At 45.2% G+C, this 71362-nt stretch overlaps 4 protein-coding genes and 1 long non-coding RNA gene across 11 annotated transcripts in view; 1 reads left to right on the forward strand and 4 right to left on the reverse strand.

Moving 5' to 3' along the window:
- Positions 1–15374: 15374 nt before the first annotated feature.
- LOC9271402 (LEAF RUST 10 DISEASE-RESISTANCE LOCUS RECEPTOR-LIKE PROTEIN KINASE-like 2.4) lies at positions 15375–22940 on the reverse strand. Its single transcript, XM_066309498.1, has 5 exons — positions 22253–22940; positions 21925–22073; positions 18373–18414; positions 16547–17609; positions 15375–15823 (listed from the first exon to the last, which is right to left on the reverse strand). The coding sequence occupies exons 1-5, from the start codon at positions 22930–22932 to the stop codon at positions 15763–15765; spliced, it is 1995 nt and encodes a 664-aa protein (XP_066165595.1). The 5' UTR covers positions 22933–22940; the 3' UTR covers positions 15375–15762.
- A 6550-nt stretch (positions 22941–29490) lies between these two features.
- LOC4335086 (DNA repair protein RAD5B) lies at positions 29491–35727 on the reverse strand. Its single transcript, XM_015779127.3, has 18 exons — positions 34687–35727; positions 34442–34575; positions 34185–34323; positions 34039–34092; positions 33625–33783; positions 33379–33530; positions 33197–33281; positions 32584–32775; positions 32202–32345; positions 31948–32097; positions 31755–31822; positions 31546–31668; positions 31329–31428; positions 31062–31174; positions 30405–30978; positions 30233–30304; positions 30024–30122; positions 29491–29933 (listed from the first exon to the last, which is right to left on the reverse strand). The coding sequence occupies exons 1-18, from the start codon at positions 35602–35604 to the stop codon at positions 29811–29813; spliced, it is 3399 nt and encodes a 1132-aa protein (XP_015634613.1). The 5' UTR covers positions 35605–35727; the 3' UTR covers positions 29491–29810.
- A 2187-nt stretch (positions 35728–37914) lies between these two features.
- Positions 37915–41795, reverse strand: LOC9272088 (riboflavin biosynthesis protein PYRD, chloroplastic). The gene is given in 5 exon segments (XM_066309224.1): positions 37915–38309; positions 39850–40346; positions 40674–40975; positions 41396–41606; positions 41608–41795. Coding segments are annotated over 5 exon segments (1185 nt in total). The 5' UTR covers positions 41682–41795; the 3' UTR covers positions 37915–38208.
- A 7258-nt stretch (positions 41796–49053) lies between these two features.
- LOC136356091 (uncharacterized) lies at positions 49054–51360 on the forward strand. Its single transcript, XR_010740775.1, has 3 exons — positions 49054–49654; positions 49972–50051; positions 51181–51360. It is a non-coding gene; the product is annotated as an uncharacterized lncRNA (long non-coding RNA).
- A 14575-nt stretch (positions 51361–65935) lies between these two features.
- The window catches only part of LOC4335089 (actin-related protein 9-like), a 15644-nt gene continuing 10217 nt past the window's right edge, over positions 65936–71362 (reverse strand). For 2 of the 7 annotated variants that reach the window (XM_066309149.1, XM_015781172.3), the window contains exons 18-21: positions 71251–71296; positions 70944–70994; positions 69937–70099; positions 66246–66526 (exon numbers count right to left, since the gene is read on the reverse strand). In XM_066309149.1, coding sequence (XP_066165246.1) covers positions 69956–70099; positions 70944–70994; positions 71251–71296 — 241 coding nt within the window. In that variant the 3' untranslated portion in view covers positions 66246–66526; positions 69937–69955. Of the gene's footprint in view, positions 66527–67007; positions 67498–68812; positions 69120–69778; positions 70100–70943; positions 70995–71250; positions 71297–71362 lie in introns of those variants that run through there. The other 5 variants (NM_001419074.1, XM_015781176.3, XM_015781175.3 and 2 more) reach the window with 5 other exon arrangements.

Genomic DNA, 71362 nt, shown 5'->3' on the forward strand with positions numbered 1-71362 from the left:
CATGATCATGGAAAAAGCTCATCAATGGTACAAGAATCAATCAAATCAGAAGAAGCCTTTCACCTTAGATTATATGTGGAGAGAGCTCAAGGATCAACCAAAATGGCGTAGTATTATCAAAAAGGAAGAAAACAAGAACAAGAGGACTCAGATTTCTGAGTTAGGAGCTTACACATCCTCATCAAACCAAGAGACTGAAGAAGAATCATCAAACAAAGAGAGACGACCTGAGGGACAGAAGAAAGCAAAAGAGAGATCACCTTGCTCGCGCGAATTGGGGATATGAGACAGAGGAGAGACGGGGAAGTTGAGAACAAGAGATATTTTATTTACACGTGGAACCCACCTTATCTTCACTATGGCTACAATCATTGTGGGATTTGCTATAACTGATGCCTCCTGCTGTGGGACCCACTCATATGGGCTGCTTCATACATATACATTGCTCATGCCCTTATAGTGCTAAACCTTCCCATAAGAGCATCTTCAACAGACTATCCAAATCGAACTCTCCAAACACCCAACTCACCATCCGATTTGGCTAGTCAGACTAGTTACTTACTCCAACAGACTCTCCATCTACACTCTCCATTATGAGTCTATGACAGTGGGACCCGTATGTCAGCGTCAAATACCCCCTTCTTCCTCCTCTTTTCTTCCCCTTTTTCCTCCCCTTTCCCTCCGAGCCATTCAACAGCTACAGCCGAGCCCTCCCTCGCCAGCCCCTCTACCACCTCGTTTCCCATCTCACTGGCGCCGCCGCTCCTTTCACGCCGCCGCCGCTCATCCCTTCCTCTCTCTCTCCGGCGCTTGAGAGTAGGTGGCGAGCGGGAGGCCTTTGCGACGGTGGAAATCAGCGCTGGATGCCGGCGGCGGCGAGTGGGAGGCCACGGCGACACTCGCCGTCGTGCTGCCCTGCCGGCGCGGCCGCAGACGGATCTCATGGCAATGTGGCTGGGTGGCGACCGTGCTGTTGCGTCGGATGGGGAGGTGACGGCGGCAACTTCTTGAGGCGATGGGATTTTCGCCAGCGCTTCTACTCGCGGGCCAGCGTGATGGCGACGGCGCGACGATGGGGAGAGGCGAATGGGAGGAGGTGGTGGCAGCGAGGTAGTTGCTCTGGACTCGGGAGGCGTCGTCGCTAGCCTTGCTCGGGGCAGCTTGATGCTGTGCCAGCCAAATCGGCTGGCTAGATTTGGCTAGCCCACCTGGTCATTTGGCCAACGAGATGGTGCCATCCAAATAGAGTCTGTTGCACCTCATTTTCTTGCTATGTTTGCTATTTTTTAGCTTGGAGAGTGGGATGGCCAACCTGTTGGAGATGCTCTAAAGAGAAAAAAGAAAAATAATAATGAAACATGTATTTATCCTGAAACAAACAAATGATATCCGCGCTTTAATATAAAACATATTGATAGGTATATGTTAAATATTACAAAAGTTAGTGATAGATTTGTTCAAATATTGTGCAACTGATGTGAGGTGTGATGATTGGATATGCTTACATGGTGATTTAGAATTAAATAAATTGTAGATGATGTTGTATGCTTGCATGGGTTAAATATGCAATTTATTGCTAGTGAGTGATAATGTGGCATAGTTGCATGTTAAGCTTTATACTTAGTGGGCTATAAATTTATAGAAAGTATAGATAAGTCCTCATGGTGTTTCAATTTAGATAGTTGTTCAAAATTCACACTAAACAACGTCTAAATTGAAAACAAACATAAAATCTCTCCTTCCCCACATGGCCGCACAGACCCCATTTCCCTCCTGCAACACCGTTGATCCAACGTTGCCGCCTCCCATCGGACAACCCACTACCGGACAGCCCGCCACCGCCAGCTTCCTTTTTGGTCCCTACCTCTGTTTCCCCTCGCCACCATTGGTCACATCCATGTCCACGTCGGCAAAACCATCTCCCATTGCTCGACAGTCGAGAAGGGTGTTGACGGTCGTTAGCGATCAGTTTCAACCGTCAATATTTCCAAAATAGAGGAGAACTAGTTATGCTTGCAATGCACATTCATGTTAGAAACTTTCAATTTTCCACTAGTATTTGGTTCACTAACCTTTTGCAGAGAATAACTATAAAGTGGAGGAGAATCGACATCAAGTCAGACGATAAATCAATCAAACGATGTCGAGAATCAGACTTATGTATGAATGGGCCAAGAACTCAGAAATGACACGACCAATTGGGCCAAAATTCACAAGTCTGCAGAGAGGAGAGATCCAGGAGGCCACCAGCCAACTTGTGGGCTGGTTGGGCCAGCCCAGGGTTCGGCCGAATCAATGCCAGCGCCGATGGATGCAGGGTTTTGAGGGAACGGTGGAGATCACTCCCTATGGCGGTTGGAGGGTATTACCAACCATTCCAACCGCCATAACCGTCATTACCTGCCTATTTAAAGAGCTCCTCTTCTCACTTCACTCACACACCTCAAGCAAAGCTCTCTCATATTCTCTTAAGTTTAGTTTAGTGTTCTTAAGCTAATGGAGTAGGAATAGAGTAGAAATCGGAGTCCGGAAGCCTTCGGAAGAGTTCGGGTATGGCTCTAGCAGCATTAGTTTCCTCTTTTGTAAGCTTTGTACTTTTATTCGAATACTCTTCTTTATACATTTATGGTATTGAAATACTTTCCGAGTATATGAATGCCAATTTTATATTATGTTCATGTTATACTGATTATACTGCTAGATTACTTGGGAGATGCATAGATACGGGTATAGTATTTGCTTATGCAATTGCTCTATGTCATGACGAGGATATTAGAGTAGTATCTGGTAGTTTAGGCGTGGTATCTAGATTACGAGATATCATTATTTGGGGTTATATGCTGCGGATGAGAGGTGGGCCGCTGATGGTGACATCTCAGTACGGGTATTCCTCCGTGCGTGTATATAATCCTAAGTTAATTTCCTGGGGAGGGTACTCCTCCGTATTTAGCTCCGGTTGTATGGTCATGACGAGTTGTCGTAAGGAACTTGGCAGCCTGGGGTGGCTTCTCGAAGTACCGGGAGGGCATAGGATAGATGGTATTAGCTAGTTAATCAGATAACTAGAATGTATGTATACTATGTATACTAGAAGTATAGGAATAGGTTCTCTTTCTATTTTCTTTCCACTTAGCTTAGATATTTTAGTATGAGAATGAGTAGCACCCTGCTTGTGTGTCACTCTACCCTTTGATTTATCTTATCCCCTGCTTAAACTATGGTTATTACAAGTAACATATAAATTATTAGTCTGGTTCTCTCTACTATTATCTTCCCACGGGATTAAATAAATACGATACTCTTAGAATATTTTGGGTGAAATGCTACAATAGTATATCAGTGCGCTTGCGGATGAACTCTGTAACCATAATATACCAGGAGTATTTCTGCGTCATTGCTGGGAATTATATTTCTAATAATATCGTTAAGAAATACCAACAAAGGGCTCACCTCTCTGCAATCGTCGAGCTCCCCGACGAAGCTGGGCGATGGGCTGCCGCTGCCGCCATCACGTATCCATCGCTCGAAGACGACGGTTTTTGGTAACAACGACTCCGAGGATATAGTGGAGAAGCTGAGGCCCTCCCAACGATCTAGTGGCGACGATCACAGGGGCCTCGGCAGTGCCAAGCAAGCTGAGGCTCCCCATTGTTGTCGGCTTTCCCTCCCCCTTCCCACTGCCGCCGGCTTCCTCTCCCCCTTTGGCAATGACCTCGACAACAACTGGTCATGTAGCTTCAACAATGACCAGATCGGGGTGTCGTGGCCATCCTATCCTACTTCTCATGAGCGTCCTCCGCTGGTGGCAGCATACCATGGATCTGGCCGACGGTCGTCGATTTCTCAAGCGAGCCGATTTGCTCGAACTAGTAGCCTTGGCAGCGGCAGGGACGTGGGGGGAGGGGAGGTGGGACCGCTTGGGGGCTCGCCATCTTCACCCTGACGAGCTCTGGTGAGTACTTTGCCTTGAGGGCTTGACAGGCTCTGACGAAGAGTGGGTTTTCTCAGGAAGTGCTAATAAGTTACTTTTGGTGAGTCGTGACCAACGCTGATGTAGAGGGGAATCTCTGATGTGGCACATTGAAATTAAACACCACCTCACCACACTGTAAATAGACTAAACCGGAAATTTTTCCCGTATCTTCGGGGATACCTTTAGCAGACGTGCATATCATTCGAAACAATTATTGGATGGGTCTATCTGATCTATCAGCATTATTGATTATTGATTAATTTTGTTTTTATAAAGGATGTGATGAATTTTGGTTTCTGCATCAACTAAGGCCCTATTTCATTTATAGGATTAGCGAAGAATTTTCACAACATTTAAATCCTTATAAAATTTTTTTTACGTGTCTCTTTTGTCTCGTAAGAAAAAGGAAGCAAAAGATTATATTCTTGGGACACTCTTTGTAAATATGTCTTTGTTTTTGGGTACTATATCAAACAACTCGTATATGCTTTCATGTCTTTTTTTACTTTGGATTAGAGAAACATATCACTAGTTATGTATTTTTCATATTCTTGGGTTTTCCTATCTGGTCGTATGCACAAACATTTTAGATGCACTTTATAGGATCGAATCACAATAACTAAGCCACCCAGAGGGGGTGAATGGTTGATATACCCAAAAACCGAAAACTTTTAACAGAAATAAAAGTTACCTTCGAATTCGACGGAAGTCGGTTTGACCGACATTGATCTTCCGGTCTGACCGCTCGGATACTGCCGGTCTAACCGGTGTAGATCAACCGGTCTGACCGCCGAAGTCGTCTGCCGCGCCTGATGCCGCCGCCAGTCTAACCGCCTCGCTCCCGCCGGTCTGACCGCCGCCTTGCCGCCGGTCTGACCGCCGGTGAGTTGCTGGTTAGACTGCCGAAACCAAGTGAAACACAAATCGAAAAACTCTTAAAGTAGATGACGACTTTATTGCCTCTCTCTGTGTTTACAAAGAGTACCAACAGCACTCCTTACAAAAATCATAACTAAACTCGAAACCCTAACTCAAAACTCAACTCAATTGCTCTTAAAAGCGATACCGAGAAGCCTCACGCTCCCCCTCTATTTATACCCATGGTAGGCAGCCTAAAGCCACGAACCAAACTCATACTAGGAGTTCTAAACACCTTAGGAAACCCTCTAGTACAAGAAACAAACTTTACATAACCAATCATATCAAATTCGGACTCCTTCTAAATTCGACTCCGCATCCTATACGCACACAATACCTCCATCATATGCCATATGGAATCTCCATCAACCACGTGCATCAACTCTAGCCTAAGTATCCCGCATGATCTCTGACCACCACGGACGTCGTCTTATCCCCAAGCCGACTCCCGGTCTATCACCGCAAATACTCTCCCGAGGCATCGAGTCACCTACACATGAAATAAACAAAGAAACCATATTCCGAGACCAAGCTATCTCCAACTTGACTCATTATTAGCAAACAACAGTATTACATACGTATAGTATCCATCTAGAAGCCATAATCATGAAATAATCACGGATATCCAAACAAACAACCCGAAACCGAAACCGACATAGCGTCGGCCGGTCAGACCGCGGGCTGGCCGGTCTGACCGCGGGCATATAGCCGGTCTGACCGGCAACACCTACCCGGTCTGACCGGTCACATGAAATAACAGCAGTATCCTGTAGATTCACCTGTGAAATCCAATCATCTCCAAAACCACTTCGTGAATAAATTCCAAATAACAAAACCAATAATCTCCGATGCCAATTGTTCATCACAGAATAATAATCAAAAACACCTTTGATTTTACAATCTCCTCCTTGATGAACACATTGGCAAACCCATCAAAAAAAATATTTTGGTATTTGGAAAAATAAAAACAAAAGTGGTAAAAAGCACACTTCGTACAAACGTACACATCGTGCTCAAAAATCCAAAAGAAAACTTCTCCCCCATTTTAAAAGAAAGAAATTCCCAATTAAACCAAAAAACATGCTCTTCTCAACAACTCTCCAAAATTCACCTTTCTTCTCCTAAAAATCCAAAAATGTTCACATTACTTCTCCCCCTTTTGACAATGATTTCATCAAGCATAGGAATTATGTTCATTAATGTTCAAGAGCTTAGCATACATATAGCATATCATGTCATGTGTTGCAATAAAAAGAAGATAAACCCAACTATAATAGAACAAGCATGCATTAAAGTATAACCATGAACCAAAGATTTTTACAATTAAGCTTGAATCAACAATCAAAATTCATGATTTCATACAATTTATAATGCAACATCTTAACAAGCACATAGGTTGAAGAATAAACACTAAACACATATACCTATTGCATTTATTACTTTTTCTCAAATAAACTTTAGCACAAAATAACCAAGAGAATTTTTTATAACTTTTTCTTTTCTGGAGACTTTTTGCTCATATTTTTCTCTTTTATTCCAGGTACGTCCCTATCGTCAAGACTGTTTCCAGAGATTCGGCACCCATTATTTTGCTCACATCGAATACGTCCTTGTCGTCAAGACTGTTTCCGAGGATTCGGTATTCATTTTTTTCATATTTTTTTATTCTCTTTTTCACAATGAGCAATTAAAGCTATTTGAGGAATAACAAGTCAATAAAGCATATATATAAAGCATTTATAAATCAAACCATATACTAGCATCAACATTGCATATTTTCTTAATTCAAGTATAGAATTTAAGTGTCATGCATCATCTCCCTTAAAAGCAAAATCTAAATCTCATGAAAAGACTAGAATACATACAAGCTATGCTAGAGACAAATAAACCTTCAAAGTATTGCTAGCATGCACAAGAAAATACCATATGTATAAACAAAGCTCTCTTATATCAATTTTTTTTCTCATTGTCATATTATTGCTTGATAAAACCATGAGGTACAAACTCCCCCTCAAAACATGCCAAAAGGATGAATTATGCCCAATTCACCACGAAGAAAAGCAAAGCGATTAGAATCCAAAGGTTTAGTGAAAATATCAGCAATTTGCAACTTTGTGTCCAAAAACTGCAATTCAACATCTCCCTTCTCAACATGATCCCTCAAAAAATGAAAGCGAATATCAATGTGCTTTGTGCGTGAGTGTTGAACAGGATTCTTAGCAATATTGATAGCACTAGTATTATCACAAAAGAGAGGTACTTTCTCAAAAGTAAGATCATAATCTTTCAAAGTAGATAAAAGCCAAAGAATCTGTGAACAACAACTAGCAGCAGCAACATATTCAGATTCAGCAGTTGATTGAGCAACACTAGATTGTTTCCTAGAAGACCATGCAATCAATGATGTACCAAGAAAATGACATGTTCCACTGGTACTTTTCCTATCAATTCTACAACCACCAAAATCAGCATCAAAATATCCACTCAAGCATATAGAAGATGAAGTAGAATACCAAATTCCAAACTCAAGTGTATGATTCAAATACCTCATTATTCGCTTGACCGTTTGACGATGTGAACCACGAGGAGAAGCTTGAAAGCGTGCACACAAACACACAGCAAATTGTATGTCTGGCCTAGAAGCAGTTAGATACAACAAAGATCCAATCATACTTCTATATTCCTTTTGATCAATAGCTTCACCATCTTCATCAGGATCCAACACAGCTGTAGAACCAATTGGTGTTGAAATTGGCTTGCAATTTTCCATCTTGAATCGTCTCAAAAGATCCTTCGTATACTTCGTTTGATGCACAAAAGTACCTTGAGGTGTTTACTTAATTTGCAATCCCAAAAAGTATGATAACTCACCCATCATGCTCATCTCAAATTCCCTGCGCATAGTCTCAGCAAAATCTACAACCAAAGCGTCAGTCGAACAACCAAAGATGATATTATCCACATAAATCTGAACAAAAAGTTGATTATCACCATGCTTAAGAACAAAAAGCGTTTTGTCAACCTTTCCCATTGTAAAACCTTTCGAAAGCAAAAAGTTCTTAAGCCTATCATACCATGCCCTAGGAGCTTGTTTCAAGCCATACAAAGATTTAGATAATTTAAAAACATGGTTGGGAAAATCAGGATTTTCAAAACCTGGTGGTTGTTTGACATAAACTTCCTCCTGTATAAAACCATTTAGAAAAACATTTTTCACATCCATTTGATACAATTTAAAACCTTTTGAAGCAGCAAAAGCCAACAAAAGTCTAATTGCCTCAATTCTAGCAACAGGAGCAAAAGTTTCATCAAAATCCAAACCCTCAACTTGAGTAAAACCTTGAGCAACAAGTCTAGCTTTATTTCTCACAATCAAACCATCCTCATTTTGTTTATTTTTGAAAACCCACTTGGTTCCAATAATATTATGTCCAGAAGGTGGTTCAACTAAAGTCCAAACTTTGTTTCTCTCAAAATTTTCAAGTTCTTCATGCATGGCGTTAATCCACGATTCATCAGTTAATATATGTGATACATCTTTGGGTTCAAAAGAAGCAACAAATGCAGAATTTGCACAAACATCGTGAGTCGTTACCTTAGACCTTGAAGTCCGCTCACCTATATTACCAATAATTTGTTCCGGCGGATGTTGTCGTTGAATGTGCAAAGGAGCAGCGACTTTTGAAGTTGATCCACGTTCTGTAGCAGTACTGGTCGAAGTAGTAATTTCTGGAGAACCATCTCGAACAGCATCAACAGAACCCTCAGCCGACGACCCTGGCCGGTCTGACCGCACGTCCTGTGCCGGTCTGACCGGAGGTGTGCCGGCGGTCTGACCGGCCTGGCGCCCGGTCTGACCGGCCGAGCCGACCTCGTCGTCGTCGTTGTCGTCGCTCTCATCTTCAAAAATATGACCATTCTCCCCCTTAACCTGTGAAGTGTACCTGCAATATCGGGTCTAGTACCTAGACTAGCCTCATCAAAAGAAACTTCGCAAGTCTCAACGATTTTATTAGTCTCCAAAATAAATACACGATAGCCACGAGTGTGTGCGGGGTAACCAAGAAACAATCCATCGGTAGAACGTGCTTCAAACTTATCCAAATTTCCAGATTTCAAGACAAAGCACTTGCAACCAAAAACACGCAAATGTGAAACTTTGGGTTGATGTCCAAATCGAAGTTCATAAGAAGTTTTTCCAAGTTTAGATCTCAAGAAAACCCGATTGGAAATATAACAAGCAGTGTTAATTGCCTCAGCCCAAAATTTTCTAGGAGTTTTATATTCATCCAACATCGTTCTAGCCATCTCAACCAAAACACGATTTTTCCTTTCAACAACACCGTTTTGTTGAGGAACACGAGGACAAGAAAATTCATGTTCAAGACCTCTTTCGTTGCAAAATTGTTCGAATGAAGCATTTTTAAATTCACGACCATTATCACTTCGAATTCTTTTCAAAGAACCAGGAAATTCAACCTCCAATCGAAGAAACAAACCACAAAAGTGTTGAAAAGCTTCATCCTTAGTTGCCATAAAGAAAACCCAAGAATATCGAGAAAAATCGACAACAATAACCAACACATACCACTTTCCTCCAACAGATTGCACTCTAGCTGGACCAACAATGTCCATATGTAATAGCTGTCCCGGTGCATCCGTCATCACAGAAACAATAGGAGTATATGAAGAAGCAACCATCTTAGCATAACGACACGGTGTACAAACCAAATCAAGATATTTCTTAAGTTTAGGCAGACCACGAACAAGATCCAAACCACTTAACCTAGTGAGATGATCAAAACCAACATGTCCAAGTCTACGATGCCAAAACATCACATCTTTATCAAACTTAGCAACCAAACATGTTATCACAGGTGAAACAGGATTTTCAAAATCAGCTTTAAACACTCTTCCATAACGAAAAATATTCAACAAAGAATCACCACAAGAATCAAAAACTTTACTTCCAGTTTTTTCTTAAAGTGAACCTCAAAATTTTCATCAACAATTTGTGAAACTGAAAGCAAATTGTACTTTAAGTCCTCAACCAAAGCTACATTCTTCAATTCAAAATTTTCATTTACCTTAACCAAACCTGTAGCGAGAACGGCACTTGTAGAAGCATCACCAAAGATAATCGATTCAGTCTTGGATGCCTTTTTGAGAGAGGAGAACCAATTTTTATCACCGGTCATGTGCCGCGAACAACCGGAATCCACGATCCACATGTTCTCCTTCCTTGCCACCAAAGCCTACACATAAGCAGAAGTCGAAGCCTCAGTACTAGGGTTAGATGATAATAAAAATTTAGGAATCCAGTACTGAGACACACGACCAGAAGATCCAATAGGCATATATCCACGTGCAAAATCAATTTTAGAATTTTCAGAAAAATTCCTCCGAGGCCGGTCTGACCGAGGTACAGTGGCCGGTCTGACTAGTGCCCGGTCTGACTGACGCTCAGTAGCCAGTCTGACCGCGGGACCCACTGCGATCTAACCGGTTTCCTCGAGGGAAAACCCGATTTTTGCAACTTTGAGCTAATCTGAAACAAAACCAACAATATGTCCATCTTTGCCACAAAAAGAACAAGTATATTTTTCACGATGATTAGACACATTAGTAGCATTAGAAGACTTAGCAACACAAGCATCAACAGGAGATTTTGCATGCACAACATTGGATTTTGAAGAAGATGCACTCACAATAGACATGATACCACCAACAGATTTAAACACAGTTTTGTTAGTATCAGGTTTAACCAAAATCTCACCACTTCTAGCACCAACAGGAGGATATCTAGAATTATGAGCATAAGGATTAAAACCTAAACCACGATTGTTTGTGCTAACCTTTGATTGATCCAAAATCATGTTGAGGTTCTTTTTACCATCAGAAAATCTTAGTAAAGAATTTTTCAAATAAGAAATCTCTTTTTCCAAGTTAGCACAATTTTCACAATCTACCATAACACCTTTGCTTTTAGACATTTGGGGCAAGAAAGCACTTTATTGTTTTTCACAACATCTTCCATGTACTCAACACGACCTAAAGCATCTTTTAGTTTCATCTTATTCAAATTACATGTTGAGCAATCCAAAACACCATGAGATTGTTTTAACTTTTTAGCAGAAATCATGTTAAACATCAAATTAGCATGAAAAGCAATTTAATATTTTTGCAACAACTTTTTAGTTAAAAACAACTCATCCAAAGTGTGTGTGTGCAAAGCAAAACTAAGAGCAAGAGAAGATTTATTTTTCAAATCATGTGCAGCATTAACATCTCTAATTTTTGAAATCTCATTCATTAAAACCTCACAACTTGAGCAATCATCATCTTTAGGAATAAGAGATTTTAATCTAGCAATTTCAGAATTAAGAGATTCAATGATAAATTCATGTTTTCTATACATTTTCTCACACTTCATATTTTTTTGCACTCAAAATATTAATAGCTTCTTCAAAAGCACTTACCTCATGATCTTCATACTCTATATCCGATTCACCACGCGCCATGAAGCAAATACCGGAGATGTTCTTTCCCTTATCTTCATCTCCACTCTCACCATCTACATTGCTTGATGGCTCAAATGCAGCGTAGACTTGATCAAAAGCCTTCCTAAGATTCTCCTTGAACTTCCTCCCTTAGGATGTACCCTTCGACTTGTTGTTGTTGGTCTTCTCACCATCTTTGTCTTCTCTTTTGCCTCTCCCAAGCTTAGGACAATGCGAACGAAGATGATCAATTGAACCACATTCAAAGCAACGATTTGGACCACCTCTTTTCCTGTTCCTAGCATTATTCATAGCTCGAGCAATTTTAATAGCAACCAAAGCCAAATCCTCCTCCTCGATCTGTTCGAGTTGATCATCGGATGTGGCATTAAAAACAGCAAGAAGAGAAGGCTTAGATGAAGAAGCATCAACATCCAAAGAAGAAGAAGAAGAAACCAAAGCACTCGACTTAGAATCAACTTTACGAGAAAGAACGTTCATCTCATGTGTATTCAATTTTGTGTAAAGCGAATCCAAAGTCAAAGTAGACATGTTAACCGACTCCTGAATAGATGTAACTTTCATCTCCCAAATAGACATGTCAAGACCATTCAAAAAGTGACAAGAAATCTCAGATTGTGGATAATTAGCATCATAAGAAGAATAACCAGATCTAAGATCACTCAAAATTGTATTAAACCTAGAAAGATAGTCATCCAAAGCTTCTCCAGGTTTCATCTCAAATTTAATGTACTCCTTTTTGAAAATATCACGACGAAGTTCTTTAATGTTATTTGTTCCTCGATGAAAGTTACTCAAAGCATTCCAAATCTCATGAGCAGTTTGAAAATGCGCAACACGATCATAATCTGAACGAGAAATCCCACTCAAAAGAATATTGTGAGCTCTGCAATTTTGTTCAAATTCAGTTTTTACAGCAGTAGTATTAATAACTTCAGGAATCACATAAGGGTGAGAAACTTTTCTTCAAATATCATAATCTTCAGCCATAATGTAAGATTGCGTCCTACTACACCAGTGAGAAAAATCCGTTCCATCGAAAACATGAGGCTTAGTTGAAAACCTAACAGGAGTAGCCATGGCAAAAACTCTAGATCGATAAAAATCCAAAGAAGAAAACAAGGCTCTGATACCACTTGTAGGATCGAATCACAATAACTAAGCCAACCAGAGCTGGGGTGAATGGTTGATATACCCAAAAACCGAAAACTTTTAGTGGAAATAAAAGTTACCCTCGAATTCGACGGAAGTCGGTTTGACCGCGATTGATCTTCCGATCTGACCGCTCGGATACTGCCGGTCTAACCGGTGTAGATCAACCGGTCTGACCGCCGAAGTCGCCTGCCGCGCCTGATGCCACCGCCTGTCTGACCACCTCGCTCCCGCCGGTCTGACCGCTGCCTTGCCGCCGGTCTGACCGCCGGTGAGTCGCTGGTTAGACGACCGAAACCTGGTGAAACACAAATCGAAGAACTCTTAAAGTAGATGACGACTTTATTGCTTCTCTATGTGTTTACAAAGTGCACCAACAGCACTCCTTACAAAAATCTCGACTACACTCGAAACCCTAACTCAAAACTCAACTCAATTGCTCTTAAAAGCGATACCGGAAAGTCTCACGCTCCCCCTCTATTTATACCCGAGGTAGGCAGTATCGGCCGATCAAACCGCGGGCTGGCCGATCTGACCACGCGCATACAGCCGGTCTGACCGGCAACACCTGCCCGGTCTGACCGGTCACGGTCTGACCGGTCACATGAAATAACAGCAGTATCCTGTAGATTCACCTGTGAAATCCAATCATCTCCAAAACCACTTCGTGAATAAATTCCAAATAACAAAACCAATAATCTCCAATGCCAATTGTTCATCACAGAATAATAATCAAAAACACCTTTGATTTTACACACTTAATTATTACAAAGGAGACGATATCGCTTATTATTTTAGATCAACATCTCCAACATTTATATCGTCAATTTTGTAGACGGTCCCACAACCATATGTGAAAATCGATTTTCATGGCTGTTCCTCTAAGAGATCCATATGCAAATATGATTATCATTTTCTATTCCCAAGACCTTTTACTAGATGTATAACTTATTACTTACCATTGTATAAATTGGAGATGTTATTTATTTTATTTCACATCTTTGAAACTTGTAATGTTTGTTTTATACTTTAAATGCTTTCAAATATAAATGCTATAAACTACAAAGTGGTAGATCCCATTGAGCTCTACAACTTTGATATAGAACACATCTCCATCAGATGTCGTTTGAATTGTACATCTGAGATTTTGTAAAAATTAATATGGTATATTATAATGAATATTTAGACCCTTAAATGACCCCAAATAATAAAATAGTCAATAAGAAAGTTGTAGATCTCATCGAGCCTACAATGTTGATATAAAGTTTGTCTTCATCTGATTCCGTATGAAAAAGTTATGTATATATACGTGTTTTTTTAAAATTTGCTCAATGTCTGCGGATATAAAAAAAAATTCCGGATAGTTTCCGACCGCTTTCCGATTCCGACGGATACTACCCTTACTGTATTCGTTTTCGTTTCCGAGAAAAAAAATCCAAATTCGTTTCCGAATCCGAGAATTTCAGGATAGTTCCGACCAAAACTATCCGAAACCAAAAACTGATCCGGACGGACGGAAACTATCCGAACCAGTTTCAACCCTAAGCACAGGTTGTGGTCTTGTGGAGTGGAGGCAGATATTAGTCCTAAATTTCCTAAGGGCAAAAAGGTCAATCAATATTTTGGAAAATATTTATTTCTTTTTTCTCTATTTTTTTATTGCAAAAAACTCTTCTCCACTCCCTTCCGTAAAAAAAATAAGGCTAAACGCCTCATTCAGTTAAAAAAGCGAGGGCAAAAACGAAAACCTAAAAAAATAAAGGTACAATTAAAATTAGGTATGAAAGTAGGGGCATAAACAAAATTGTCCCTAAAAGAAATGAAGAAACATGACAACCAAGTACTTCCAATCTGTTCTTAAAAAAAAAAAAGTACTTCCAATCTTTGTTTTAGTTCTCTACGCATTTATTTCTCTTTTTTTTTCAGAAATTTGACTGATTTATTTTTTGGCTTTTGATATTTTTATTACTTCTTTGTTTCTTAATTTGTAAGTACTACTTTTATTTCCTAGGCTTTGACACAGTTACTCGTATTTATGGCTAATTATTTTTTCATTGGTAGGCGAAATATCTATCGACAGCGAGCCGTCTGTGTGGATTCCGTCAATCTTAAGATATATCGGCATATGTTTGTAGGGATAGAGCGTGTGTACGTTTAGGAGGATTAGTATTCGTGCATTATGAGTGCAAGCATTTGTACGGTGTTTTAAAAAATATTATTTCTTCTGTTTTATCAATTTGGTAGTATGAAAAGTATCTGATTTCTTTCAAAGAGAACACATCAAATGAAACAACACAGTTGTTTCTGCGGTACACATGCACAGTAGATACGCTCGTCCATTTCACATGGCCGTGTTATTTTCGTATTATTCATCCCATTATTACCGTAGAATATCTCAAATAGCTTTATTGGATTGCATTATTCGGACCACTTGTTGTGAGCTATTCCCTCCATATTCGGCCAAACTATTAAAGCTTTCATCACCGATAGCTCTCAATATATTTATATTTTTTTTACATTTTCTATGTAAGGTAGTCCTTTTTTATACTAATAATATCATGTATTTTTAATGCTTACAAGTTAATTTATAGAATAGAAGTTTTGGAACTAAAACAATATAAAGTTGAAATTGTCAAGTATTATAAAGTGGAGGACGGAAGAACAGGCTGCAGCTGTAGCCAAGGCCCAAATCCAAAAGCCGTTCTGGCCTTAGTTTGGACACCATGTAAATATTGACGACAATAAAGTGCAGACTAATCAGTGAAAACAATACTCCATCTGTTCAATTTTTTTACAAAGAATTCACAAAATAATTCAATAACCAAACTTGATAAGTGTTGATTAATGGTGAGTCACATTATTGTACATATGTAGAGATCTTTTGTGATCCTTAGAGCAAGTTTAATAGTATAGCTAACTATTAGCTCCAAATCATCTATAGCCAATGTAATAGCCAATTCATACAATAGTTACTTACTATAATATTAGTACCTGGTCCTACCTGTCATACACACATTACGGTTTGGAGTCCGTGCTACATCTGTAGCCCGCTACTTTTCTCTCTCTTCCTTTATATGTTTATAGCTGACTTATAGTATGCTATTCTACCTGCTCTTACAGAGTTGCCAACAGTAATAACTTTAAATTAAGTTGCCCAAAATTACTCACGGATCCTGTGCTGGATAGACATGTATAAACTCAAACTGGAGGGGAAATGGTAACAATTTGTAGGTAGCTCTCTTGTTCAAAAGAATCCTCCCTGCAGGTTGTTCCAATAAAAAGTTCATAAAATGAAATTATTATTACATAATAAAAATAAAGAGAAAATGTTCAGCGATTTATTTATGTTTCTTCCCTCCAAATAATGCCACTTTTATGATACCATGAAAAAACATAGCTGGTTTCTAATATCCTCGAATCAGTAAATGGTAACACCGGTGGTGTGCTCAGTAATAATAAATTCATGTTTTGAACTTAATCAGGAAGATATTTTACTATTAAAGATGAGTATACATGTTTCTCAACTGGGAGAAGGGTAAACCAAATTTAAACGTGTTTTACTCGGAAGTGGATTTTTGTTCCTCAAGGGGACATCCCTCGTTTTGTGCATGTCGTTCAAAAAGTTATCAAATCTTTTTTAAAACAATTGTCAAGATAGATCAATATATGATATATCTTTTCACAAACATGTAAGTTAAAATTTGACTTATACAATTCGAAACAAAAATAACAAATTTGACCGTGAATTACACGTTCACTTCATAGTCAAATTTCTTATTTTTGTTTCTACTTGTGTTGAATTTGAATTTGCATGTTTGTGAAGTGACATATCACATATTGATCAATCCTACTATTTTTTAAAAAAAAATTTGATGACTTTTTAAGTGACATGTAAAAATGAGGGGATATCCCCTTAAGGGATCATTTGAGTTTTCCGTTTTACTCTACTTGCTTCAGATGCACAATGGTGTAAAATACTTACTGTATGGCTGAGTAAAAACAATGTTTTGGTGGTATCTCAAGTTCATCAGCACTTCTTTCAAACATCTCCAAAACCTTGCTCATCGTAGGGCGAGAGCTAGGTGATACTTGTATGCACCACAGGCCAATTGAGGCCATTTTTCTTGCAATCTCCTCAGTTTCATGTTCCATGTCAAACGAGTGCAAGCTTCCAACATCTGCCAAACACCTATAAATCCAGTCCGGAAAATACATCTCGCTTGGGTTATCAACGCTTGCTTTCAAGTTCTTCCTTCCCCCGACCATCTCAAGAAGCATCATTCCATAGCTATAGACATCTGACTTAGTTGAAACAACTCCAAATCTTCTTGAAAATACTTCTGGTGCAATAAACCCAATTGTTCCTCGCATACCGGCCATTGAAAGGTAGCTTTCCTTCGGATTGCATAACTTAGCCAAGCCAAAGTCGGCAATTTTTGGGACAAAATCATGGTCAAGTAGGATATTGTGAGGTTTGATGTCAAAGTGTATGATGCGTGTATTACAACCTCGGTGCAAATACTCCAAGCCTCTGGCAATGCCCACTGCTATATCATAAAGTTTGTCCCATCCTAGTGTTGTTTTTGAATTTTCAGCATAAATGAATTTTTCCAATGATCCATTAGGCATGTATTCATAGATAAGAGCTCGTTTGGATCCCTCCAAACAAAAACCAACAAGTGTAACCACATTAACATGGGAAGTCCTTCTAATGCTGATAACCTCATTTACAAATTCTTCTCCATTCCTTGTCAAATCATGGAGAAATTTCACAGCAACAGAGTGGCCATCAGGTGAAGTACCTTTGTATACCATTCCATAGCCACCTTCTCCTAGCTTCTCACTGAAAGATCCCGTCATATCCTTTAGTTGTGAGTACTTGTATCTCTTGGGCGCTAGTGAACCATAGTTATCAAGTAGCTCTTCAATATTTTCCTTAGGATTGGAGTTCTTTCCAATGATCCTCAACTGAAATTTTCCACTCTTACGAATTTTCACAACAATGAAGCAAGATATGACCAAGAGACTGGCTGCAACAGTTGAAACTAGTACAAAGAATGAAGGTGAGTTGTATGCTCAATATTAGTCATTACAATAGGAATGAAAAATCAGCTAGCGAGCGCTAGTTGCATCTTAAAAAAAAAAGCAATAGAGGTTTTTGATGGTCCTATAATCTGCCATGCTATAAGAATCATAGTGCCATGGTTAAACAGAGGATTTTTCCCTCGTTCGGCTCATTGAAATTAACCTACTCATTGTTCTATCATCCTACACTTCATTTTTAGCAAATGTGATATTTTTCCAGTCAATGCTTGTTGTTTATCAAAAATAAAAAAGAATATCATGCCCTATATTTGTTAAGAAATGGAAAAATTGCTTCCATAAATGTGTTTCTTCATTAGGGACTTTTCTTTCACTGTTTATTAAGGAAGTCCATGGATTTCTGTATTTTTTTTCGTGAAATTTGTTCTTGATTTCCACTTTTTTTTTATGCAGCCTATAAGGTCGTTACTGTCTTTTGGGGTAAAAATATGATAACTAAACAGTGCTGACTGGACAGTGATGGAAAAACAGATATCAATGTTTGTTGAGTAGTGACAAAATTAATATTTTGGGTTTACTTAAAAGCAGACAACAGGACCGAGATTACATGTAAAACCAAAAGAAATAAAAAAAAGGTAACACCAGTTATAAATTCAGAAAATAGAACAACATATACCCTATAAAATCAGTATGATTAATTATGGCAACCACCAAGAATAAACCAAAAAATTAACAAGATGTATACTTTATGTTTCTACGTAATACCTGCCAATGCCAACCTCATGCGTAACTTGCTAGGCCTACCATCTGCACAGAAAAGTTGTATAAGTATGAGATTCAATTGAAACAGAACAATGGTAACATTTGCAAAATGTACAAATATGACACTAGGATCTAATTGCAAGATAACGTGCCATTCCGATCCTTAGCAGCAATTGTGTACTCTCCGGATATCTGACTGCTTCACAGATGTGGAACATAAACATTGTCTAAATATGATATTTTACACAACATTTTCTCAAAAAAAAAATGTATTATTAATTTTCAAGTCTAATAATCAAAATGTTTGTGTCAAACGTGTTATCTACATAACATGTCAGTTCACACAACGGTTCAGAACAAAATACTATTGATTATTGAATTCATCATTTCAAATATGCACATTCTCATAAAAATCTATAATATTGTTTATATAGTTTTTGTAACAATCACTCTGTTTGGTTATATTATATCAAATTACTGAAATCAAAACTGAACTGCATCAAATCAACTAATTAAAATGACATTATTTTTATAAGTTACATTTTAGTAACCCGGGTAAAGTTTGGCTAATTGAGGGGCTGTTTAGTTCGCGAAAATAAAATTTTTGGGTGTCACATTGTACGTTTGACCGGATGTCGAAAGGGGATTTCGGACACGAATGAAAAAACTAATTTCATAACTTGCCTGCAAACCGCGAGACGAATCTTTTGAGCCTAATTAATCCGTCATTAGCACGTGTGGGTTACTGTAGCACTTATGGCTAATCATAGACTAATTAGGCTAAAAAGATTCGACTCGCGATTTCTCCCCTAACTGTGTAATTAGTTTTTAAATTTATCTATATTTAATACTTAATGCATGTGTTCAAATATGCGATGTAATGTTTTTGGGAAAAAGGTTTTGGACTAAACATGGCCTGAGTTTGGTTTTTTTTTCTCACTCCCAGCACCGCCACTAAGTCAAGGCAAAATCATAGGTAGGGTCAAAGGCAAGGGCAAAAAGGAGACACAGATATGTGATGGATCAGTGTTCCTCCATGTCAGATATGAGGAAGATGGATGGTACTCCCTTCATTCTAAAATAAACTGAAGGATATGATACATGTCCAAATTTATATAGGATGCATTATATCCTATACGAGATTACATGTCTAGATTTATAGTGGTAGAAATATCTAAATTCATAGTATTAAAATACATCACATACTTACTATATAAGGTTAGTTTATTTTGGAAATTAGGGAGTACCAATTACAATAAGATGACGGAGAAATAGGTCATGGACAGCGACACAAGATACCGTGCATCACCAGAGCAATGGCTGGAAAATATATATAAACACACACACAAGATTGCATTCCTTTTTTCTTCATTTTTTTTATTACAAGCTTTTGCATTCTTACACCACCTCCTCGTGATTACAGTTCTACCAACATTAATTAATTAATTTGAGAAGCAATCAGCATTAATCAAAGCGAAGGGGTCAGGTTAAAATTATACTCTCTTGAGTTGCCCACTTTCGGTGGTCGGCAACCTTTTACCCGTGCACTAGCTTGAGTGTGAAGCGCACACGTCCGGTACTGTACGAATCCGTATTATATCCATACGACGAAAAACACATCTATCCTCGTACACATATACAGAGGCGGGATTACGATTTTAAAGTATCGTGTTCAAAATATAAAAGGTTAAAGAGGATTTTATAGCTAAAAGCTGACGTGCATAATATATATACTAATGGTATAACATATTTATAACATATAGTATACGAATACTATACTAATTGCATATAGTATATACTCTCTCCATTCTAGAATATAACCATTTTTAGAGTTGAAGACCGTTATTAAAAAGATAGATAGAATTAAATAGATGAGAGTTGTGATTGAATGAGAAGTTGAGGTAGGTGAAAAATTTGTACAGTGAAGGATTGTGATTGGTTGAGAAGAAAATATTGATGTAGAAGTTGTTATATTTTAAGACAAATTCTAGAGGCTGAAAGTTGTTATATTTTAGGTCGGAGGGAGTAAGTTTTATATGAAATTCTTACATATTCATCTGAATACTCTTGAGCTGGACCTGACATATGAAATCCTCAACTGAAGTTTGGTCTCTGTTAAGTCTGCGGCTCAGGCACTCACTCGCTGGGCAGGCAAGAATAATTGTCGTTTTGTTACCCTCTCAAATATGGTGCCAAGTGCCAACGACATTTAAATGGATCGTGTTCTTTTCCCATTTTACCAACAAACCTCTCTCGTTTTCCGCGCGTATGTTTTTTAAACTGATAAATGATGCTATTTATGAAAAACCTTCTATATAAAAGTTGTTTAAAAAATCATATTAATATTTAAAAAAAAGTTAATACTTAATTAATCATGCAATAATATGAGCTTCGTTTTGCGTGCCGGGGAGAAGGGTTCCAAAGAATCTACTCCCTCCGTTCCATAATATAAGACACATCTATTATTTTTTTATGTTCCATAATATAAGGCATGCCTGCATGCATACAATTAATTATGACATCTTCATATTAAATTATTACTTTTTTAAAATTCTCCACCCTCAATATCTCTAATTCTATTGGATGTATTTATTATATTTATTAGGGTGGTCTAAACTAGGAGGTGATAATAATTATTTCTTGATATTTAGGTTAAGACTGATTGTGCCTTATATTTTCTAATGGAGGGAGAAGAACAAATGGTTTGGTTCGAGTGGTGCTACACTCAGACTAGGTAGACTGGTAGTCAAATGTCTTTTATTTTACTCATGGCAACGTGATTGGAAAAAAAAATACAACTTGCTGGCTACAATATATGTTACTCTGTTATTAGTACTGGTCAGTAATAAGGGAAGTTCTATCATCATTTATCTATTTTTTAAAAATAATAATTATATGCCTTATGACTTATATATGGTGCCATTACTGCATACAATCGCCGGATGCGGTAAGGTTACATAGTTTTTTTTTTTGTAAAAAAAAAAGAAGCCCATAGGTCCGGCTTCTATTGAAAGACCAGGGGAAAGTTTTGGGTGCAGCCCCAGACATTACAGTACAGAGGCAACGCCTCAAAAGATTACAAGAAGTTCAATAAATTTTGTACAAATTTTTCAACCGCTCAACGGGGTAACTACACAGTTACCGCCTGGGTAGGGTCGATACCACTACACCAAGCTTACGATGCCAATAATATAAACCATTTCTGTTATCTTAAATATAGGAAAAACTATAAATCGAGCTTCTGATTTTTCTAAAACAAAAACCAGATTTTATTTGACCATCGGTTAAACATTAAATTATACGTGATAAAAAAATCAAATAAACATTTAATTATTTTTCAAGTGAAGACACATGTTAAAACATGTTATTAAATGAAACAATGAAATATATGATTTTCCATCAAAATATAAAAGATTTAATCAAAATAAATATAATGATGTGATTGGATTATACATCATATAAGCAGTTTAAAAAAAATATTTAAAGTGAGAAGGAATAAGGAGAAGCTAGCTTAGCTGCAGCCTTGCATGCATGTAAGTATTAGTCTTTACTCGCCTCTTGATTCCGTGGGGAGCAAAGCCGATTCCGGCGCCGGCGCCGTCGACGCCACCACCACGAGGTTCGTCGCGGTCGGTGGCCTGTAGAACGGCACCACCTCGAACCGCGTGTAGCACGTCAGCGAGTAGGCACGCCCTCCTCTCGTCCTGCACCGCAACCATGTCCATGCAAGCTTAGGTTGTATTTGGTCGGGCTATGGCTTTTAAAAAATTAGCTGTAGACTGTAGCATTTTAAAAAGTAACTATGAAATATGGGCTGTGATTTTTGAAAAAGCTCATTTGAGGATGCCCACCCCAGCATTGCAGTCTCAATGTCAATCCTTACATGGGCAGCGACGCCGCGATGCTCTGGAGGCAGCGGCGGCAGTCGTCCGGCGAGAGGTCGTCGACGCACTGCACGAACGCGTAGAGGCTGTCGCCGCCGTCGCCGGTGATGTTCGTCTGCCCGAACGCGAACCGCCGGCCACGGGAAGACGACGACGACGACGCGGCGGCGAGCGCGAGGCGGTCCATGAGCCGGCTGAGCGCGGCGCCGAACTGGGCGGCGTCGCCGGCGCTCGTCATGTTGGGGTTGTAGAACGAGAACTCCTGGGCCATGTCCGGCCGCGCCAGGAACGGCGCGCCGCCGGCGTACCGGAGCAGGCAGTTGTTGTACAGCATGGCGCCGCCCACGGCGCGCGGGCAGGCGAGCGACAGGTTGCCCGCCGCCATGGCCAGGCAGAGCCGGCACACCTCCGGCGGCGCGTCGGCGTAGCAGATGGCGAGGCCGTGCGCGGCGCCGCCGGCGTCGTTGGCCACCGCGTATCCACCGCCGGACACCGCGGCGTCGACGACGTCCTTCAGCACGCCGCGGAGGCTCGTGCCGTAGGCGCTCCCGGCGGTGTAGTTCTGCGGCGAGCACTCCGACCACACCTGCACCGTCTGCGCGAACGCCGGTGGCGTGGTGCGCGCGACGCAGACGACGGCGACGACGATGGCGAGGAGCACGGCGAGGTTGGAATCCATGGCGGTCGCTGTGTGCAAAGCGAGTGGCACTAGCTCTAGCTATATAGCAGTCTAGCACCTCTTTAGCTATGGAGTAGAATGGAGTATTAGATGTAGTTGATGATATTATAAGTCGTTTGACTTTTTTAAGTTAAACTTTGTTAAGTTTGATTAAATTTATTGAAAAATTTAGCAATACCTAAAATATCAAATTAATTTTTATTAAATCTAATATTAAATATATTTCGATAATATGTTTGTTTTGGGTTAAAAATACTATTATATTTTTATATAAACTTGATCAACATTAAAAAAGTTTTATTAAGAAAAAAGTAAAACGACTTATAATATGAAATGGAGTATGTTATTGTGCACCGACTCTGTTTTAACATGGACCATTAATAAATTTTTAAGGAAAACTTAGTGCTTACATTTATAATACAACAACGTTTAATTTATAAGCTCTGATAAAATAGACAAATGATAATAAAATTTTAAATATGAATAGCAGTATAGCACTCCCCTATAAAAAAAAAAGAAAGCAGTATAGCACCCAGTGACAAGTATATAATGGAAAGAATATGCACAACTTTTTCTTCCTATATTTGACAGCACAATGCATCCAACTGTCTTTCAAGTATATAATGGAAAGAATATGCACAAACTTTTTCTTCCTATATATGACAGCACAATGCATCCAACTGTCTTTTAGCCAATAACTTTATGCCAAACTTGTTTTGTGAATCATGTGTTATACAATGCTATTCTATATCTTTAAACACCAGCTGACAATTTTTACAGTAAGTAGCTAGTTATATATATTATCGTACCTGCTTTGTAAGAGAAGGTGATGAGAGAGAAAAAGTTAGCAATTCCTAAACAGTCGCCAGGCACAAAATCATCCCAATACAGCATGATGAATCCAACAGCCTGCTAGCCAATAACTTTGGCATACTCAAATAGTGAATCATGTGATCAAGCCTACTCCATTCGTCTCATATTGGAAGAGATTATATCCTCAAAAATTAATAAAAGTGATTTTATAATTCTAAGACGGTACTTTATTCTTCACCTACCACCTTTGTAACTAATTTATTCCTTCATATGATGTTTTTTACTAATTAATTTCTCCAATCATCACTTTCGTATTGTCTTTTTTCCTTTCGCCACTTTCTTATTTTTTGCAAAAAAAAAAGTATAATCCCTTATATCTTAGGACGGAAGAAGTATAAGTCAACGTTAGATCGTTAGTAATATATGACGTGAAAATTTTTTGTAACCAACAGTACTACTATTGTGTTTTGATACCATAGATATAACTTCTTGACTTTAAGTGTACTTTCTGTCTACACCCTAAGTAAAAAAAAAGCCTAATTGTAGCTATAAACCTGCATGTGTAAAAATCTAATCTTAGCTATGAAGCTGAATATGTGCTCACATTATTTATAATTAGAATTGGATTTTTTTTATGTAAGGAGTACATGTGAGCAATTAATTAGTGCTGGGCTCTCCAGTAATCATTCATATTAAGAACATTAATAAAGTGGAATCCTAGGAATACTTAGGACTGGGGTCAGCGAGGCCCATGTGTCAATGAATACTAACTTAATTCTCTGAGACAGTCTCCTGTCGACCAATAGCAAGCATGCCGTCTTTGACCAGACAAGATGCAGGTCTCGTCAAGAGTCATTTTATCTCTGGCAGTTTGCTCATCATTTTTTACTTGGCTGTGTTTAGATCTAAAGTTTGGATCTAAACTTCAGTCCTTTTTCATCACATCAACCTGTCATACATATAATTTTTTTAGTCACATTATATCCAATTTTAACCAAAATCTAAATTTTACGCTGAGCTAAACGCAACCCATTTGTTTCAATGGAGTGTGTACATGCAGGACCAAGAACCAGCTACTGATCATTTCAATGGGCCGACAACCAGTCACAGCAGCAGCAACGATACGTCATATATTTTAGACGAAGAGTAGTATAATAAGTAGAACTGGAGTATTCCGCTGCCAATGAAATGAAGTTTATTTTATAGCAAGAATGGATTTATAGGGTGGTCCTCAGACCACGCAAAAAATTCGCCAACCCATATACTAAATATAGGAATTTAGGAAAAAAAAAAGAACTCTAACACATGAACACAGCCTAGAAAATGAGGTTTAGAGTGCATCCAATGAACATGCACTTGTTTCCAATACTCCCTCCTTCCCAAATGTTAGACTTATTTCATATTTTAATTTTTTTTCAAATATGTTAACCATATTTGTAGTTTTCATTTATCTAAAACTTAAACGAGGAGATAAATTAAATGTTTAATCGGAACCTGAAGAGTCATCTTAACCCTTATTAGTTGTCTCTTTTTAATCTTTATTACATGCCAGATGTGTTAATTTCTCCTTTGTCTTGGTGATAAAATTAATATGTTTAACTCTTTTGGTGAAAGGAGTACTACCTATGAGCCCATTAAGAATTATTTTTCAAATAGAAGAAAGTATAAGAGAACAAGATTATCTAGGAAGATTAGTAAAACAAGATATTTAGTCGATACATTACAAAAAATTACTTTTACTAATCATCCCTCCTCCTCGATCAACCAGCCAAGATTCCTGTCCAAATTAAAATGCTATAACCAGTTACTTCCTCCAATCTGCAATGCAATTAACAGAAACATACAACGATTGTAATGACAGTCCAAATCCACGTGCATTTACTCAACTTCCTGTACATTTTCATGAACATTATATTGTACTTCCCTACGAACTAAATAGATTCCCCCAACTTCCATGTACATTTTCAGGTACATTGTACTGAGAATAAGTCTAAGAAATCCACGGGAGCAATCCCCTTCTATAATTGCATCGAAAATTCTTCCTTGAAAATGAATGGCACAACAGAGGTACTGAGAAAGAAGTCTAAGAAATCCACAGGAGCCTAGCAATCCCTTCTTCTATAATGGTAGCAGAATTCTTCCTCGAGATCGACTTTTTACTATATTAGACCAGTGTTACCTCATCAAACTCGAGTGGCTTCGGCCACATGCCCACATCCTCACCAACTCCACCTGCTATGAAATCCTAGGAAGATGAGAGGAGAGGAAAGAAGGCCTGAACCCTAGATCCCAAACAGGGAGGGGCGACGGTAATGGCTTGCCAGAGGAGGAGGAGAAAAGGCTAGGGCTGGTGAGAAGGGAGGCTCAATGGTATCTTGAGTATCTTGAGCGAGGGAAATTCCCCTCTGTAAACATGGTTTGGTTCCCAAGGATCCCACATGAAACGGGTTTGGAATACCTCATCCCGTGGGCTTTCAATTGGATAAGAGAATTGGCCCATAAAATTTTCTCGTTGGTCTTTTCTTCGGGAAATGGGTCAGAATCTCAACAGAATTCAGGCTACTAAATGAGACATATTGTGGTATAAAACTTTTCTCCCTTGATCGATCTCCTCCAAGCTCTCTTAACCGAACAAGTAGAGACGGGGATCAGCTAGTCCCATATACTCCCTCCGTCCCATATAAAACCAACCTAATACCGGATGTGACATATCCTAATACTACGAATCTGGACATACATATGTCCAGATTCATCGTACTAGAATATGTCACATCCGATCGTAGATTTATTTTTTATGGGACAGAGGGGGTATAAGGTGGTGTTTGGATGGGAGGGACTTATTTTAGTTCCTCTCAGTAAGTCCCTCACATCCCAAACAGCCCCTAAGACCCTGTTTAGATAGGGCTAAAACTTTTAAGTCCCTATCACATCGGATGTTTGGACACTAATTATAAATATTAAACGTAGACTATTAATAAAACCCATCCATAATCTTGGACTAATTCGCGAGACGAATCTATTGAGCCTAATTAATCCATGATTAGCCTATGTGATGCTACAGTAAACATTCTCTAATTATGGATTAATTAGGCTTAAAAAAAATTTGTCTCGCAAATTAGCTTTCATCTATATAATTAGTTTTGTAAGTAGTCTATATTTAATACTCTAAATTAGTGTCTAAATATAGAGACTAAGGCCCCGTTTGGCACAACTCTAGCTCCCAACTCCAACTTACCTGGAGCGGGAGCTGTGCCAAACGGTCCAGATTCACCTTTTTTTGGAGTGGAGTTGGCAGAGCTACTCCTAGAAAATGAACTACGGGGGTGGAGCTGGGTTTTTGCTGCTCCACAGCTCCACTCCACCCCAAAAGACCCACTACCCTCTAATATTTTAGTGTATTTACACGAAAATGCCACTCAACTACCCTTTCACCCCTTCTTTCCTCCCGTTCTCTCTCCTCCCCCAATCTTCCTCCCAATCCCGAGCTAGTGCGGCGGCATCGGCGGGCTGCGGCAGCGTCGACGGCGACGGGTAGCGACAGCGGCGGGCGGCGGCGGCTGCGGGATGACGACGGGCGGCGCGCACGCGCGGCCGGAGGCTGGCGGCGGGGGGGGGGGGGGGGGGGGGGCGGCAGCGGCGGAGAGCGGCTGTGGGGGGACGAGGACGGGCGGCGCGGCGGCGGGGCCAGCAGGTGGCGGCGGCCCATCTTCTTCCCCATCCTCCGACGACGGCCACAACCGGTTGTGGCGGCGTCTGCGTTGGCAGCATACGGGGGCAGCAGGCCACGGCGCATCGGCGGCGGCAGGCGGTGGCGGCGGCTGCGGGCGGTGTTGCGGTGGCCGCGACGGGCGGCACGCGGCGGCGGCGTCGGCAGGCGACTCGCGTGCGGGGGCGTCGGCAGGAGGCAGCCTGGGCGACGGCGGCGGCCTGTGCGGCGGCGCTTGCGCAACGGCTTGGGAGGCGGCGGAGATGTGTGGGCTTCCCGGCGGCGGTGGCTCGTGGGCTGACCGGCTGCGGCGGCAACGTCAAGGCGACGCCTAGAAGGTGTTCGATGAAATGGCGACAAAGGATGTAGAAATGTGGAGCTGAGTAATCTAGCCAAACACTTTTTTACCTACCTCAGCTCCTAGAGGAGCTAGCTCTCACCGGAGTTGGAGTTTGGAGTTGGGAGTTGGAGTTAGGAGCTCTACCAAACGGGGCCTAAAGTTAAGTCCCTGATCCAAACACCACCTAATATACCAACTTAATAATTCTAAAATGAGGCTGTTTTCTGTCGAGCATGCACGTCATTGACCAGACCAGATGCAGGTCAAGCGTCAAAAGTCATTTTATCTGTGCTTGGTCATCATTTTCCTTTGATTTCATTTCAACGGAGTGTGTACATGCAAGACAAGAAGTAACAAGTTGAGATAGGCCGACAGCAGTCACAGCAGCAGACAAGTCGGCTGAGTTCCTTTGGACGAGATGGGAACCAATCTGCTCACAGTCCATTAGCACGTGATTAATTAAGTATTAGCTATTTTTAAAAAAAATGGATCAATATGATTTTTTTAAGCAACTTTCATATAGAAACTTTTTGAAAAAAACATATCGTTTAGCGGTTTAAAAACGTGCGCGCGGAATTCGAGAGAGAGTAGTTGAGAACATCGTGTGCCGAACACAGCAAACTCACTTTGGAACAAGAAAAAACCAAGGGATACTAAGAATTTTTATCAAAAATAATCATACAGAACCCTCTAAAATAAAGAATTGGTTACTACCCATTTTTAAAAAAATTCCTATGAAATAGACTATTCTAATGATTTTTTTAAAAAAAAAGTATGAGGTCTCACCTCATATTTTTCTCTGCATGTGTCAGACTTTCTGTGTTTTTTGTGTGCTAATCGAATGATAGTTTTGAAACTTTCATATGTTTCATAATCTCAATGAGTAGGACATTCTATTCCTACTTTTTTTTTCTATTTCTATCTTTCTTTCAATCCTACGTTTCAAAGGGGCGAATATATAATGGTAGGCCATGCTACCAACGGATGAAAGTATTAATCTAGTCGTTGTATTTGAATCAGAGGTTAGCTTGAGCACGCATAACGAGATGAGCAATTAGCTCATTAACTATTTAAAACTTGAAAAATATATTTAATTTGTTTTTAAAAACTTCTATTTGTATTTTTTTATAAAACACAATGTTTAGTAGCTCAGAAAATATGCTCCCTAAGCATGATAAATTAGCTATGCCATTAACATGATTAGAACTAAGCGTAACACCTTACAGGTTTACACCAACAAATATTGAAGGAGGCCGTTCAAACATGATACTCCATCTTATACAGCATAGATATATATTTAAGGTGTATATGATGAAACTATTTTATATCTTTGGTAAGCGAAACACAGTTGTAGTGGAGGCGTGAGTGAATAACTCCATCCACCAAATTAAATCCTATTGTCAATTAATATATTTGTGTATTCTCATATTACAGAACCAGAAGTTATACTTTCATTGTACATAAAAGGGAAACATCACATCTATTTTTTTAATTTTAATGCCATGTTAGTGTAGTACTGCTCACAAAGTCACAAGTTAGGTCAATTACCTAGGACTATGCATTGTGAAGTACAGAGAATGTATGTAATTGAGAGGTCATGTCCTTCGATATTGTAATAACTCTGTTTAATTAACAAAAATCCCCCTCCCAAAGAAAATTTTCTTCTGAGAAAGAGGTAATAGAACAAAACAGGTCAGTATATACCATGGATGAAAGGAAGCCTCAGTAGAGATTTTTTACTCCCTGGTTAACACCAACAGCCATTTCAGCACAATAGATCACGATTTAGAAAGGGTAGAGGCCTTTCATGTTAAGAAGAGCCACTATATACAAAATGTTCAGACCAGAATGGAGATATATCCACAAAATCGAATGGGCACATAGTTTCACACCCATTCCATCCCCATTCACAAGTCCGAACCCTTAAAACATTGGATCATTTCCCCTAAAATGCTAGCAAGTCTCCAGGGAACAAAATATGAACTGTACAACATCCTGCAAACTCATGATCAAGACTTCTCATGTAAACAGCATCTTCAGTTGCTCGATACGAGCGGAGCGGACTTCATCGTCGGTCAGCGCCCCAGAGATCATCCTCTGCTTGCACGCTTGCACCTTCTGCATCCGCTCCTCGACCGTATCCTGGAATCCAGACAGAATGTGTTTTTATTTTTGCTGTGCTTTCTGGCAAAAGTGAGCAGATGTTGTGACTGGGATTGTCAATGTCCTTACCTTGACGATGAAGCGCCTTACTTGGACCGCTCTCTTTTGCCCGATACGGTGAATTCGCATGATAGCTTGTTCTTCCACTGCAGGATTCCACCATGGGTCCTATATGAATGCAAAAAAAAAAAAAAGTTGATGTGACCATTTAGGTTAGAAAGTTGGTGCAAGAATAAGTATTTGCAGGTCATTGGATTGACAGTGTATAGTTCAATTACCATTAGGAACACATTGGAGGCAGCAGTCAAATTAAGTCCAACACCTCCAGCCTTGAGTGACATAAGTAGCACCTAATTTTCAGGAAAAAGGATTTTCAGAATATGTGATGCTTCAAGAATCAAACGTTGCAGAAAGTAAAGCAAGAGTACAACTAGAAATGTATGTGCATACCAGCTTGTCCTTGCTTTCACTGAACTCCTTCAGAACCTTTTCTCTGTGTTTCTGGCTGAGCTTCCCATCAAACCTCAAGAATTTGATCCCTTTCTGATTGAAGGGAACCTCAAGAAGATCGAAGAAGGAAGTGAACTGACTGAACACAATGCTCTTCTCCCTCTTCTCCTGAAGGCCCTCCAGGATCTTGATGAGTTTTATCACCTTACATGAGTCCTTCCAGTTATTCTCAGGGTCAACCTGGAATCGACACTGACTAGGCAATGTGATCAGCTCAGATTTGGTAATGGGGCTTCGGCAAAGTGGGCATGGTCCTCCAGAAGGCGTCCTCCAGCTAGAGAGCAGGCACTCACGGCACATCCGGTGCGCGCATGGTGTGAGCACTGGATCATCAGAAGCTGATTCAAGGCAGATTGGACACTCAGTAGTTGCGCCCTGGCGGATTTCTTCAACAACCTCTTCTACATACGCCTGTGAAGGTGGCGCACTGCGTCTCGCGGAATCACGTTGCACCCCATCAAGGAACCTCTGTGCTAGCTCATCGAGGTCAGTATACTTCTGAGTATCAGCTCGACTGCATATTTAGAATTTAACAGGAGTTAGAAATGACATGATGAAAATGTAAGGGAGCATATTTCTTTGCAATCCATGTCTAACCTGATCACTAGAAAAGGGTGGTCGCAGCACTGCCTTAGCCGAAGGAGTAACTCAAGAATATTAGCGTAGTTGTTAAGAACACTGCCTTGTGCTACAAATTTATCAAATTGAACCTGTTGGGAGTACCATTTTGTGTTAGACAAAAACAAATCTCAGCCATGAACATTAAGAACTATGGGAACAATGGTCCAAAGAACAATTCAGTGAAGGTTCCAATTTCTTATATTAACCCAAAGTCCTGAACAAGAAAATTTAAAACAAAGATACCTTTGATCTCCTGAAAAGCGCTTCATAGAAATCGCGTTCATCTTCAGATTGTTCGCACTCCACAATCTCAATATTAGCTGGTGGGAGGACTAGTATGGGACTGGAAACAAGCATTTAATTGTTGTGAGCAACAGTACTTCCAAGAGCTAAGGCATGGCAGATGATAATTGATGCAGTTTATTGTGTTGACAAAGTAACAAAATAATAAAATGCGTACTTTCCCATTTTGTCTTTTGTTTCCTTCGTTCTCCTCAGCATGAGTGGCCTCAGAATAGCTCTGACAAGTTTCAATCCCCTCTCATCACCATTCTCATAAGGTCTTTGAATCAGCTTATTCCACCTTTTGAAATCAAAACAGCTTGAGTCAGATTTTCAATCCCAATAACACATCGGATTAGATTTTATGTAGCCAGAAAATGTTCGTACCAACTTGCGTCACCCCATGGTTCTACATGTAGGAAGCAAAGAAGACTGAAAAGGTCCTCCAAATTATTCTGCAGCAAATGTGATACGGATAAGTTAGCTTACTAGAAACTACAAAACTATTCATCAATGCTTCAAATTCTGGCAGTTCAACAGGAAGTATTAAAATAACAAATGGCAATGGTTGCAAACTCACCTGCAATGGTGTACCCGTAAGGCACCATCTGCAATGAGAAGTTAATTCATAAGCTGCTCGTGCTGCTTTGGTTCTGGGAGATTTGATCGTATGTGCTTCATCGAGCACAACTCTATACCAATCTATCCTGTGAAAGATACTGCTGCCATCCTGTAAATAGTACCATTTTTCGTTAGTTAAAATATAATGACCACTTCTTGCAAAAAAAGCTATGACCATTACACTGTAGAGAAGGCCACAGTCCAAACTCTTACATTCTTGTGAGCTGATTGAAGAACACCATAGGTTGTCAAGACAACACTATGCTGAGCCATGAATCTCAGGTCAGTGGTTCTGTCGCCACCATAGTAGACAAACACAGAAAGAGCTCCTGGTGTTGAATGTGCCTCCAATTCATCCTGCAAAGGGCAATGATCACATTACTAGTCTTGCAAATCAAAAGTTCCTAGCAGAAACTAGAAAAAGGATCAAACAAGCTGCTTGAAAATGCAAGGCTGGAAAAAATGAAGACAAAAGAAAGACAAACCTAAAAGGTTCCCCTTTCAATTGTTCTCAAGTTGAAAGCAAGCAAAATAAAATACAACTATAAAACCGGAAAAGTACAATATAATGGTAAGCATAGATATAATTTCTTACCTTCCACTGGCCTAGCAATGCCATTGGACAGATTATAAGTGTGCCTCCTCTTACAGAGGATCTCGAAGTTTGTGCCTTGGTGTCACGATCTCTAGTACCCCTCTTATCTTGTTCTAACTCCCCCCTTGGGTTTGATAGTATTAGAGCAATAGTCATGACAGTTTTACCAAGACCCATTGCATCCGCTAGTATCTGCAAAGCAAGAGATGACACATATAGCACCATCAGATTAGGCAGATGCAAATATTCATATTCTAACAAAAATTTCCCCTGAAAAACATGCATATATACAACTTCCTCAGAAAAAAGTGCGGAAAGTGAGAAAGCATTGCAAAAGCAACCATTTCTTCAAAGTTTGTAAACCCCAGCAACCATTGCAGTGTTCATCAAGCATGCAAAAGCAACCATTTCATTTGTTTATATTAAAGTTCTAGTGGTAATATTAAAAAAGCATATAATGCTGCATTGGGCAATCTAATGAGACTACAAAACAAATCAGGGAAAGCAGAACACTACCATCTAGAATTGTCATTAAAAAAATAATACTGTCTATGTACAGCCTAAACAAGGTACAATGCGTATACGAGTGACCCTTAAAACAAAACAAACTTACCCCTCCTCTTGCTGACTGAGTTACACTTTGAAACTGGGTTGTTGCCTCGCCAGTGAAAACATTGACATACACTGCAGGAGCTCTCCTGGAAACAAACATTACAACTTGTGAATATTTAGTTCTGGACATTTTCCTAATTAACATTTCGATGCAACTATGCAAATGAAACTGAAGGAACATACTTGTCGACGATTTTGTAGGCACTCCAACAGGGATGAAGGGTTTTTTTGGCTTGATCACCATCAATACCCTTCTCCAATTGAGACATCCAGAACAGAGCTTCCTTCTGGTATGGTTTTAGAACGGAGACAAGAGTGCTTGGGGGCTCTGCTTCCTGTATTCCACAGATTGTTTAAAATCATAACATTGTTCATATACAAACATTCCGATAGTGCAGAGTGGCAATCAAATAGAGGTCTTGTTCTTACCTCCAAGTCATATGTTTCAGCAGTGCCAACAATTTTGTTTAATGCAGCCTCTGAAATAGCTTGCTCATCAGTGCCTTGCTCAGGAAATGTTTGGCCAGCTGTGCGTCGGTTTTCCAATCCAACTATAGCCATGGGTTCATCTTCATCATTGTCATCACCCTAGTTCATGTATCCAAAACAAAAAGATCAACAAAAAGCACATAACTCGGAAAAAGATATTACATGCTAGCAGAAATTATCACGGTAACAATTCATAAAGTAATTTAGATCAATGCCACAACGAAGTACATTTTGTTTTAGCAATCAATTAAGTATATTTAATCAAAGGCTTGCTCTTCTGTACTACATGCTACAGAGACATACGATTGAACAAATAATCACAGTTCACGATTGGCAAGAGAAATTGAAGCTCACCCTTAGATTCCGCGGTCTCTTTCCTGCAGCAAGCTCCTCAGGAGTGATATCAGCCTGCCCATGACACAAGCATTAGCATATACAATCATCAGGATCAAGAGCACTACAAGAACTGAAGAGTTTCAGGGAATTGACATGAGTGCTACCTTGGTGAATGCCCTTAGCTTGAGCAATCTGAACAGCCTGTAAAGAGGGTTAGTGGAATAATCAACATTTGCAGGAGCAAGCAGGTCCCATGATGAGTTGTTGCCGCTTGCGGTGAATACAGAACGGTGGATGTAGAAGCTGCAGAAAAGGAAAAAAAAAAAACATTACCATCAACAATTTAACACAAATCATCACAATGACACAATACACAAACTAAAAAAAAGAAGAAAAGCAAACATGCATAATCAACCATTACCTAACATACAACAAAATCTCCTGCATCAATCTCAATTCCACCGTGGGAAACACAATCTTCCCCTGAATCTTCACCTTGGATGAGCTTACCAGTGGCACGAGGCACTTGGTCCATTCTGTAGATAGCTTCCCAATCTACAATAACAATGAAAAATAACAGAAATTAATACAATTTCTCACAAATAAATCAACCATTACCAACAACATTATTAGAAATGAAATGATAGCATCACAAGAGCAGCAAACCTCTCCAGCTCGATTGGTGGAGAAGCGCACGATCTCCGCCAAAGCAGCCGCCTTCTTGTTCGACACCTTGATCCCACCATAGGTCCTCTCCAATGAGGGGAACGAGAAATGGACGAGCTCGCCGGCGTCCAGCCTCCGCCTCCCGCGGTTGGTGGACAGGCCGGTGACGTACGACCTGCCGACGAGGAACCAGTCGCGCTCCTCGGGGAACTCGCCGAACTCGGCATCAGGCGGCGCCACCACCATCCTCAGATCACTCGACGGCGGAGGCGGCCTGGCACGCACACGCCGCGACTCGAGCATCTCCATGGCCTCCGGTGGCGGCACCGCCCGGATCGGCCTCGGGTTCAGGTACGGCACCGGGTGGGTCGCCGTGAGGTCGATGGTGTCCGCCTCGTCGTGCACGCGAGACCTCTTCTTCGGCCTCGGCACCAGGCTTATGCCGGCGGCGTTCGCCGTCGCCGCGCCTCGCTTGGCCGCGACGCCGTCTTCCTCCTTGACCCGATCCGGCATCGGAGGCGGCGCTTTGACGAGCAGCTCGTCCTCCCGCTCCTTCTTGACCCTCGCGGAGCAGCCGTTCGATTCTTGGCTCCCCAGGGGCTCGTCGTCGAGGACCTCAACCTTCACCGGAGGCGGCGGCGGCTTCGGGGCGGCGCCACCAGCGTCGCGTTCCGCCTTCACCGGAGGAGCAGCCGTCTTGGCACCTTTACCCTTCTTGGGCTCGGGTTTGTCCTCGACGCCGGCGGTGGCGTCATCGAGGAGCGCGTTGATGGCGCGCTCGGCGTTGCCTCCGCAGCGGGAGATTGCGGCGACGACGCGGGCCTCGGGGAGGCCCGCGCCAAGAACCGCGCGGACGGCGGCGATCTCGTCGGCGTAGAGCACCTCCTGGGACGGCGACTCCGGCCAGTCGCCGTGCATGTCGTCGCCGCCGGCGAGAACAACGGAGGCGGGTGGATGGAGGAAGGGATTGAGGCGGAGGCGGAGGAGGAGGAGGAGAGGATTGGGGATGGAGAAATGGCGGGGACTCGAGATGGGTGGTGGGTTTTAAAGGAGGTTTTTCGCGGGAAGAGAAGAGGAGGGAACCCGGAAATGTTTTTGGCGCGAGAGGCAAATTTTTACCGCGGTTTTTTGAGGGAGTAAATGGGTGGGAGATTGGAAATGACAGCGGCGTTGGAAATTGCACTGCTCGGCCTCGGTCCATGCGTTGGAGTGGACTGGATTTGTCACAAATCTGTTCGAATTTCTGTTGAATTTTTATCGCCCAAATTTAGAGCTTCCCCTCACAAAACCGCCCAGTTTATTTTTGATTTTGAACCAAACTCACAAAATATTGTGAAACTCGTTATCTCGTCTTGGGTGTTGTTTTCTGCCACGTTGGGTGGGTGAATTCAGGTTGTTACATGTTCTTAACTATAAAAAAAATATTGAAAAATAAACTACGATAAAAAATAATCCCAAAATCTAATCCAAATTTAATGTTGAAAATTTCAATTTTTGCTGATAAATAGTATAAGCATAAGCTAAAAATGAGGCCAAATGTCTTTAGTGCGCGTGCGAAACTATTAGTAATTTATTTGTCTTTAGACCTTTACACATGTTGTTAAGGATATCCAGGTAGCACATGTGCATCTTATTATCATAGTGTCATTCAGATTCCAGTTGACTGGCTACTTGGTTAGTTTAGGACTTTAGGTCAGCGGATCATTGTCACGTTGACTTCTCGTCTGACCAGTGACCACAAAGGGAAAGAATAATAAGGGCATGTGTAAAAAATACAGGAATATAATAGGAATGCATGTGTAAAAAAGATGATTGAAAAATGTAGAAAATTTGTATGAGTTGATGTTCGGATGGAGTATACCAAAAACACAGGAATTTTTGTTAGATAAATTGAGGCCGTTAGAACAAAACACAGGAATTCTCAAGCTAACGAGCTATTCTCAGTTGTCCCCATGCTTGGATGATGTGATTAGCAGCTTCCCCAAGCGAAGGAAATCAAAAAAATGAGCTGTGAGTAGATGGGAACTTTCCTGTGTTTCTGCCATCAAATCCGTAGCAAAGGAATATTGCCTTTAGTATTCCTATGACTCGTTCCAGGGATGATCCAAATGCGGATAGCCTGATACAGTGATTCAATCCATATGAATCAAAATCCTACACTTATTATCCTTCATTCCAAAGGAGGCCTAATACTTGTACATGTTCTTGTGCACCGCCTAGCATATCCAGAAACATGACCACGGTGGATTAACAATGAGATACTCCCTCCGTCCCTAAATATAAGGGATTTTGGTTGGATGTGACATATCTTAGTACAACGAATCTGGACTGTCACATCCAATCAAAATCCCTTATATTTAGGGACAGAGGGAGTACTATTTAAAGATAAATTAGCATCTTTCGGCTGATAAACTGATGTATGAAGAAATAAGTGTGTAAACATGTTCACAATGAATCCAAACGTACCGAGAGGTATATTGGGCAAAGCTCTTCTGAAAATGAAGATCCACTTCAACTTTTTCTGAGCGGTTGGTTCAGATCCAATCCAACAAACCAGGATGGACCCCAAAATTCCAGTTAGAGAGTTGTTGCCGAAGGAGCACCCAGGCCATGATGCCGTTCCAAACTTACTTTGAGAAGAAGAATTGGACACAATAATCGAATGAAGAATCCCATGGTTTCCATATCAAACTTGCTGATGCAGGATTGATCATCTCCCAAATTGCACATGGTATGCAGAATTGCAGACTGTATCCCCAAAGGCATTCCACTTCCATCTGACTGTATCCTCGAATTGATCCGCCAAGGACAAGGGTACTTTGCAAAAGCAGTTTCCAAATGCTGAGATATACGGTCAGAAGATTACTTGAGAGATCATGTCAAATGTCTTCCACCCGTTGCTCATTTCGCATCGCACAAAAGACCATACTGTTCTTCCTTTTTTGAGTGTTTGTATGGATTTGGCTCCAAGCTTTTGAATGGTCGCAGTCCGGTCCAATTTGATTGCAAAAAGATTGCCTTGTGACTACAATGACAACATCTGTGGGTGCAGCAAATAGAGCTTGGCTTGTGTGATTGTGTCATTGCAAGGAGTCGATGAACCTACTGATGGGTTGTTTCGAGCACCTCATTCATACCACTAGGCCAAGTGGATCTGGAGAGCTCTAGCAAATTTCTCCAAATATGGTACTTGAAGTCCTCCAAATTCCATACATGAGCATGCCTTCTGCCAATTCACTTTACATTTTCCACCATGAACCTCCTCATCCTCAGCCAATAAAAGTGCCTTCTATCCTTGCTGACTTTCCGGAATATGGCCAAGACATGGGCCAAGGAAGGCAAAAACTCTACTTTTGCCAACAGCCAAGTTAATACAATTCTAAGAATGCGTGAAAAAAATGGCATGACACCTGCTCAATGTGACCATCTAGCCATGCAGTCAAGTTTACATGTCTGTCTGTTTACCAGAGTCAGGCGAACAAGCAGAGCAACTCAGGTGAGGATCATCAAACAGAAAAGATACTATACATAGCCCTCAAGCAGCATGCATCCATTTACCTCCTTGTGCTCCACATCCTTCAGTGGAAATGACTAGCTCCCACCAAACGCCAGGTGACCTGGCCCTTTGAGGCTTTTTTTAGAGAAAAGGCCGAAACGACCCTGCTTACTGCTTATATAGAAAGCAAAATTTGTCCTTGCTGGGGTTTCCAGCTTACATCAAAGTGCATACATCAACCAAAGGGGACCCCTCCGGCCCAACTCAACAGGTTTAGACAAGAGCGTATACAGCAGACATAGCAGACCCCTCCAACAAAGTACCAGACCGTAAGAAACTCTAACTAACCCACCCCAGTTCTAGCATTTCGCAGTTCAGCACAGCAGTCCTTTAGTCTTCTTGTCAGCAACTCCAGTTCATCAGTCTCCGCAACTTTGAAGAGTGGCCTCCACTGCATTAACAAAGAAGTGATTTGGAAAGGGAGTATTAGTGGGGAGTAGGTTATTTTATCACGAAAAACCATGTTATTTCTGGTAATCCAAAGAGTCCAACAAACAGCAGCAAGCAGCGCCAATTTAACATTCATGTGTTTGAAAACAGTTCTGAGCTGAGCTAAACAGAAAAAATCATCGAAGTTGACAGGTATCCGGTCCCAACCCAGCACATCTCTACACAAACACCAAACAAAAGTAGCCATAGGGCATCTGAAAATGATATGTTTTGTTGTCTCTGGCTCCCCACAGAGTAAACACAGGACTGAACCACTCCAACCCTTTTTTGCTAAATTAGCTGAGGCTTGAATTCTATCTCTCAAACCTAACCAGATGAAGTGTTTAATCTTTAGAGGGCAAGGAGCACTCCAAAGCTGTTGTAATTGGGTGTCTATCATCCCCCTGAAAGTTAAAACTCTGTAAAGGGACTGGGTAGTGAAGGTTTTATTATCCTTTAGAGCCCATCTCAAAGTATCATAAGTCTGGCTAGTGCTAATGTTCTCAATTATGACTCTCAGCTCTTCCCATTCATCCATCTCTCTTGGGCCAAAAGATCTCCTAAAAGACAGCCCCTCTATCCCAGCCTGTTTGATTTCAGCCACTAGTATAGATTGTTGATTGCAAATCTCAAAAAGTAAGGGGAAAGATGTTTTTAAAGGACAAGGGTGAACCCAGACATCCTTCCAAAATAAAATGTGTCTACCATCTCCCACTAGCCATTCTGTTCCCAGTTTCACCCAATCTCTAGTGCTTAGCACTCCCTTCCAGAATTGGGAGCCCTCCTCAGCTCTGCACTGGAACACTCCACCCTCTTGAAGGTATTTGTTCCTTAGGAGGGAAGTACACAGACTTTGATCCGGAGATTCTAGTTTGAAAATCCATTTTGCCAACAAAGCAATGTTCATAGCTCTAGTTTCAGTAAAGCCCAAACCTCCAAAGTCTTTTGGGAAAGCCATATCCTCCCATTTCACCATATGGTATTTCCCATTTATTTTGTTTCCAGCCCAATAATATCTCCCTCTAACCGAATCAAATTTGTGGTGAACACCCTCAGGGAGGGAATAAAAGCCCATAGCATATGAAGGAATTGAAGATAAGCAGGCATTAATTTGAATAGCTCTTCCAGCATGGGATAGGTTACCCATCCATGTTCCCAGTCTTTTTTCTAACTTCTGCCCTTTGAGGCTTTGGTCACTGTCCAGATAGGCAGGAGCTCCACAACAACCTTCTGTACCAGCTTCTCCTCCTGAAAGTTTTTCAGAAGATATGCAAAGTCTCCTCCAGCCTCCCTAAAATCCACCAACACACTACATAGCCCTCGCTGGGCGAGAATTTCAAGAATGAACTCCAAGCTCATCCGATCAAGGACTAAAACTTCAACTCCTGGTGGCTTCACGGTGACAGGACTGTCAGTCAGAACTACTGCCTCAGATGCGCATTCTTCTCTGAGAAACTGAATATTTAATTGGGAATTTCCTCCCTGTGCTATGATGATATAAAGAGGCTGCTTTGCACCAGCTTCATGGGATGTAGGCAAGGTAGTCATATTGACCGAAATGCCTGAAATTATGACTCCATCATATTCTTTCAGTAACTGTGAGTAATACCCTCCGGGTTGATCAGCTCCAGTCCCAATTTGATTTACGACGACTCCATTCACAGAGAGCGTAGTTCTGTTATTCATGTGGCAGACAAACCATCACCGAATTGCACACTGTATTTCAAATGAAAGGGAAAAAAACAGCATGATATGTCGTGGAACAGAAGATGACAATTATTGCACTAACATAGCTTAATCAGTTAGCATCCTAAATTTGGCCAAACCACATTGTAGAAGAACTATCGCGGTAGATATGTAACATTGTTTGCTTGCAAAAATTAGCTACAATATAATACGCGTTAGCAGATCCATAATTGCAAACCATGTGTACTGCCATTACCTAATTAAATAAGTGCCTCAAGAAAAAGAAAAAGAAATAGGAATATGGTTGCATATTTACCTCAAAGTTGCAAAGGCCTTCCCAGTAAGCATGCAATGGATATAAGCCTCATTTAGGTTGCGGCATAACGCTTCTTCCTCCATACACACCCTGACATCAATCCCAGCACTTTGGAGCCTTTCAATCCCCTTGGATGCCACAATAGGATTTGGATCAGTCATCCCAACCACGACATCCTTAAGTTTGGCATTGATGAGTGCTTCGGTGCAGGGAGGTGTCCTCCCGTAATGGTTGCAGGGCTCCAAGCTCACATAAGCCGTCGCATTCTCTGCTAAATCCCTAGCATCTCTCAGAGCAAATACCTGCGGTTGGTAACACTACTATGTTAGTATACTAGTATCAACTTCGTTATAAATCAGCATTAAGTTTTCTAAGTACCAAACGGACATTTTTCTTTTCCATAATCATACACTGTGCACTGGTTTTTACAATACAGAGCTGCAATTTCGCTCGTTGTATTAATATCTACTAATTCCTTAATTTTTTCATACACACATCTTACAATGTTACAGATGGTGTGGCAAAAATCAAGATTAGGCACAATATTCTATCACACATTGTGCGTGATGATTCCATCTGGATTGAACGGATGTGAAAAATCTCGACATTCTTAATCTTGCACGAAGCAACACTAATTAATGAATAATAATGATATAAAAAAAAGCCATTCTATTATTCATGTACCAAACTCTAAAATGAGAGTTCGAGAAAGGGGAGGCAACCTCGGCGTGGGGCTGGCCGGCTTCGGGGTGGAACCCCTCGCCGACGACGCGGCCGCCGCGGACAACAACGCAGCCCACCATGGGATTCGGGCTGGTGTGGCCGGCCGCCTTGCGCGCCAGCTCCACGCACCAGCGGATGTAGACCCCGTCGTCGTCCATGTCGGCGCAGGCCAGCCGCGGCGCACCCGACCGGGAGGCGCGAGCGGCGAAGGGAGGTGGAGGTGGAGGCGGCGGGGCGCGGGGTGAGGTGGTGGCGGCGCGAGAGCGAGACGGGCGAGGAGGCCATGGCCGCGGCGCCGAGGAGGAGAGGACGCCGTTGGAAGTCGCCGCTTCCGGCGAAGGGACGGGCGGACGGGGGTGGCGCCGCGGCGGAAGCAAAAAAAGAAAAATTACGAGACCTGCCATTTCGTTGATCTCCTCCTCTCTTGTAATGACACGTGGCGTTTCACAATCTTAAAGCAAAACGCCAACCTAAGAGCAAGTACAGTAACGGGCTACAAATCGGTAATAACCACACCCACACGGGGTTACCGGTGAAAAATCACGCACTCGATTGTCGATTTCCTTCCACGCGCAAATCAATCGCCATCCCTTTTCCTTCGCAACCTTCCTCCGCACATCGCCCCATCTGCCTCCTCTGCTCGCCGCACCAACTCGTCCTAGCGCCATCACCGATTCACCTCCAGCTGCCGCCAATCCGCGCTCGCCTCACCGTAGATCACGTCACCGTCCGTTATCCACCGAGACTTCATTAGGTCATCGTCACACCACCTCACCCCTATCCCCGCCAGTCTCCGTCGCGCCGTCCGGTCCGTGGGCTCGCTCTCACACCAACACCGTTTCCTATACCGGCCCTCACGTCCGGTCTCCATAGCTCTATGGCAAGTTTGCTTCTGCTGTCCAGTTTCAGTTTCTTCTCCCTCCCAGTTCATTATTTTCTTTTGCCTATTTGATTTTGGCTACGATGAACGAGAGCAAAACTATTTTGTCCTGCACAGGAGATGTTCGATTGAGTGCCGCATAAACAATCGCCAACACTCTTAGTCAAACATTTTGTTGTCGATGGTAGGACAATTTTAAGGGCATGTTTAGTAGGTGAAATGAAAATTTTTGAGTGTCACATCTGACGTTTAACCGGATGTCGGAAGGGGTTTTTAGACACGAATGAAAAAACTATGCAATTAGTTTTTCTTTTTATCTATATTTAATGTTCCATACATGTGTCTAAAGATTCGATATGGTATTTTTGCAAAAAGTTACTGGGGAATTTAAACAGGGCCTAAGTGTCCGCCACCAGTGATGTGCACTAGGGTTCCCGATCTTCCAAAATGTTCTGATAAACAACAATTTGGGCGGAGTCGCAACACAAATCGATCCGGCTTCTTGAACGCACACGCTCTTGAGCCCCGCAATCGCAGCACCACGTCTCTTCTGGTTATCACCCATGTCGAAACGCGGATGACCTCGCCGAGAAGGCTAATCCCTGTTTGCCAATCGAAGAACACAAACAAGAACGAGATAGAAAACAAGCAAAATTGCACATGAATGATTAAGCTCACGAGTTGGGGTCTTACAAACCGATCTAGCGGTGAAACTGTTCTCGACATATTAATCTAAGCAAAACCCAAAAACCTAAAGATGGCGGCGGGTACTGATATATAGAGTTTAGGGTCATGCAACCCCCTCTCGACACAACCCTAATGGGTTCCAACACGATAAATAGGCCAAAGGCCCAAATACGGTGACGCAGCACCGGGACAGATTCTGGACGTCAACTTATTCGGTCAATTCCCATTGACTCGGAAAGAATTTGGACGTGCGACCAAAACCAATGGAAATGTTATCTTCTTAGCTTTCCATCCATATAAAAAACGCCCCAATCCGAGCACGTATACGACCTGGCGCCCGTTTTAGTGTAGACTGGTCCTAGACTCCGAATTACACCCGACGTCGACTTGGTTTGGGCCTCCACCTTGACTTGGACATCCTTGATGATCCTCCATGGCTCTAAGTCCTTCTCCAAGTGTCTCCTTGTTCCCTCCATTGTTTCTAATCATAATATAATCATTATGTAGCAATCTAGTCTCGAATTCATACAAAGAGGAACATAAGAACGAGCTCACCTCTAAATTTAATTGTCGCGTACGAGCTCTTGTTATCGGTCTTTGAATGACCGTTGGAAGATTGTTGTGTGTATCCGAGGTAGTGATGTCCACATCATCCAGAATGTTAGGTCAACCAATTTCTATGAGGAATTTGTCAACAAATAAAAAAACTCCAATTTAGTCTGCATTACTTGTGTTGAGCATGTTTATATCTCATAAATGCAGACCCGCAAGAGGTTTGCTCTGATTGTGACAACACGTCAGTAAGCAAGGATGATAATAAAATAAAAATAAAAGCCTGATAAGTTCCTTGTGTTTTCATGAAAGTATTTTTTAACCAATATAAGGATCTAGCCAGATGCACCAAGATGAATAACTAACTTTCTAGGCAGCAGATCTGGTACACACAAAAGAGATGGTTAGCAAAAATTGTTCAGAGAAACATAAAGTTTGCAATTTTGCCCCTGTGTTTTTTTAAATGAAGAGGAGTTTTGCCGCTGGCTTGGATGGCTGGTTTTTCCACAGGAATCCGGCACTCCCCTCCCCTCTGCTGGTGGGCGAGGACCGAGGAGTATATCGATCGCCTCGGATTCGCACGGCGTCACCTGATCCACAAATCACGGCTAGGCGGTTTTAATTTCCTAGCTAATTGCGTTGGTACCATTGCAAACACCAGAACGTGATCACCACCTGCAATTCTGCATGCCCATTGCATGCAAGCCGCTAGCAACAACCTACAAAGAACAACCAGCTGGAGGACGCAAAAGCTCTCGTACGTCTCGTTTGGCGCAAGAAACGCATATATACGCACAGCTAGCACACATAAAGGTCTACGAAAACATGGGGGGCGACGCAACTGCGATCAAACTGCAATCAGGTCTCTCTCTCATGCGTCCCAGCTGCTACTTCTGCTAGCTCGCTCCAATCCGCGTATGTCGTCGAGCCCGCGCGGGTTAGCACGCCGATGGGGGAGTTGGAGACGGTATCGTACTCGCTGGAACCCCTCTTTTTAATTAGTACCATACCGTGAATTTTTATTGTGTTGAAGCCACATAAAAGAGGGCGTATCTCAATCTTAGCTGCCTGGTCTGGTAGTGCGGACTTGTAACCCCATGCTTTGGGGGGCATGGAGTTGGCAATTGTGCTAGTCGTTTCCTAGTAACAACCAAATCTAAAAGTCCCTTAATAAGGGAGACACCCTCATTTTAAGGGAGCCTGCAAGGGTTCGACCCCACACAAAGTAAAAAATGTGCTGGCGTCGTAAATGGTTTGGAATTGTGGCAGCAAGTCAGCCCGCCCAAACTGGATTTCGGCCTCCTAGCTAGAGAAAACGTACCCAGCCTCTTGTCAACTCCACATTTTTTTCTTCTCTCTGTCATTCATAAACTTCTTGGGTTTTTTTAATGTCTTCACCAGCAAGCTAACCCGCTCAATATGTCATTCATAAACTTCTTGGGTTTTTTTAATGCCTTCACCAGCTAGCTAACCCGCTCAAGAAAATATCAACTCCACATTTTTTCCTTCTCTCTGTCATTTATAAACTTCTTGGGTTTTTTTAATGTCTTCACCAGCAAGCTAACCCGCTCAAGAAAATGTCAACTCCACATTTTTTCCTTCTCTCTGTCATTTATAAATTTCTTGGGTTTTTTTAATGTCTTCACCAGCAAGCTAACCCGCTCAATATGTCATTCATAAACTTTTTGGGTTTTTTTAATGCCTTCACCAGCTAGCTAACCCGCTCAAGAAAATGTCAACTCCACATTTTTTCCTTCTCTCTGTCATTTATAAACTTCTTGGGTTTTTTTAATGTCTTCACCAGCTAGCTAACCCGCTCAATCTATCATTCATAAACTTTTTGGGTTTTTTTAATGTCTTCACGAGCTAGCTAACCCGCTCAAGAAAATGTACCCAGCCTCTTGTCCACACTGCATTTTCTTTTCTTGACTAGCTGTCATTCTTGGATTTCTTAGGTTTTTTTAATGTCTTCACTATCTAGCTATCTTTCTTGGGATTTGTTTTGCCGCCTTCGCTAGTTGTTGTTAGGGATTTAATCACTTAGGTTTTTTTAATGTGTTCACTAGCTAGCTGTGGTTCATAAATTTCTTGGGGTATGTTTTGCCGTCTTCACTAGTTATAGTCAAGGATTTAAATTTCGGTTTGAAATTTCACCGATAAGCAGATATCTCAACCTGAAATTCTCGGCCAAAAAGAAGGAAGAGAACGAAAGGAGAACAGAACTCGGGGCAGGGTTGCGTGTGCGAGCCAAGTGGCGTAGGTGCATTTACCAACACCAAAAATTTGGTGAAGGCCAAATGGTGATAGCGCTCACCTGATACTTGGACTCGAAGGGGAGCAGGTAGTGTCTAGAGATTTTTTTTTTCTTTTCTGCCTTATTCACTCAATTCATTTCATGTTGATAGCTAGTTCGCGTGGACGAATGAGGTAATTCCTCTCCATATAGTGGCACATCACTAGCCTTTCCTTAGGGCCTATACGGCAAGAGAAGGGAAAGTGAATGGGAGTTTGAAGGAGGGGATTGATGGTAGGATTGGTCATGAGAGTTACATTTTTAGTCCCCATCCTTGGTTTTGTTTTCGCGTCGAATTCCCTCCGAGTCGCACGAATTAACATGCCCTTGGTAAGGGATCGGTGAGAGTTGGACCCCTTAATTCCCTATCCCAAACCCTCTCAAATTCCCATGTCTTCCAACCAAATTACAGGCTTAAACTCTCAGATAACCTAAACTCCCATTCCCTATCACCAACTCCCTCCAACCAAACAGGTGATGTGCGCAAGGGTGTCCCGATCTTTCGATGAGAGGGATAAGACGATTGGATGGAGCGACGTTGGCGATACGACTACAACTATCCAGGGATGTTGTGCCTTAGCAATCGTTACACCAACTCCAGAGGTGGTCGTGAATCTTGACGGATGCACAATCACCCAACCACGAGGGTATTTGTTCCTGCAAGCAATCGAGAACCAGCAAGAACAAGATGAATAAGCAACTCAATTTGCGAATCAAAGATATTGGAATGAATCAACAACAGTAACAAGTGGGGTTCAGTAACAAGCAATTCGGCGATCTAATCGATCACGAGATCAACTCAGCAAAGTAGCGACGCTATACTTTGATCTAAACAAAACCAAAGTGTTCTTGGCAGTGGCTAGAGGTATAAGAAGAAGGGAAGAACGACCACAGGGTCGTGCTCAAACCCTAGGACGTGCCCCTAATGGGCCCAACTTGATACACAATCCATTGGGCCAAAAGAGGTGACGCAGCACCATGGACAGAAAATAGTCGGGAGTAAAATAAAAATTGCGGCCGCTCCAGAATAGATATGGACATGTGGCTAGATCCATTTGAAAGTAGACCTGATAAGCTTTCCATGAAGTACTTGCATGCACAAATCGGAGTTCGCATGAAGTCCTGGCGGCCGTCAGAAGTTAGCGTTGTCCTGCAGTCCGAATCCACCCCGCGCGAATCCTCTCCCCTTTGGATCCTCTCCATCGTTCCTAAGTAAAACAAGAGTGCACACGTCTCCGGGGTATAAAGAAGAGGAACATGAACTCAAGAAAGAACTCACCTGATAGTTAAGTTGACGTGTACGAACGCGGGTAATAGGACCATGAAGTTGTACTTGTGGGGACGTGGATGTATCGATGGTGTTGATGTCCTCAACAGGTTGTTAGGGTTGGGAACTTTTTGTGACAAGTTGACAAGCACGATCGCAACACTTAAACGCCTTGCGGTGATATGGAGTCGCCAACCACCTCGGTCTAGCCAAAAGGCCAAATCAAGATGGGTTTTTGTAGAAAACGGCTAAACCGGCTAGTGAAGCTGATTTAGAGATCAAAATCAGCCTCTAGGCCAATTTAGATCGATATGAGATAACTATCCATCTCGTGGGCAAAATGGAAGGTTTTCAGGACAAACCTACAAAGAGGTGTCGCACTCTCGTGGCGGCGGCGGACTATTTACGGCGCAAATCGACAAAGATGGACTAAAACTATGATAAAATAGAAAATATGGCTAAAAAGTAAAGGTAAAAGAAAAAGCGATTCAAGTGGATTGTATGTTCGGGGATTACAATTGAACCGGCCTTATCCCTTAAATAGGGGTTGGTTTTGCCCTCTACAGGCCCTCCTCCACATCCAACTCAGAATAGAAACCAAAGGAAACCCGAAAATACCTTTCCAAGCAAGAAAACCCAAGACCCGATGAAAATAGACTCGGGCTCGAACCCTGACGGTCTGCCCGGCCACATAATTGCGGTCAGACCGGAGTTCAGGCCGCAGTCAGACCGCCCATATACCGGCGGTCTGACTGGCCCTGACGGAGCGTGGGGCTCCTCACCGGGAGACCGCGCAGGCCCCCCTTTGCCGGTTCGGCCGGGGACTCAGGGTGAGATTCTAAGCTCTCTGTATGTGGAAGGTTCGCGAGACAGGAAACACACAAGACACGGGCGATGTATACAGGTTCGGGCCGCTGAGAAGCGTAACACCCTACTCCTGTGTTTTGGGAGATCTGTGTATGAAGGAGCTACAAAGTATGAGCCAGCCTCTCCCTTGTTCTGGGTTCCCCCTCTCCCCCAAAAGTCCAGTCCCAGTGGGCAAGGTCCTCCTTTTATATCTTAAGGGGATACCACATGCACCATTTCTCTCTTTTTTGTGGGGACTTACCCCACCTTTTCATAAATGGACGGAGATTTGTATAGTTGCCGTCCGAGTCACCTTCTGATGAGACGGCCCACAACTACCTCCACTTTCGCTGGGAGCAGATGCGACGTGGAATCGTGGCTGTCTGCTGACGACATGACCGGTGTCAGACCAGTCACGTCGGTCATTCTTGTCCACCACGTGTCAGCTTAGCAATCTACATGTTCGCCCTTCTTCACACAACATCTTGCCTGTAATGGTTAGGATGAAGCCTGGCATATATCTGACCAGGACTAACGTGCCATCTCTGGGAGGTAACACGCTAGCTCCAGCTGGGGACGTGTCACATCCTGATTTTTGTTTCAGGATTTATAAATTATTTAATAAATTATTATTAGAATTTATATTAAATGTTCATTAATTTACAAGTGAAGTTAAATGTGGGAAATAAAATTTCCTAAATTTAAAGCATGGATGGATTTAATTTTTATTAAATTCTCCATGGTTAATTATACTCTCTGGAATATTCTCGGATTTTTCGAAGCTCAATTCCTAATTTTTAATCTTACAAAGAGTATTTCAGTAATTACCCACATATTAAATTAATCATTAAATGGTCTAATTGTAATTTTTTTAAGTACTTTGAGTGTCCAAGTATTTTCAGGATTTTTCTTGAAATTATTTGAGCATTGGAAGTATTTTTAACAATTCAAAGATCATTTCATTGATTAATTTAATTGGAAAAGTAATAATAATCCTCTTCCTAGTCTTGGGCCCTTTCCAGCCCATCTCCCTCTTTTGTGTGCACGGCCGTGCAGCCCAAGTCAGCCCAGCCGAGCTCCCCCCCTTCTCTTTCTTTCTTTGCTTTGTTTTCAGCCAGCCCAAGACAAAAAGTCTAATTTGCCTCCCTCGACACTGTTTATCTTCTACCTCAAGCAGCCGAACTGAGACCGATTTGGCTCGGTTTTTTCTCCTCCAAATCTGACCTTTCCCCTTGTGTTTTTCTAAAATTAGTTGAGGGGAAATATTCCTCTTATCCTCCTCTATCTTTAACCCCAAAAATCGGAGCAAATCGTTGAGTATCTTATCCGAATCAAACTCGTTTTCGAGTTTATCTCCAAAACCGAGTTTTTGATTTCCCGGATCGATTTCTTGCGGGAGGAGTCCGATCTCTTCAATCCAAGGCTATAAATAGGACCCCCTAGTCCTCCTCTTTCGTTTGCCCCCTCTCCCGTCCTCTTCCGTGCTCCGTAGCTCCGTCGCCACCGCCGCCAAGCAAACCGCCGCCGCCGGCCATCTCCGGTGCCGCCGCGCCGCCGTCTCCATCGTCGTCGCCGGTCGCCGTCACCACCGTTGGGTGCGCCGTGGTGAGGGGAAGCTCGGCCACCCTTCCTTTTCCGTCGCCGGTCATCGGAGCTCCGCCGCCCCGTGCAACCCGAGCCGCCGCCGTCGCCTCCTCGTCGCCGGCCGTCGTCGGTCGTCGTTTGGCACGAGGGTGAGTATCGTTGGGTTCGTCTCGTCGTCCTCTACGTGTTCATGTCCTCCAAATCCGCAGCCGGTCGCTCTATCTCCGGCGAGGTCGCCATCTTGGTCCGGCCATTGATGAGGTCATCATGATGTCATCATCGTTTTTCTTTTTCCTGTTTTTCTAATAGATTAAATCTTCGGAAATTCATAACTAAATCATCGTAACTCGGTTTTGAGTGGTTCAAGTTGCTAAATTCATCTAAAATCATGATCTACATGTTTGTTTACTTTATATGTACTATTTATTTGGTTTTTATTAGTCTTTTTCTTTGTTTTGCGTGTTAGCTTGTCGTTTCCGTCGTTGCGAAGGTTCGTGAGTGCGTCAGGAGTGTTCAGAAGATTAATTGAAGACCGATTATTGCAAGGCAAGTCACACAGATCCTAAACACAATAATCCTTTGAGCATGTTGATCCTATATTTAAATTCTCTATTTATTTCAACTGTGCATTTATTTTCGAATGTCACCGGGTGGTGTGAACTTATTCCTTTGTTATGGCCAATTTGCATTGATTACTTTATTCCTTGATACCTTGGGTTATTATAACTTGACTAGTTGGGCTTTATATATTGGTTCAGCTAGATATTAGTTATGATTGCTTAGCCATGCTTAGAAACATTAGCACACTATTGGGATAACTTATGACTCACTATTATTTAAGGATGGCTTAATGATAGTTCACGATGGTCAATCGTGATTGGTTAATTAATTACTTGCCAACTAAAACTTGATAATGGTGGGTTGTGAGCATATGGTTTTGAGAGTCGTGCTCATGACAATTAAGGACCGGTTCGCGAGCTACTGTTGTGAGACATTTACCGTGCCAACCACAAGCCAGCGTGGGCAACGGCTTTATCTTTTGTATAGCGTGATTCATTATAGTGCGCCAGACTGAGAAGTGGCGAGAAGTCCACGGGGGTCGCTGGGGAGTCCATGCCTCTGGTTTTTGAGGGGGTGATTATGATCCAGGAAAGGTGCGCTGTAATGGGTTATGTTGTGCAAGGGGTATTGTCACAACTCCTTTCCGAGGTACCGTGGTGGTATTGAGGCACATGGTGACATGATGTGGGGTTGTGTCTTGTGGGTACAGTGGTACACCTCTGGCCAGAGTAAAACTATTCGAATAGCCGTGCCCGTGGTTATGGGCGAGTTGAGCAATGTTTTTCGTGATTAGTCTCACACCTCTCACAATAATTATGGATGTTATAACTGGTAATAATTTGCTTAGCTCCTGGTTTGGAGTTAGATCTGTACAGCCGGGTATGGTTGTTCAGGATGGTTGGGCCTGTGTAGCATGGGTGTGCTGTTCAGTGTTGATTAAAATTTTTAATTAATTACTCTACTGTTTTACTACTCTTAACTCTTTGCTAAATGCTGCTTTCGCAAATGAGCCTATATTATGCCATCCTTTGGTATCCTTGTGCACTTGCATATTTGCTGTGTGGCTTGTTGAGTATGTCACATGCTCATTCTTGCAATAATCATCAAACCTCAGTTGAAGATAAAGGATCCAGAAGGAGAAGACGTTTGGCTTATACCCCAGTTGAGCTGCCTGTGGGAGTGGAGCTGAAGCCATCGCTAGACCGTTAATTCCGCTGCTGTTTTCTTTTCTTTTGTAAGTGTGTAACGTTATTATTATGATGGATTTGTATATTAAATTGTCAGTTTGTGTACCTCGGCTGATTCCTGGACGAGGATTTTATGCACAAATAAGTTCGGAAATTACTAGTGAATTTCCGGGCGTGACAGGACGAGCGCCTAGAAGCCCTCGTCCTGACGGGATGGGGCGAGGCGTGCGTCAGATCGCCTGTCGCCACCTAACCCGCGATCTGACCGGTCTGTGACTGGTCACAGACCGGATAAACGAGTGCACTGCACTGCGTTACATGCGGCGTGACACGTTCAGCCAAACCGCAATAAATATGGTTAGGTGAGCCCCACTGTGCTCACCTAACCCATACACGCGGAGCAAAAACCCACGAGGGGTCGGGGCGCCTCGGCCCTTGGGGCCGAGGCGGGTGCGGCCCGACCCCCTCGGGGGGACTAAGAGGAGGGCGAACACATCACCCTCGGGCCCAACGTCCCTCGGGGGTGCCAGGCCACGTGTGCGATTGTGTCTGCCTCAAACCTCTAGTCATGATACTCCTGATCCCATGTCACCGACAGTAGCCCCCGGCGTTATGCCAGGGCGATCGCCCTCTTTAAGGGAAGCGGTCGGGCGTGACGCCACTCCTAAGGCCTGGTGACAGGTGGGACCGGTCTCCACAATTGGGCAGAAACCCAACGGTCACAAACCACGCACATCGGCAATGGTAACTCGGCTGTCAACAATGAGCGGTCTCTTCAAGACTGCCACATTACTTGAGTAGCACACGAATCTGGACATGGCGATTCGTTTCGTCTGGAGATATGGTAACGTCGCTTCGGTCGGCGAGCGTAATTAACGCGCGCACGATATGATCTATCTCGACTGCCACAACCGCATATCCACCTCATGCGCCGCAAGCGGGCGAATGGGATTAGTGGAAGCGTGGGCGCGAGAAACGAGGGGGCGAAATAGTGGGCGCGAGAAGCGAGGAGCCGGGCACAGCGTTGGCAAGAGTATAAAGGCACTGAGGAAGGGATCTGTTTCCTTCCTTTCGCCATTATTCCCCTTGTCTTCGCCGCTTGCGCCCTAACTCCTTCTTTCCTGTGCCCTACCTTCGCCACACGCGCTCGCTCTTAATCTTCTCTTCCTCCGGCGCCATGGCACGGGGCTCCGCTCTGCTCGATGGTAGCGTGCTGCCGCCTTCCCGCATCGTGAGCGAGAGGCAGGCTGGGCTGCCGCGCCGCTTCATGCCGGAATCTGCCACCGGCCGGGAGATAGTCACGCTGGGCGAGGGACGCCCGGCGCCAGACTACCCAGGGCGGTCCGTCTTCTTTCTCCCCTTTGCAATGGCAGGGCTGGTTCCGCCATTTTCTTCTTTCTTCATGGATGTTCTGGAGTTCTACGATCTCCAGATGGCGCACCTCACCCCCAACGCGGTGATGACATTGGCCATCTTCGCGCATCTGTGCGAGATGTTCATTGGGGTGCGCCCATCTCTTCGGCTGTTCCGGTGGTTCTTCACCGTGCAGTCGGTGTCGCCGCCATCGGTAGTCGGTGGCTGCTACTTCCAGCCACGGGGGCCGGTGCTGAACCGCTACATCCCCTGCGCCCTCCGCAAGAAGTGGGACGACTGGAAGAGCGACTGGTTCTACACTCCCCTCGCCGACGAAGCGCGCCTCCGACTTCCGAGCCAGCCCCCGGCGCAGGCCTCCAGCTGGCGGGCGCCGGTAGATCTGGGGGATGGCTATGACGCCGTCCTCGACCGCCTGGCGGGCCTGCGATCCCAGGGGCTCACAGGGGCCATGGTGTACGGCGACTACCTCCGTCGTCGGATTGCGCCGCTCCAGCGACGCGCTCGGGGCGCCTGGGAGTACACCGGGTCCGAAGACTTCACGAGGACCCACCAGGGAGTGAGATGGGACTGGGCTCCTGAGGACTTCAAGATATTGGTCCAACGGGTGCTGAATCTCAACTCCGTAGAGGCGGCCCTCATTCCCCAAGGAATCCTCCCCCTCTGCAGCGATCCAGACCGCGCCTCCATCCTGACCATTATGATGGCGGTCGGGGCCTCAGAGGAGCGAGCTCCAAAGGGCCACGACGGCGCAGGCGGGAGCCGCAGGGGGGAACAATCTACCCCGAGAGGGCGTCGTGCTTCTAGGTCTCGCGACAGGGGCCCGGGGAGCAGCCGCCCTGCCGACGCCCGGGGGAAGAGGAAGCAGGGAGGAACACCTCCCCCATCTCCTCCCCGAGGGGGCGGGGCGGCGCGTGCCAGCAGCAGGCGCCCGGAGGGGGCCGCGCCTACATCGCAGCCCGAGGGGGAGCGCAAGAAGAAGCGGCCCCGCAAGATGGGGGAGACAGAACCATCTCGGGGAAACCTCATTTCCCCTCCAAAGTGGTTGTTTAACCGACCCCCTCGCAGGTTCGTCTCTCACCCATCGTGGCTGTATTCATTCTCTCAACGCGAGTTTTCACTCACCCATCTTGTTCGTCTTCTGGTTTTTTCTTTTGTTTCAGCGAGATCCCGTCGCGTCCCTCCCGCCATTCCAAGTCCGGCCAGTCTGAGGCCGAGGATCCGGCGGCCGCAGAGGCCCTCAGGCGGGAATCTGACCGGCGAGAGGCCGCGGATCGCCTACGGGAAGCTGAGGAGGCCGCCCAGGAGGCCGCCCGGGCTCGCCAGGCCGAGGAAACCGCTCGGGAGGAGGCCGCCCGAGCCCGCCAGGCCGGGGAAACCGCTCGGGAGGAGGCCGGATTTCGCCAGGACGAGGCGATGGCGACTTCCGAGGCAGCTTGCGACGAGGCCGCGGGCGCGTCGCTTGGGCCCACTCCCTCGGGCGACGCTCAGGCGACAACTTCCGGGGTAGCTGGCGACGAGGCTGCGGGCGCGTCGCTTGGGCCCACTCCCTCGGGCGACGCTCAGGACCAACCGGGTCCGGGGGACATCCCCGAGTCCGGCACTTCCATCGGCGGCCCGAGCCGCGTGGCATCCTCTCCAAGGCGGCTTTTCCCCACGCCTTCTATCGCCCCACTGAACGCAGAGCCCCTTCTGCAGGCCTTGGCCGCCGCAAACACCACGGTGTTGGATGGGTTAAGTGCCCAGGTGGAGGTCCTGCAGGCAGAGCGGGCGGAGCTCGACGCCGCGTGGGCGCGTGTCGAAGAGGGGCGACGCTCGGTGGAGGCCATGGTGGAGGTGGGCCGTAAGGCTCACCGCCGGCACGTCTCGGAGCTTGAAACTCGTAAGAAGGTGCTGGCGGAGATCGCCAAGGAAGTGGAGGAGGAGCGGGGGGCTGCCCTCATTGCCACCACCGTGATGAACGAGGCGCAGGACACCCTCCGCCTTCAATACGGGAGCTGGGAGGCGGAGCTAGGGAAGAAGCTCGACGCCGCCCAGGGGGTGCTTGACGCTGCCGCTGCCCGAGAACAGCGGGCGGCGGAGACCGAAGCGGCGTCCCGGCGGCGCGAAGAGGCCCTTGAGGCGCGCGCCATGGCGCTAGAAGAGCGCGCCTGCGTCGTGGAGAGGGATCTGGCGGACCGCGAGGCCGCCGTCACCATCCGGGAAGCAACGCTGGCGGCGCACGAGGCTGCTTGCGCCGAAGAAGAGTTCACGCTCCGCCTCCGCGAGGACGCACTCACCGAGCGGGAGCGAGCTCTCGAGGGGGCCGAGGCCGCGGCGCAACAGCTGGCGGATAGCCTGTCCCTCCGCGAGGCAGCGCAGGAGGAGCAGGCGCGCCGTAATCTGGAAGGTGCCCGCGCCGAGAGGGCCGTACTGAACCAACGGGCCGCTGAGCTCGAGGCGCGGGTGAAGGAGCTGGACGCGAGGGCGCGCAGCGGCGGGGCGGCCACGAGCGAAAGCGACTTAGCCGCCCGCCTCGCAGCTGCCGAACGCACCATCGCCGATCTGCAGGGCGCGCTGGACTCGTCCGCCGGGGAGGTCGAAGCCCTCCGCTTGGCAGGCGAGGTAGGGCCCGGCATGCTTTGGGACGCCGTCTCCCGCCTAGATTGCGCCGGTCGGCAAGTGGGCCTCTGGAGAGGGCGGACCGTAAAGTACGCCGCCAACCAGGGAGGCCTCGCCCAGCGCCTCTCGAAGATGGCCGGGGCTCTCCAACGGCTTCCCGAGGAGCTCGAGAAGACAATTAAGTCATCCTCGAGGGACCTCGCCCAAGGAGCGGTGGAGCTCGTCCTGGCGAGTTACCAGGCCAGGGACCCCAATTTCTCTCCATGGATGGCGCTGGATGAGTTCCCTCCTGGGACCGAGGACCGCGCGCGCGCGCAGGTCCGGGATGCCGCCGACCATATCGTCGACAGCTTTGAGGGCTCGGCCCCTCGGCTCGCGTTCGCCCCCAACTCCGACGAGGAGGGCAATGCCGGTGGTGCAGACGACAGTGACGACGAGGCCGGCGATCCGGGCGCATTGAATTGAGCCCCCAGATCTTCTTTTCTTTCTTCTAAGGCCTTCGGGCCTCTTTTTTGTATAGATCAACTTAATCTGTAATCAAAAAATGAAGAAATTTTTGTGTTAATTTCATCTTGCTGTGAGTATGAGATGAGGATGATCTGTGCCGTGGTCCTTTTGTGTCTTAGCTTGGATAAGGGCTTGTGCCCAGGTTCTAGTCCTCAAAAGGCGCGGGTCGGGGCTAGTGCCTGGGGAGATCCACATGTCGAGACTGGCCAGGCCGGGAACGTGGTGACCGAGGGTTATGGGTGACCTGATTGTGGGTTTTTGCCGATTCCCCCCCGGAGTTCACCACGCCTCGGGGCACGGCTCGGTTCTGGGCCCCGTTTGGCGATTTTAGCCGACCCGAGCCCCCGAGGGCAGGATTGAGCACGAGTGACCTATTTCAAGTCAAGATTCTTCAAAAGGAAAAAACAGCACAGATACAGCCTTTAGGAAATTGAAACTGCTTTTATTGAAATATTGAAAAAAAAGAAATAAGAATGTGCACGTGTGGCAGCCCCCGGCCAACCCTACACGCCCGAGGGGGTGCGGGGTTGGCCCGAGCCCAAAACATGACACTCGACCCCCCCCTCAGGGGTAGAAGCGACGAAGGTGTTCGATGTTCCACGGGTTAGGCAGCTCAGTGCCGTCGCCCGTGGCCAGCCGTATGGAGCCCGGCCGGGGGACGCCGACCACTCGATACGGACCCTCCCACATTGGTGAAAGCTTGCTCAATCCAGCACGCGTTTGGACGCGGCGTAGGACGAGGTCGTTGACGCAGAGTGATCGGGCCCGGACGTGACGCTGATGGTAGCGCCGCAGGCTCTGCTGGTAGCGCGCGGCTCGGAGGGCCGCGCGCCGCCTTCGCTCTTCCAAGTAGTCGAGGTCATCTCTGCGAAGCTGATCTTGATCAGCCTCGCAATACATGGTAGCCCGAGGAGACCTCAGGGTGAGCTCGGATGGGAGAACCGCTTCCGCGCCGTAGACGAGGAAGAAAGGCGTTTCCCCGGTTGCTCGGCTTGGTGTAGTTCGGTTTGCCCAGAGCACTGCTGGCAACTCCTCGATCCATGAATCGCCGTGCTTCTTGAGTATGTTGAAGGTCTTGGTTTTAAGGCCTTTGAGGATTTCCGCATTGGCGCGCTCCACTTGGCCATTGCTTCTGGGGTGGGCAGGTGAGGCGAAGCAGAGCTTGATGCCCATGTCTTCGCAGTAGTCGCCGAAGAGTTCACTAGTGAATTGGGTGCCATTATCCGTAATAATACGGTTAGGCACTCCAAACCGGGCCGTGATGCCCTTAATGAATTTAAGTGCGGAGTGCTTATCGATCTTGACGACCGGATAAGCCTCGGGCCACTTAGTGAACCTGTCAATCGCGACATACAGATACTCAAACCCGCCCGGGGCCCGCCTAAACGGTCCCAGGATATCGAGTCCCCAGACAGCAAATGGCCACGAAAGTGGTATGGTCTGTAGGGCCTGGGCCGGCTGATGGATTTGCTTGGCGTGGAATTGACACGCTCTACATCGCCGGACCAGGTCGACCGCATCATTAAGAGCTGTCGGCCAATAGAAACCCTGGCGAAAAGCTTTACCAACCAAGGTGCGCGAGGCGGAGTGGGCTCCGCATTCGCCTTCATGGATATCGGCAAGAAGCACAACGCCTTGTTCCCGAGGAATGCACTTCAGGAGGATTCCATTAGCCGCGCGCCGATAGAGGGTCCCTTCTACCAGCACGTAGCGTTTGGAGATGCGATGGACGCGTTCACTCCCTTCGCGGTCCTCGGGTAGAGTCTTATCTGTGAGGTATGCTTGGATCTCGGCGATCCAAGCAATCAATCTAAGGGAGTTGGGAGCACTCCCCTCGGGTCCCGAGGCCTGGACTCCGACGGGCCTCGGGGGCCGGTCAGGTGCATCCGTCTCCCCTAAGGGGTCGGGTCGCGCCGACGGCTGGGCAAGCCTTTCTTCAAAGGCGCCCGGTGGGGTCTGGGCTCGCGAGGACGCGAGCCGTGAGAGTTCGTCGGCAATCATGTTATCCCGTCTGGGCACATGCCGAAGCTCAATCCCATCAAAATGGCGCTCCATACGCCGTACTTGGCGCACGTAGGCGTCCATCTGCGGGTCAGAGCACCGGTACTCCTTACAGACTTGGTTAACGACCAGCTGGGAGTCGCCTAACACCAGGAGGCGGCGGATCCCCAGTCCAGCTGCCACTCTGAGTCTGGCAAGGAGTCCCTCGTATTCTGCCATATTATTGGTCGCTCGAAAGTCGAGGCGGACCAAGTATCTGAGGACGTCTCCGCTCGGAGAGGTCAACGTGACCCCCGCACCGGCGCCCTGAAGAGACAGGGAGCCGTCGAACTGCATCACCCAGTGGGCGGTATGAGGCAGCTGCGAGGGGTCCGTGCTGGCCTCGGGGATCGAGACGGGCTCGGGAGCCGGGGTCCACTCTGCCACAAAATCGGCGAGGGCCTGGCTCTTGATAGCGTGGCGTGGTTCAAAGTGCAAATCGAACTCAGAAAGTTCGATTGCCCATTTCACCACCCGTCCTGTACTCTCTCGATTATGCAAGATTTGACCGAGGGGGTGAGACGTAACTACAGTGACCCGATGCGCCTGGAAATAATGGCGCAGTTTCCTCGAGGCCATCAGAATAGCGTAAAGCATCTTCTGGGCCTGAGGGTATCGGGTTTTGGCGTCCCGGAGGGCCTCACTAACAAAGTAGACGGGCCGCTGCACCTTTCGGTGGGGCCGATCCTCTTCGCTAGGGGCCGCATCCCTGGGGCACTCTTCGTCCAAGCAGCCTCGCGGGGCGCACTTGTCTTCTGTGCTGATGACCTCGGGGTCGGAGGATAACAGGGGCGGCCTTCCCACAGTGGCTTCGGGGCCGTCCTGGGGGTCGGGGGCTCCTGGCGTCGTCGGACAAGCGGGCAAAGGGCCAACTCCGGTCGTCAGGGGCCTTAGGCCTCCGTTCGGCTCGGGGGCCTCTTCTCCCTGCTCTTTCCTAGGTCGAGTCAGCACAGGGTTAGCCTCGGGGTCAAAGGGCGATAGGTGCGGCCTTCCCACAGTGGCCTTAGGGCCTTCCTGGGGGTCGGGGGCTCCTAGCACCGTCTGACAAGCAGGCAGAGGGCCAACTCCGGTCGTCGGGGGCCTTGGGCCACCGTTCGGCTCGGGAGCCTCTCCTCCCTGCTCTCTCCCGGGCCAAGTCGGCACAGGGTGGGGAAGCGTGAAATGAGAATTGTTCTCATCGCGCTCCACAACCAATGCCGCACTAACTACTTGCGGGGTCGCCGCTAAGTAGAGTAACAAGGGCTCGTCTGGCTCCGGGGCGACCAGAACTGGGGGAGAGCTTAGATACGCCTTCAACTGGGTGAGGGCATTTTCGGCTTCCTCCGTCCAGGTAAACGGTCCGGAGCGTTTGAGAAGCTTAAATAAGGGTAACGCCTTCTCTCCCAGCCTCGATATGAACCGACTTAGGGCGGCCATGCAACCGGTGACGCATTGCACATCCCTAAGTTTGCTGGGGGGGCGCATCCGCTCTATAGCCCGTATCTTCTCGGGGTTGGCCTCAATGCCTCGGGCAGAGACCAAGAACCCTAGAAGCTTGCCCGCAGGTACACCAAACACACACTTATCGGGGTTTAGTTTTATGCGGGCGGAGCGGAGACTCTCAAAAGTTTCCGCTAGATCTGAGAGTAACATTTCCTGGTTGCGCATCTTTACAACCAAGTCATCGACATAAGCCTCAACATTACGTCCTAATTGGCTACCCAAAGAAATTCGAGTAGTACGTTGAAAAGTAGGACCTGCATTCTTTAACCCGAAGGGCATTGTCGTATAACAATAGGTTCCTATGGGGGTAATGAACGCAGTTTTTTCCTCATCCTCCCTAGCCATGCGAATCTGATGGTAACCAGAGTATGCATCTAGAAAACACAAAAGGTCGCACCCCGCAGTGGAGTCGACAATCTGATCTATGCGAGGCAGGGGGTAAGGATCCTTAGGACATGCCTTGTTAAGGTCGGTGTAGTCGATGCACATCCGAAGCTTGCCGTTCGCCTTGGGAACGACCACCGGGTTCGCCAGCCACTCCAGATGGATGACCTCACGGATGAATCCGGCCTCCAGAAGTCGCGCCACCTCCTCGCGGATGAAGGCTTGACGTTCCGGGGCCTGCCGCCGCACTTTCTGCCGGACCGGCCTTGCACCCGGCCGCACGGCGAGACGGTGCTCAATCAACCCCCTGGGGACCCCGGGCATATCCGCCGGTCTCCATGCGAAGACGTCAGCGTTTGCCCGCAGGAAGGAGACGAGCGCGTCTTCCTATTTGCCGTTCAGAAGACCACCGATCCGTGTGGTCTTGGACGGGCCGTCGCCCAGGGCAACCTCCTTGACCGGGACCTCGTCGCCTGTGATCATCCGCTGCCTCGGGGTGGCGGGGGCGGAGGCGCCAAGCCTCTCGTCGCCACCCTCGGTCTTGGACGCAGCGGCGAGGTGGTCCGCGCGCTGCTCCAGACAAGCGAGCGCGACTTTGAGGTCGCCATGGACAGAGATGGGGCCACCGGGGCCCGGCATCTTCATCTGTAGGTAGGCGTAGTGGACCGCCGCCATGAACTTCACCAACGCGGGCCTCCCCAGGACCGCGTTGTAGGGCAGACTGAGGTCCGCCACATCGAAGTTCACCCGCTCCGTGCGGAAGTTGGCGGATCCACCGAAGGTGACCGGTAGGTCAATGTGACCTAACGGCCACGTGTGCCCCGGCGTCACACCGATAATTGGCTGGGACGGCCGGAGCACCATCCCCGGGGCCTTGATGGCGTCAAAGGCCGCAGGGGAAAGGATGTTGAGGGCCGCTCCCCCATCAATGAGGACACGCCCCAACTTCACGTTGCAAACGGTGGGAGAAACCACCATCGCAATCTGCCCTCCCCGGGCAACGCACGGTGGGTGGTCGGTCTGGTCGAAGGTGAGGGCAACCTCTGACCACCGCGCCCGACACGTCGCCTCATGAGTAGGGGTCGCGGCCAGAAGCTCTCGCTTCATGGCCTTGAAGCTCCGGCGAGAAACGTGAGCACACGCTCCCCCATCGACGGTGGCAATGGTGGCCCCAGGCTCTTGGAAACCTAGGTCATCATCGCCGTCATCGATGTCCTCGGCGGGGGCCTTCTGCTTGGCCTCACTTCGCCGATTATCGGAAGGAACCGCCGGGGATTTGCCCTCTCGGCGCTCCTGCCTCCTCTCCTCCTCCCACTTCCTCGTCCGCTCAGCCAAACTTTTGACTGCACGGCAGTCCGCGAGGTCGTGAAGGGAAGTGTTGTGGACAGTGCACCACTTGCCGGTTGGGCGCTCCCTGTTGGGAGCGCCGGCCTCGTTCTTTTTATCTCCCGCAGGCCTCCCCTTTCGGGTGGCCCGCGAAGCGCCCTCGACGGCGAGGACATGACCCTCGTCGTCGGCATGGGCTGACCTCTTCTTCTTCCTCCTGTCACGCCGCCCTATCTGAGCGGCGGATCCGGGGGCGGCCGAAGCTACCACACCGGAACCGGAGGGGTTCCAAGTCCATGCCTCCTCCTTACGAGCCACTCGGTCCGCGAGCTGAAAAAGCTCCGCGGTAGTCTGGGGCTCTTTGGAGGCGATCTTTTCGAGCATGCGGTTGTGCCGCACACCCCCCCTGAACGCGTAAATCACCGCGTGTGCAGGGATGCATGGTATGGTGTTGCGGACTTGACAGAACCGCTGAATGTACGAGCGAAGTGACTCATCATCCCTTCGCTGTACTGCGTGCAACTCCGCTTCCTCACCTGGGCGCGGATATGTGCCTTGGAAGTTCATGGTGAACTGTTGGCACAAATCCTCCCAAGAGTGGACAGACGCGGGTGGCAAGTTCATTAGCCAACCCCGCGCCTGTCCTTTCAGGGCCATGGGAAAGAAATTCGCCATGACCCTGTCGTCACCCCCGGCGGCCTCGATCCCGGTCGTGTAGACCTGGAGAAACTCGGCGGGGTTGACGCTCCCGTCATATTTTTCGGCGATGGTGGGCCGGAACCTTGGGGGCCAACGGACATTCCGAAGGCTCGCCACAAAGGCTCTACAGCCGACACCACCAACCGGGGGCACGGAGGGCTGATCCCCGCGTCCGTGGTGAGGTGACACTCCGGACGAGGAGGCGCCCTCCGTTGCGTGGGGAGCACGTCGGCCATTACGCCGGCGCTCGATACTGATGCGGGCATCCAGTTCCCCACGCAGATCTTCCCGGGTCGGAGGCGTTGACTAAGGAGTGGCGGCCGAATGGCGAACAGCGGCTGCCGCTCGCCGCGCCCTCCGTCTTGACGACGCGGAGCCGGTGGTAGCAGCACCAGAGGCCTTGGTGGCGGAGGACCGCCCACCAGCATCTAGGCGCTGCCGTGCAGTCATGACCAATTTGGCCACATCGTCCAGCCAACGTTGGGCTAGAGACTCCGGGTCATGGGCGACGGGCGGGTGACGTAGGAGCGCGCCCGCAGCTTGGAGCGCGCCCTGGGGCGTGCTGCCGTCGCCGTATACGAGGAGGCGACGCTCCCCATCTCGCCGCCTTTCTCCACCTCCTGTGGGTGTCGAAGTCGCGGATCCTTCGGCCCTCTCGAGCGCCTTCTCCCGCCTAGGACTTTGGCGTGGAGGGGGCGGTGGAGTACGAGCTCGACGGCGTGGGTTTGGCTCCCCGTCGTCACCGCTCATACTCGGGGAGAGGTCGTGCGCCTTTGCTGGCTCGGCCATTGGGCTGAACAAGAAAAGCTTGGCGCACACGAAAGAGTGCGAGAGCTCAGAAAATCCCTCGCAGAGCCCCCTACCTGGCGCGCCAGATGACGGAGCGTGGGGCTCCTCACCGGGAGACCGCGCAGGCCCCCCTTTGCCGGTTCGGCCGGGGACTCAGGGTGAGATTCTAAGCTCTCTGTATGTGGAAGGTTCGCGAGACAGGAAATACACAAGACACGGGCGATGTATACAGGTTCGGGCCGCTGAGAAGCGTAACACCCTACTCCTGTGTTTTGGGAGATCTGTGTATGAAGGAGCTACAAAGTATGAGCCAGCCTCTCCCTTGTTCTGGGTTCCCCCTCTCCCCCAAAAGTCCAGTCCCAGTGGGCAAGGTCCTCCTTTTATATCTTAAGGGGATACCACATGCACCATTTCTCTCTTTTTTGTGGGGACTTACCCCACCTTTTCATAAATGGACGGAGATTTGTATAGTTGCCGTCCGAGTCACCTTCTGATGAGACGGCCCACAACTACCTCCACTTTCGCCGGGAGCAGATGCGACGTGGAATCATGGCTGTCTGCTGACGACATGACCGGTGTCAGACCAGTCACGTCGGTCATTCTTGTCCACCACGTGTCAGCTTAGCAATCTACATGTTCGCCCTTCTTCACACAACATCTTGCCTGTAATGGTTAGGATGAAGCCTGACATATATCTGACCAGGACTAACGTGCCATCTCTGGGAGGTAACACGCTAGCTCCAGCTGGGGACGAGCGCCTAGAAGCCCTCGTCCTGACGGGATGGGGCGAGGCGTGCGTCAGATCGCCTGTCGCCACCTAACCCGCGATCTGACCGGTCTGTGACTGGTCACAGACCGGATAAACGAGTGCACTGCACTGCGTTACATGCGGCGTGACACGTTCAGCCAAACCGCAATAAATGTGGTTAGGTGAGCCCCACTGTGCTCACCTAACCCATACACGCGGAGCAAAAACCCACGAGGGGTCGGGGCGCCTCGGCCAGGCGGGTGCGGCCCGACCCCCTCGGGGGGACTAAGAGGAGGGCGAACACATCACCCTCGGGCCCGACGTCCCTCGGGGGTGCCAGGCCACGTGTGCGATTGTGTCTGCCTCAAACCTCTAGTCATGATACTCCTGATCCCATGTCACCGACAGGCCCTGTGAAGGAAACCCGGCACTTTCCAAACTTTGGCAATTTTCATCTATTTCGTTCATAGGTGCCAAATTTGTGTGTAAACAGTTAGTTCTTTTCTCTCGTGATCCGATGCTTCGGGCGAAACCAATTCCCATGGTGTGATGGGTGGTGTGTACAGGGTCCGGGTACATATTCACCGTTGCATGATGATCCGCGATTACTAGCGATTTCAACTTCATGTTCTAAGTATAATATTGTTTATTAATGTTGCATAAAACCACTAACTCAATGGCAAGAAGAAGCTGAAGCGGAAGAGGAGGAGCAGAAGAGGAGATGTGAGTTCCAGAGCAGCCACGGCGGCGTCGAGGGATGAGATCCTCTCCAAGATTGTCACCGTCGCCGGTGACGGGACTGCCCTTCTCCCCCCCGAGGCACGCACCGTCACGGAGTGCTCTCTCCATGGCCTCATCGCCTTCCTCGTATCATACTTCTGCTTCCTCTCTCATCGACGCGTGTTCGTCCAGGCAACCCGGCCGACATCGATGCCTTCCTCACCGGCTCATTCGCGCTCGCCTCTCATCTTGGCAGCATCATCTCATCCGCCACAAGAATCATTCAGTCGCAAGCCTCTCTGTTCAGGATTTGTGCTGCTTGTCAGGATTGCTCCAGAAGCAGCCACTCAAGCTCAAGAAATCGGACGACTAACCCATGGATTTTGTTGCTCAACGGCTTCATCGCTTGGACATGGATGCTAGTACTGACAGTGTGCCAGCAAACAGCAGGTTGAATGAATCACTGCGAAGTGTTCTTCTTGACAGAATCCTCAATCTTTATCTCAAGGCACTTTCTCGGCTACCAATGGAAGATTTTTGGGCTCCTCATCACAGGACCCTGCTCAAGGCAGGCTACTTGCTTAGGTCCATTGAGCCCTGTTAGCAATATCATCGACAACACCATCTGGTATGACTCTTTGTTCCTCTCATCAGAGAATTTCGAGGTGGATATTGTTGGATAGTCATAGTATAGGAAGGAGAGAAATACTATAAATATTGACACGTTGTATTGAGGCTTGGGGGTCGGTATATATAGGAATACATGTATTGGATCTTAAGTAAACTCAGAGAGATAGAGATGGAAACTAATCCTATCCTACCATAGCAAACCTTATACAATACGATCTTGTCTACATACTCTAACACCCCCCCACCCCGCAGTACAAGCGTGAGCCGTGCGGACACTTGGATTGGAGAAGAAACCAGCAAAAATGCTCAATACGGATGATAGCCCTTTGTACCATAGTCGACGTAGCCGAAGCGAAAAGTGCGATGGAGCCATGGTCGATGAAGCTGTGCGTAGAGTAGCCATGGTCGGTGTAGCCGAAGTTGGGAAGCTGATGTTGAGGTAGCCGAGCCATAGAGGTGGTAGAGCGCGCAAGGGGCGCCAAGGAGTAGTCATGGACGCAGGGGTGGGCGTCGTGGACCAAGGTGCGTGAGGACGCTCTGGGAGGGTGCAAGAGATTTTGAGAAAATTGTTTGTGGGGAATACAAACTCACAAATCCAGCTATTATCAATAGTTGGAAGATGAATGATAACCATCTAGGCCTTGTCACTGATGACTTTATCTATTTGGATGTTGCCTGGGACGTCAAGTTGATCCAATATATGAATCATACCGCAAGGGTGATGAATCTTGATGTGAATGAAGAAATGAAGCGGATAAAACCAATGGGTATTGTAGAATAAGGTTGTGTTCTTTCCCCTTCTTTCCCAACTCACAAACCTCTTTTTTCGTGAGCACGTTTTTTAAATTTCTAAACAGTATTTTTTTTTCAAAAGTTTTATGTAGTAAAGTTGCTGAAAAAATTATATTAATCTATTTTTTAAGTTTTTAAGCTAATACTTAATTAATCACCATTGGCTTTTATCCCGACGGCGCCCTAACGTCGCCAGTTGGCGCTTCGAAGGAAGAAAACAATACGAGACCACCGATGTCGACGCGCTGCACCAGCCAGCGACGACGCCGGGTTCATAATCATCAACCCTGCGGGAGCTAGCGCTCCATCCCGGGGTCGTCGTCTAGATCACCTTCCTGGCTTCCTCTGCTCATTGCCGCAGCTCGGCGCCGGCGATGTCCAAGCCGCGCGCCACCGGAGCGGCTGCGTGAGGGTCACTGTCCTCGTCCAGCACACGGTGACCAACGTGCGCGAGCAACACCGGAGAGGTTGTGATCGAGCTTGAGGTGACATTGGTGCCAGGAGAATTCAGCTTCGGTCATGCTGCCTCTCGCCTGACGGCCCGTCGAAGAAAGTGCAATATGAATGAGAAAAAGAACAAGCAATTGCATTGTGAACAGCTACAAATACATATGCAGAAATTGTATTACACCAAAGTTTTCTAGACTGGACCTGCCTTATTTCTGGTGGTGGCATGTGTGCATGAAAATTATCTCATGGTATCCATGAAAGGAATTGTTTGTATATTCTAGGACTTGTGATAGTAAGACCTAGTTCACTCGCATATAATTGCTGTTGACTGGTGCAGTTCAAATCAACTATCTTATCGGTGCACAAATGATGGTAAAAAAAAAATCTATCAGATTAAATGATAAACATGCACCATGCCACCATCAGATTAAATCATAAGAGGAACAAATGATATGTCAAGAATAACGGATGCAACTCATGCACAGCATACAATTTCCTGACCTCACAAAGCATGTCTACACGATCTCATGGAGGTGTATCCTGATGCGACAATACGAGTTACAGGGTTAGTAGATTACTGTGAAAATAGATGTTCTACATGCAATGCTACTTCTAACTGAAGGGTTAGTACATCCGGGTCCCTTCTTGATGAACCTTCTGCTATATCCAAAGGTTTCCACCATGAAGTGCACTCAATTCACCCTACATCCCATGACAGTCTTCATAAAAATTACCTGTGAAAAAAAACAAATATAAGTAAATCTTGTATTGGTTAGGAATTCGGTTGTAAAAATATTATAAAAAAATATCGCAGTTTAAACTTGTCATCCCTAAAAAAAGCACTTGTCAAAAATATCTCCTACAAAATCATGAAGTTAATTTCTGCATTTTTATAAACCTAATATTGGTTTTGTACAAATACAGTGGCAGCAAGAGAATTTCTGAAGGTCATATCTTTGCAAATAATTAGAAGGCTTCAAAAGAAGCCCTCAAGATTGGTTTGGAAATTTTAGTCAGTAAAAGCAAATCTATTCAAGCTCAAAAAAGAGCAAGAGGACCCATCTCAGGAGGAGCAACTGCACACAGCAGTCAGGACACAACCTAGCTATTTACTAGTGATCTAGTCTTGTAGCTATCAATAATCACCATAATGAGATCTCATCATTGTGTTGTCTCAACTAATTACATAGTTAAACAGAAATAATTCTTGAATTATATCACTGTTGGCGTAAATAATTAAGAAACATGAACAGAAATGAAATGTATACAAATTTATAATCAACGTTGATCGGAAAATAAATCCATGTCATAAGAAACATCTAGCCAAATTTCTCGTTGGTTCAATTTAGCTAGAATTAAATTAATAAGTAGTCATAAACAATTAAAATGGTACTAATACTATTTCTGAAAATAAAAAAAAACTTAAAATTACTGAGAGAGAGAACATTGATTTTAGCCCGGCCCAAACTTGTGGCTTCTGCTAGGTACGTGCGGCCCATTTGGCGGCGCCCTACCCCACCGCGGACAGCAACAGCGACGCCCTCCCCCACCATGAGCAAAGGCGGTGGCGGCGCCCTCCCACGGCTTCCCACGGGTGGATCCGATGGCGATAGCCTCTTTGACGCTCCAGTCGCCTCCCCTATATTCCGCACCCATGTGCGACGACCTCCTTTACCGCTACTTCTACGGGTGCTTCTCTCTGAGTCTGAGCGAGAGGCGATTAAAATATGTCACTACAAATATGTCATTTTAGATAAATGTCACTACTATTCATGATATCGGCTGTATGCCACTGGAATTTGGGGAAATTAGAATTGTGCCACTCCGTCGAGTTTTCCGTCAGACCCCAGACGTGGGACTCACATGTCAGTTCCATTTTCTTCTATCCTCGCTCTTCTTTCTTCCCCATGTGCAATTCAAGTTAACGGACTGATAAGAGTATGAGATAAACATTGATTCCGGTTGTAAAAAATAATCGGTACAGAAAACAAGAACAGGAGCCAAGCAAAAATTATCTCAAGTCTATCCACCAACACAACTCCTGCTTTATTATCTCAGCTCCTCCCTACCACGTGTCAAAAAAAAACTCTTATCTCTCTTACCCCTTCTCTATTCTCTCTCTACCTTATCTCCTACCATCCACACTCCACAGCCATTCTTTCTTCTATCCTTTCTCCCTTCTCACAACACGCAGGAGCGATGGCGTCCTCGGCCTTGGCGAGCAGCAAGCCAGCAACAGCAGCGATGGCGTTGGCGAGAAACAGGTGCGGTGTCCTCGTCCTCCACGAGCAACAGGCAACAGGAGCGGCGGTGGCGTCATGTCCTTTGCGAGCAGCGAACAGTGGCGTCGGTGAGCAGTGGGAGCAGCTCTGAGCGGGAGGTGAAGATGGAGATGGTGGGACGATCGGAGGGGGGAGGCGCTCCGGTCGGCCACCAGGTCCACCCCGTCCTCCTCGTTGTGGCGGCCCCCTTCCCTGGCGACGAGCGTGGTTGCGGGTGGCGGTGAGGAGCACGCTCCTCCATCCCCCTCCTTGTGATTTCCTTTTTGTGATGAATGTTTTAAGAGATTTTTTTTTGCAGTTTTTTCCTCCTTTTGATTTTCCCCTTCCTTGTGATTGAATCTGTGATGAATCGGTGAATTTTGATGAATCGGCTGTGAATCTGTGAGTGCACCCTCCTCGTGGCACACGGCAGCGCGCAGACAAGCCATGACGGCCTGAGGGCAGCGGCATGCTTGGCCTCGGATACGCAGTGGCCCCGGTGATTTAATTCTTGTGATTTAATTTTTTGGGATGATTTTGATTCATTGTTGTTGGATTTGTGATTTTGTGATTCAGTTTCTCTCGTTTCCATGCTTCTTGGCTCGGATCGGATTTGATCTCCTGTATGCGCGTACCGGACGGGAGCGACGCGGTCTCAATCTCACGGACTGATGAACCAAAATTTTGGGAGAGGATCGCACACAGACGAGTGAAAAAAATTGCGCATACGGACGAAAATTAGGTGACGAAAGGAAAATTAAGAATATTTTAATTAGTTAAGATAAATGATTTAAAATTGGCACTGTATACCATGTTTAGAAAATGAATTATATAGCTTAGCGTTTAAGCTGTATACTAGCGGACTGTCTTGCCAAACACGGACTAGTGCACCTGACAACCTGCCCACTATGTGATCAAGAGGATGAAACCATCGAGCACATCCTTGTCTCATGCGTCTTCTCTCAGCAAGTTTGGACCTAGATTTTCTTGAAGCTGACCGGTGCTGCCCCTCAACCTTCAGTAACTCGTTTTGCTAAACAGTCGTGGAAAGCTGTCAAGGATGTTCCTAAGGAGCAAAATAAGGGGGTGACTTCATTCATTACCCTAGTTGCTTGCGAAATATGGAAACAGCGTAATGACTTTTGTTTTCAACGGATCAATTCCAAACATCATGGAGGTGTTGCAGGCAGTGTCAACAGAAGCTAAGGCTATGGTGCCTGGCTGGAGCTCTTGCGCTCCAAGTTTTCCTTTGTAGGTCACTAACCAAAGGGCACTATTTGCGGATGTGTTTTGGGAAGGGATCACGAGCCCTTGGTTGTATGGGTGATTTGTTTTTCCTTCTTAATGAAATGAAGCACAGCTCTCATGCGTTTTATTAAAAAAAAAAACCAGCCTAGCCTTTAACCCGTGCATATTTTAACTAAAATTTCTTTAGTGTCCTTTATATGCTACAAAATCGACTCAACAACTTAGTGGTTCCAACAATCAAATCTAACCAAGATACCATGCTAGAGTCGTATATCGGTTCATGTGTTAGGAAAGACTGTATATTTGTAATCAGTACATTTACCATACAGTTGTAGATGTCATAGATGGATAGATTTTTAGTTTTACAGATTAATGTGGGGATATCTAGTTTTCGGCCTCAAAATTTGTGGTCGCTTCCAGGAGAGCCTCCAATTGTTATAAAGAAATATATGATGTAACTGTGAAACAAAATCATGCTATCCCTTAAAAAGGCAGACTAAAATTTCCACTTAAAATTTCCTACATGATAGCTCAAATGTAGATTATAAGTTTATAACTACAGAATTGACCAAGAAATAACATAACTGAGGCTCTGAGCATGGAAATGACGACAGGGACAAGTACATGGCGCTCACCAGGGTGGAGAGATACCTGTTATGAATTGTAGTAACACATTGCCTGTGCCTGAAGAAAATAAGAATCCCTATATTTTCTCCCACTCCCTATGTGGACACCATTTTTAGCCCAATCTTCTCTATGTATCCAAGCATCACGACCAATATCAAGTACGCCCAAAATCTGTACAAGTTAGGGCTTATGAATTTGAAATATAAGAGCGCAAAAAGGGGGAAAATAAAAAGGAGCAAAACAACACTGCACACATTTGCATGCTTTTTACATTAAGAACATGTGGCATAAACTGGCAAAATATAAAGCACTTAAATAATTTAAAGATGGATCCACCTATTTAGTGAGCCTCTTTAAATCTATTATTCTGAAGTTTCCAATTAGATGACATTATTTTATGTTAAGTAAATTGCTTTCTTGCTTTGGATTTCTTCAATTACCATAATCTGTCAAACTTCACCAATGATTTCACCAATATGCTTATATAAGCAAGCAAAAGTATGTTAAGATACGTGGCACAAAAACAAGGGGTATGTCACCTTAACACCTGAAAAACACTTGTTCAGGATTTGTACCAGGTTATCAACTGAATATTCTTTCAGTGGATTTATTCTTTGGCTCATGATGCACACAAGTATGTAGTTAAGATTTGTCTATTTCCCACCTAAGGGGACATTGACACTCCATTTGAGTTTGCCAATGTGTAACATCCTTTCCAATTAAGTGCTAGATATATTTGTATTTCTACTAGATTGATACTACATTACCAGTTACTACTTTTGTGAATAATAAATAAAGCATCATATGACTATAGGAAGGGGAAATGAAGTACATAATCAAATAGTGAGATTAACATATGATCATGTTCATTCCAAAAGTTCCCTTAAAATGAAATGCATTTGAACAATAAGGAAAATGTACTGAAAATATAAATTATCATGTAATATGTAATGATTTCATTAGTTTGTCTTACAAGAAATAGGAGAACACCAGACTGAAGATAGATGTAACTTACCACACCACCTTTCCATGGGACAAATAATGGATAACTCCTCGACTGTAATACCTATCAATATTAGATGAGATTAATAACAAAGAAATGATGGGCCATGGTTATCACAGCATCTTTGGTGACCATGGCTCTCGAGCGGCCCCTCGTTGGACACCAAGATGCTGTGACAACCATGTGATGGAAATGAACCTATCATAGAATATATTAGTCAGAAATGAACCTATCATAGAACTTGCAAGTTATTTTCAAGAATTGGAGTGTGCATTTGTACTTAAAAACTTGTTCACATTCTTAGTTTGAAAGAACATACCTCTGCTTTCTCTATCGGTTGATTTGATGGAATAGTATTGAGAACCCTGAACAAAACATATGAATTGTTACACACAGCAGCACATTTATAGTCTTTTGAAAAATGACTCCAG

The sequence above is a fragment of the Oryza sativa genome, chromosome 4, assembly GCF_034140825.1.
Source record: "Oryza sativa Japonica Group chromosome 4, ASM3414082v1".
NCBI lineage: Eukaryota > Viridiplantae > Streptophyta > Magnoliopsida > Poales > Poaceae > Oryza > Oryza sativa.

Coding starts and splice junctions, on each gene's coding strand:
- LOC9271402 (XM_066309498.1), bottom strand. CDS start 22,932: ATGGATTCCAACCTCGCCGTGCTCCTCGCCATCGTCGTCGCCGTCGTC. Junction 17,610..18,372: donor CATGAGGTTGGCATTGGCAG/GTATTACGTAGA, acceptor TCTTTGTACTAG/TTTCAACTGTTGCAGCCAGT. Junction 15,824..16,546: donor TGTTTTTACTCAGCCATACA/GTAAGTATTTTA, acceptor AACAACCTGCAG/GGAGGATTCTTTTGAACAAG.
- LOC4335086 (XM_015779127.3), bottom strand. CDS start 35,604: ATGCACGGCGACTGGCCGGAGTCGCCGTCCCAGGAGGTGCTCTACGCC. Junction 32,346..32,583: donor CATTGCTAGGCCAGTGGAAG/GTAAGAAATTAT, acceptor TGCCCTTTGCAG/GATGAATTGGAGGCACATTC. Junction 30,123..30,232: donor CCTCCAATGTGTTCCTAATG/GTAATTGAACTA, acceptor GCATTCATATAG/GACCCATGGTGGAATCCTGC.